Source organism: Mus caroli, unplaced genomic scaffold (genome assembly GCF_978045245.1).
Source record: "Mus caroli unplaced genomic scaffold, Mus_caroli_1 scaffold_7, whole genome shotgun sequence".
Lineage (NCBI taxonomy): Eukaryota > Metazoa > Chordata > Mammalia > Rodentia > Muridae > Mus > Mus caroli.
In genome coordinates, this window is record NW_028227262.1 from 20154945 (window position 1) to 20227033 (window position 72089).

The 72089-nt window shown below is 42.1% G+C and overlaps 1 protein-coding gene across 2 annotated transcripts; it reads right to left on the reverse strand.

Annotated features, from left to right (window-relative positions):
- Positions 1-14656: 14656 nt before the first annotated feature.
- On the reverse strand, positions 14657-43019 carry LOC110288125 (C-type lectin domain family 2 member I-like). 2 transcript variants are annotated; one of them, XM_085839858.1, is made up of 6 exons: positions 42907-43019; positions 21173-21277; positions 17680-17743; positions 17023-17201; positions 16437-16543; positions 14657-15464 (listed from the first exon to the last, which is right to left on the reverse strand). In XM_085839858.1, exons 2-6 carry the CDS (start codon positions 21182-21184, stop codon positions 15323-15325), a joined length of 504 nt encoding a protein of 167 aa, XP_085695984.1. In that variant the 5' UTR covers positions 21185-21277; positions 42907-43019; the 3' UTR covers positions 14657-15322. The 2 variants fall into 2 exon arrangements, with proteins under 2 accessions (XP_085695984.1, XP_085695983.1); XM_085839857.1 differs by lacking the exon at positions 42907-43019 and adding an exon at positions 25554-25803.
- Positions 43020-72089: the final 29070 nt, after the last annotated feature.

The window sequence follows — 72089 nt, forward strand, 5'->3', positions numbered from 1 at the left end:
GATCAGATTAATGATCTAAACAGTCCTATATGCCCTAAAGAAATAGAAGCAGTCATTGATAGTCTTCCAACCAAAAAAAGCCCTGGACCAGATGGATTTAGTGCAGAGTTCTATCAGACCTTCAAAGAAGACCTAATAACAACTCTCCTCAAACTATTCCGCAAAATAGAAACAGAAGGTACTCTACCCAATTCATTATATGAAGCCAAAATTACTGATACCTAAACAACAAAAAGATCCAACAAAGAAAGAGAACTTCAGACCAATTTCCCTTATGAATATGGATGCAAAAATACTCAATAAAATCCTTGCAAACCGAATACAAGAACACATCAAAAAAAATCATCCATCATGACCAACTAGCCTTAATCCTAGGGATGCAGGGATGGTTTAATATACAGAAATCCATCAAGGTAATCCACTATATAAACAAACTCAAAGACAAAAATCATATGATCATCTTGTTAGATGCTGAGAAAGCATTTAACAAAATCCAACACCCTTCATGATAAAAGTCATAGAAAAATCAGGAATTCAAAGTCCATACCTAAACATAATAAAAGCAATATACAGCAAACCAGTAGCCACTATCAAACTAAATGGAGAGAAGCTGGAAGCAATCCCACTAAAATCAGAGACTAGAAATGGCTACCCACATTCTCCCTACCTAGTAAATATAGTACTTGAACCTAGCCAGAGCAATTCAACAACCAAAAGAAATCAGGGGGATACAAATTGGAAAAGAAGTAAAAAAAATCACTATTTGCAGATGATATGATAGTATATATGTGACCCTAAAAATTCCATCAGAGAACTCCTAAATCTGATAAACAGCTTCAGTGCAGTAGCTGGATATAAAATTAACTATAACATATCAGTGGCCTTTATGTACACAAAGGATAAACCAGATGAGAAAGAAATTAGGGAGACAACACCCTTCACATTAGTCACAAATAATATAAAATATCTTGGTATGACCCTAACTAAGAAAGTGAAAGATATGTATGATAGGAACTTCAAGTCTCTGAAGAAAGAAACTGAAGAAAATGTCAGAAGATGGAAAGATGTCTCACGCTCATGGAATGGCAGGATTAATATAGTCAAAATGGCTATCCTGTCGAATGCAATCCACAGATTCAATGCAATCCCCCATCAAAATTCCAACTCACCTCTTCACTGAGATAGAGAGGCCAATTTGCAAATTCATCTGGAATAACAAAAAACCTAGGATAGCAAAAACTATCCTCAACAATAAAAGAACCTCTGGTGGAATCACCACAGACCAATTGTGATAAAAATTGCATGGTACTGGTCCAGTGACAGACAGATAGATCAATGGAATAGAATTGAAGACCCAGAAATGAACTCACATACCTATGATCACTTGATCTTTGACAAAGGAGCTAAAACCATCCAGTGGAAAAAAGACAGTATTTTCAACAAATATTGCTGGTACAACTGGTGTTTATCATGTAGAAGAATGTGAATTGATCTATTCTTATCTCCTTGTACAAAGCTCAAGTCTAAGTGGATGAAAGAATTCCACATAAAACCAGAGACACTGAAATTTGTAGAGGAGAAAGTTAGGAAAAGCCTCAAAGATAAGGGCACAGAAGAAAAATTCCTGAACAGATGTGAGTGTTCTCTGAATCGCCCGCGAATGAGGACACCACACACGATAGGGTTCTTCTGCAGCAAGCTTTATGCGTCTTGAGAGGGAGAGCATAAGCTTCACAACCGGAGACCCCAGGCAGTCCCAGCCCCTCCTTTTTATAGGAATTCTCCCCGCCTCGGACGTAGCAAGCCATGATTGGCTTAACACTGATCACCCCATCCCTGAGGCGGAGCTGCCCGGGGCGGGGATTTCCAGCGCAGGCGCAAACTAGGTGTTTACTAGTTGGTGCTGAGGAAATGACTCAGCACCGGAAGATTAGCGGCGCCCCACATCTCCCCCTTTTTTGTCTAATAAAACCAACTGGACACCCAGTATGAGAGGACGGGAACATTGGCCGAATCCTCTTACTCAGAGATGTAAGAACTATGTCCGCAAGCAACAACTAGGCTTGAGTGGGACCCGAAGTTGCTCCGACCTGTCCCTCTGCCATTTTTTCGAGGAGGGGAAGACTAGGGCAGGAAACCCCCACTAGACGGCATATTCCCCAGGTGGAACGGGGGGACCACCTGTGCGATGCATTGCTCTACAATCCTCTAGGGCTGCTGAAGCTCACCCGCTAAAGCGTGGGCAGCCAGCGACCAGTGGTGCAAATCAATTTTGTTTAAGCGCCGCCAACCATACCTGTGCAGATTGCCCCTGCTCCAGGGCAGCAAGCGCCTGGGATATCATGATTTTGTCTCTATTATTTTTCTTATATAATTTGCAAATTAACCATAAGCTAAATACCGATCCGAAGCAAAGGAGAATTCCAAACAAACCCACCCCCACCCATTCCTTAAAATAAGAAACAACAGAAGAAATCCATGACGAAAAGCCTTCCGTCAAGGAGAGGTCAAGTCTGGTGGAATTGATTTGGACGATGGCCAATCTAAGTTTCTGGAGGGTTTGATCAAAATCAAACGTCCAATTGTGTAGCAGCTGTTGAGACAAACTCTTAGAAAGATTAGCGGCGTATGTGAAATTATTATATTGTACTGATGTGATGCATAACCCTGGCATTCTGACTTCACATCCCAACTGCGCGAGTTGCCAGAGGATATCAATTTGTTCTTGAACCAAATCTATACGTTGATTAACCAGTAATAATCCTCCCCGGAGCTGGGTATAGGCAAGATGGCTATCTTCAATTGCTGCAGACACAGCGGCCGACAGTTGATTAATAGTGTCTGCAGTCTGCACAGTCCCTGACAGGGCCAGAGCTGATGCAGTTACTGAGGCGGTTATGCCTACAGTAGCCACAATTCCTACGATCACTGCAGAGACACCAAAATCCCTCTTTTCCCTAAAAAGGGACAGGGAGCTGGGGGCCACCACCGGGACTGGAACAAAGCGGGGCAAACGGACAACCATGGCAAAGGAAAAAGCCTTGGCATCCCAGCATGTAGCATAAAAGCAGGAATAATTTTGACAATAAATGTCAGTCAAATTATTAGGTAAGGTAGAATTACTAACAAGCCAAAGAAAAGGGGGCCAAACACAAACAGGCGTAGGGGGATATTGAAACTGTTGAGGCGATCCCACCCACCACGTGGAGGAGGAATTTAGGCTGAACCGCATGAAACCCCTTTGGGACCAGCCTCCCTCTATTAATGCCAGAGGCGCAATATCGGTGCAGCTCCCATTAATGCCACACAAAAGCCATAAATTGAAGGGATATCCAATGGCTGAGGGATTATCTTCGCCATTGCGTCTTGCCACATTATATGAACCATTAATCAAGGGTGGGGATAAGGTGAAATAATCATTAACTCGCCCCACTCGACGCGCTTGGCAGCCGGCCCAAGGCGGGGTGGAAGACAGCTCTTCCTTTGCTACACAAAAGGGGGCTAACCTTGGTTGCTGATACTCGGTATGATTAATAATTTTTGTTACCTTGGGCCAATCTCCAGACAAATCAACAAGATCTCCACCATAAAATGTATCATTCATAAGTGCATTGGGAATATGGACAACGTACTGATAGGATAATCCAATGCACTCGGTCAAAGAACTATTGAGGGAGAAACATAAGCTCCCCCTCAAATTATGTCTTCTCTGTTCAGTGACCTTTTCGAGCTGGGGATCCCATGGTAAATATGGAAGCCCATGATTTTCATTGGTAGAAAAAAGGCGGGGAAATACCTGAGCATTATACATTACCGGCATGGGGAGTGGGAATGTTGACATTATTCCCCATCGAAGCCCTTTTTCCTGGGATATCACTTGCAGAGGCAGGATGATTCCCAATATCAGCAGGGCGATCTTCATCATCTTGGGGTATTGATCGTGTTAGTCTTTCTGGGACCCAGAATGGATTTTGTTCGTTCTGCGGGAAAACACAAACAGCTCCCCTGGATCTTATTAGAATAGGATCCGGGCCTCTCCATTTGTTGGTTAAGACATCTTTCCATTTTATTAATTCTTTGGGTCTAGTTGGTTCAGAACAATGTCGTTCTGCCGCAGTATGGCCGTGTGCGTCAAGATTTAAAAAATTGAGGGTGAATAGTGCCAATGACACAGACACTTTTGGCGTACGGGGTATAGCTTCATCAGCGCCCCCTTTTTGTTTAACAACATAAGATTTAAGGGTCCGATGTGCTCTCTCAACAATGCCTTGACCTTGTGGGTTATATGGGATACCAGTTAGATGCGTTACTCCCATTTGGCGACAAAAGCTTTGAAATTTTTGTGAAGTATAAGCTGGTCCGTTATCAGTTTTAATAAATTTAGGTTGTCCCCAAGCGCTCCAAGCCTCGAGGCAGTGTTGGATCGCATGTGTTGCCTTTTCTCCCACATGGGGAGATGCAAAAATAATGCCAGAGCAGGTATCAACGGACACATGAAGATATTGTAACTTGCCAAAGGAGGGGACATGTGTGACATCCATTTGCCATATTTGTAAAGGCTGAACGCCGCGGGGGTTGATCCCCACATGAGGGAGGGGCAGAAACTCACAGCAATTTTGGCAGCTAGTGACGATGTCACGAGCTTCTTTCCTAGTCAAGGAGAAGCGACGGCGCAACGTTTCTGCCGTTACATGAAAGCGATTGTGGAATCCTTTTGCAGCTTCCACAGAGGATGACAGGGCTGTGGCTATTAATTTGGTGGCTTTGTCTGCCAAGTCATTACCCAGGGACATAGGGCCAGGTAGGCCTGAATGAGCCCTGATATGAGTGATGAAAACTGGGAATTTTCTTTGAAGCAACACTGATTGTATTTCTTGAAAAATTTGTGCTAAAGTGCTAGAGGGTTTGATTACTCCAGCCACCTCCAGCAAGTTTACTGCATTTACTACATAACTAGAATCTGACACAATATTGAGGGGTTCAGAGAAGGTTTTTAATACCTCCAGAACCACTAGACACTCTATTACTTGAGGTGATGCTTCCTTATATTGTTTGGAACATATTTTGCCATTGACCACAAAGGCCCCTACACCATTCTTGGAGCCATCGGTATACACCATGAGCCCTTCCTTAATTGGGTTTCTTACCGTTACATGCGGGAACACAATTGACTGGCTCTGGGCAAAGTGTAGGATCGGGTGTTTGGGATAGTGATTGTCTATGCTTCCAGGGAAAGTTGTAACTAGTATAGCCCAGTCATTAGATGTGGCGGCCAAGGTCTGAACTTGCACAGAGGTATAAGGCACCACCAAGAGGTGGGGGCTACGCCCGAAATGGGTGATGGCTGCTTTATAGCCTCTGAGTGCAAGCTGAGCTATGGCTTCAGGATACCAATGTATTATTTTTGCTGGGGATACATTTGGGTGAACCCATAGCAGGGGCCCATTCTGCCAAAGAACGGCAGTTGGCAAATGGGCAGTTTGTAAGACACACAGACTAAAGGGTTGTGATTCTTCGATACGGAGCAACTGCGCTTGTGTCAGGGCTATTTCCACCTTTTGTAGGGCCAGATCAGCAGCTGGAGTCAATGTTCGGAGGGACGTGATGTGCGAATCTCCTTCTAAGATATTGAACAAAGATCTTAATTCCGAAGTGGGGATTTTTAAAAAGGGTCTAAGCCAGTTAATGTCCCCCAACAATTTCTGAAAATCATTTAGGGTATGGAGGTGGTCCCTTCTTATCTCTAATTTTTGAGGTATGATGTTATTTGGTGTCACCATGGTACCCAGGAACTGTCCAGTATTTGAAATTTGGACCTTTTCTACAGCTATTTGAAGTCCCCATTGACTCAAAGTTTTAAGTAAAAGGGGGTAGGCCCTTTGAAGCAGGCCAAGGTCCTTGTGGCACAGAAGGATGTCATCCATATAATGGAGCATGACTAACGAGGGAAATTGATCCCTTACTGGAGAAAGGGCCTCCTGCACATAAAGTTGGCACATAGTAGGGCTGTTGGACATTCCTTGTGGTAGAACCTTCCATTGGTACCTTTTATCGGGTTCCATATGATTAACAGAGGGTATAGTAAAAGCAAATCTGGGCCTATCTATTGGACATAGAGGTATAGAAAAGAAACAGTCTTTAATATCTATTATAATCAAATTCCAACCCCTGGGCAGGGCGGAGAGCACAGGAAGGCCTCTTTGCACAGGGCCAAACAAATGCATTTGTTCATTAATGGCTCTAAGGTCATGGAGCAACCTCCATTTCCCTGATCTTTTCTTAATAACAAATATGGGAGTATTCCAGGGGGAGGTAGAAGGTTCTATATGATCCAATTTTAGTTGTTCATTTACTAATTGTATTGCGGCCTCCATTTTTTCAGAGGATAGGGGCCATTGGGGGACCCACACCGGGTCCTCTGTTTTCCACGGTATAGGCCGAACCGTCCCCATGGCCCCTAGGAAAAACCCAGTCCTTGTCGGGCTGTATTTCCTACTGGTGAAATAGGCTCAATTCCTCCTTGCTCTGACTGTCCTAATCCTTTGCCTGTCCTGTAGCCCATCTTTAGCATCATGTTTTTTGCCTTGTTCAAACCTTCCCCCAACACGATTTTTTCATTGGACAGGATTAGGCCCAAATGTTGCATAATGTCTCTCCCCCAAAGGTTTACTGGGAGCGGGAGCACATAAGGTTCAAATTTACCCTTTTGTCCTTCAGGAGCCTTCCAAGTCAAACTCATTGAGCTTATGGCAGGGCATGAATGATATCCCAGGCCTTGTAGAGAGTGGGACGATTTTGTAGTGGGCCAAGCTTTTGGCCACCAGTGCGTGGATATAATACTTTTGTCTGCCCCGGTATCAAGAATACCTTCAAACCTTTTTCCATTTACTTCGAGGCAGAGTTTGGGCCTTTCATTCAGGGATACAACAAGGTAGGCTGAATCAGTTCCTGACGACCCCATCGTTTTGGGACTGGGGCCTGGGGAGCCCTCCCAGAGGGTGTCGGGGAGGAGCAGCAATTGAGCTATCCTATCTCCTGCACTGATGGAAAACACGCCCCTGGGGCTGGAACATAAGACCTGTATTTCGGGGGAATGTAGGTGGTCAACAACCCCAGGATGGACCACTAGGCCCCGTAAGGTGAGTGATCCTCGTCCGAGGATAAGGCCCATGGTCCCAGGGGGCAAAGGTGACATTGGCTCTATAGGTACTGGTTGGATACTCATTTGGGGCATTAGTAGGAGGTCGGAGGCGGCGCGCAGGTCCACCCTTGTGGGTCTTCCTGGGTCGCTTCTTCCGCCATCCCGGAGGTTCTGACAAACCGGTTCCCATATCTTTGAGGGCCCTGGGACCGTGGGCCCAATGACCCGTTTTTTGACACATTGGGAGCAGGAACATTTAATGGAGGCAAAAGCCTTCCCTGTATATCTCGCACTGAACGACATTGATCTGCTCTATGGTACCCTTTACCACACCTCGTGCAGAGGGTCAAGACCCCCCCCCTTCTTGTCTGGGGCTTTGCAATCTCTTTTGAAATGTCCAGGCTTACCGCAATTAAAACAGGTCCGTTCACCGGTCTTCTTTTGTGGAGGATGCTTTTGTGCTAACATGATGGCGGCCGCGAGGCCAGTATTGCTAAGTGGACCTCCAAGCTCTCTACACACTCTTAGCCATTCTTGCAGCCCTTTTGATTTTCTAGGAGCAATGGCATTCCTGCATTCCTGGGTGGCTTGTTCAAAGATCAGTTGCTCAATAAAGGGTCCTATCCCCTCTGGGTCCCCAAAGATTTTTCCTGCCGCCTCCATCATGCGTGCGACGAAGTCGGCAAAGGGCTCCTGGGGCCCTTGAACAATTTTTGTAAGCTGATTGGTGGTTTCTCCCTTGCGATTAAGTGACTTCCAGGCCCGTATGGCTGTGCTGGAAATCTGGGCATACGCCCCCCAATGGTAATTAATTTGATCTGCGGCCCACGGGCCTTGGCCTGTTAAAAGGTCAAATGTCCAATCCCGCTGCTCTTGCGTAAGGGCTATTGCGTTGACCCTGGCCTGGGACTGGGCTGCCTCATGCCACAAGGCTTTCCATTCTATGTATTGTCCCATAGTAGGCAAAGCGGCCTTAACCACCATTTGCCAATCACTAGGTGTCATGGCAGTTTGTGCCATTCTTTCAAGAATCATAATAGTAAAATTAGCATTGGGACCATATTTTCTTACTGATTCTGCAAGATCTTTTATCTGACTATAGTCTACAGGAGCGTAGATTCTCCCCCCTTCTTGTTCATAAACAGGAAACGCTAAGTGTAGCTTGCGGAGGATCTTTTGGGGAAAAAAGGAAGTTGTGGATGACCGGGCCTCATAAGGTGGGGGAGCGGAGGGAATGGCGGCAGCCAACAATCTCCTATCCTTAAAGAAGACACCGGTCGCAGGCTTACTTGACTTAGGTCGCCCGCCTTCATCTGGGTGATACCTTTCTCCTTTATATCTAACTGCTTCTTCTTCTAACTCGCCCTCTTCCTCCGAGGTCAGTTTACTGTCCTCGGTTTCGGAAGAATCCGAAGTATCTCTTAGGTGGAGGGCAGCCAGTTCTCGGGTCGGATATAACCCGGGCCTGCTGCTCCCCTTCTCTCCCTTTCTATTTCTCCCAGGAGGTCCTTTTTCACTTCCCTTTTTTGCCTTTTTTACGGTTTTTGTGCGCACACCCATCCTCTCACTACGCTCGGATTCTGACATACCTTCCTGCATAGCTTCTAAAACCTTTTGCCCTTTCTTTCGCTCCTCTTCACAGGCCTCATCTTCAAGACAACTCTTAACTAGTTTCCATATGGCCTTAACTCCCAACCTGAGGTCTGAACAGGTTTCTAGATCGTTGCCTAGCTTATTCCATGACGGCAGTGTCAGAGATCCTGACACCGCATACCAGGGAGCTACTCGATCAACTTCCTCAACAAAGCGGCGAAGAACTCTATCCCCAAGCTTCAGGTCCCTTCTTTTGAGAAGTTCTTTTAATGAAGTTTGTACTGATTGAGAAGCCCCCATGATACTCTAAAGGAGACTGCAATTAAGAACTTCAATTTAACACAACCTTCTATGTTCACAAAAGAAGAGGGCTAGGAACCATACAACCAAGGCCACGAGGACGATAATTAAAGCCTCGGGCAATCCCTCCCACGGCCCAGTTAGTTGAAGGGAGTGTGAAAGGGTCAGGTAAAATTCAGGCATACCTTTCCGAGACGTAGTTCCTGCAGTTCTGGACCCTCCCCGTCACCGAGGGATCTCCGACGGTGCTCGCGATGTTCTTCTGTTCTTCATTTTCCCGGGATTTCGGCACCAGATGTGAGTGTTCTCTGAATCGCCCGCGAATGAGGACACCACACACGATAGGGTTCTTCTGCAGCAAGCTTTATGCGTCTTGAGAGGGAGAGCATAAGCTTCACAACCAGAGACCCCAGGCAGTCCCAGCCCCTCCTTTTTATAGGAATTCTCCCCGCCTCGGACGTAGCAAGCCATGATTGGCTTAACACTGATCACCCCATCCCTGAGGCGGAGCTGCCCGGGGCGGGGATTTTCAGCGCAGGCGCAAACTAGGTGTTTACTAGTTGGTGCTGAGGAAATGACTCAGCACCGGAAGATTAGCGGCGCCCCACAAACAGAGGAGCAATGGTTTGTACTGTAAGATCCAGAATCGACAAATGGGACCTCATAAAATTGCAAAGCATCTGTAAGGCAAAAGATACTGTCAATAAGACAAAAAGGCCACCAACAGAGTGGAAAAGGATTTTTACCAATCATAAATCTGATAGGGGACTAATAGCCAATTTATACAAAGAGATCAAGAAGCTGGAATCCAGAAATTCAAATAACCCCATTAAAAATGGGGTACAGAGCTAAACAAAGAATACTCAACTGAGCAATACCAAAGGGCTAAGAAGCGCCTGAAAAAAAAGTTCAACATCCTTAATCATCAGGGAAATGCAAATCAAAACAACCCTGAGATTCCATCTCACAACACTCAGAATGGCTAAGATCAAAAATTCAGGTGACAGCAGATGCTGGCGAGGATGTGGAGAAAGAGGAACACTCCTCCATTGTTGGTGGGATTGCAAGCTTGTACAACCACTCTGGAAATCAGTCTGGCAGTTCCTCAGAAATTTGGACATATTACTTCCAGAAGATCCAGCAATACCTCTCCTGGGCATATACCCAGAAGATGTTCCAACTTGTAATAAGGACACATGCTTCACTATGTTCATAGCAGCCCTATTTATAATAGCCAGAAGCTGGAAAGAGCCCAGATGTCCCTCAACAGAGGAATGGATACAGAAAATATGGTACATTTACACAATGGAGTACTACTCAGCTATTCAAAACAATGAATTTATGAAATTCTTGGGCAAATGGATGGATCTGGAGGATATCCTGACTGAGGTAAACCAATCACAAAAGAAGTAACTTGATTTGCACTTACCGATAAGTGGATATTAGCCCAGAAACTTAGAATACCCAACATACAATTGCAAAGCACAAGAAAATCAAGAAGAAGGAAGACAAACTCATGGATACTTCATTCCTTCTTAGAATAAGGAACAAAATACCCATGGAAGGAGTTACAGAGAAAATGTTTGGAGCTGAGTCGAAAGGATGGAACATTGAGAGACTGCCCCACCTGGGGATCCATCTCATAATCAGCCACCAAACGCAGACACTATTGCATATGCCTGAAAGATTTTGCTGAAAGGACCCTGATATAGTTGTCTCTTGTGAGGCTATGCCAGTGCCTGGCCAATACAGAAGTGGATGCTCACTGTCATCTATTGGATGGAACACAGGGCCCCCAATGGAGGAACTGAAGTTGTCTGCAGCCCAATAGGTGGAACAACAATATGACCTAACACGTATCCCCAGAGCTCATGTCTCTAGCTGCATATATAGCAGAAGATGGCTTAGTCAGCCATCATTGGGAAGAGAGGCCCCGTGGTCTTGCAAACTTTATATGCCCTAATACAGGGGAACACCAGGGTCAAGAAGTGGGAGAGTGTGGGTAGGGGAGCAGGGCGGGGGGACTGTATAGGGAACTTTCAGGATAGCATTTGAAATGTAAATGAAGACAATATCTAATAAAAAATGTTTTAAAAACAAATATATGCTACCTTAAAAAAATGATGCAAGAGATGTCAGTGTGTGACAGAGAACCAAGTGCAACAGATGAAAAATAACTAAACACAGTGCATTTTGGAAAGAGTAATATGTTTATGACTATGAATGTTGTGATCTGTTCCTGCAGCAGAATGCATAAAGGCAATACACAGCAACATCCAGCAGCAAAGCAGTGATTCCACATTTGGACTTTGAGTAAATGGCTGGAGCGATGGCTCATTAATTAAGAGCACTTGTTGATCTTGCAGAAGAGCAGGGTGCAATTCTCAGTGCACATGCTGCTCACACCATCTATATATCTTTCGTTCTGGAGTCTCAGACACCTTCTTCTGGCCTCTGCTTCACTTATGTGGTTCTCAGACATACATGCAGGCAAAACTCCTATACCCTCTTGAACTAAGACAAAAGCCTGACAGCTTAAAACAAAGCCTGGAAGACTTTTAATCTGACCAGTATCATATACCCTGCTCTTCTATGAACTCACATAACAGCTTCAAGGCATGCTTGTGAAACTATGAAATTCTCTCAAGTGGGCATCTGTAAATGTCCCTATATTTTACTTTCCCATCCTTTAGCTTCTTTTGTCAATAGACTGGATATGTAAACAGGACTCAGCATTTTGCTGCATATACAAGAAACACATCTCAATGACAAAGACAGACACTACCTCAGAGTAAAAGGTGCAAAAAAATTTTCCAAGCAAATGGACCCAAGAAACAAGATTCAGTAGCCATTCTAATATCGAAAAAAATCTACTTTCAACTAAAAAATTACCAAAAAAGATAAGGAGGGACACCATACTGGTCAAAGGGAAAATCTATCAAGATGAATTCTCAATTCTGAACATCTATGCTCCAAATGCAAGGGCACCCATATTCATAAAAGAAACTTTACTGAAGTTCAAAGCACACATAGCACCCTTCACAATGATAGTGGGAGACTTCAACACCCCACTCTCAGCAATGGACAGACCATGGAAACAGAAACAAATCAGAGACACAGTGAAACTAACAGATGTTATGAACCAAATGGATCTAACACTTCATCCAAAAGCAAAAGAATATACTTTCATCTCAGCACCTCATGATACCTTCTCCAAAATTGACTACATATGTGGTCACAAAACAGGCCTCAACAGATACAAGAACACTGAAATAATCCCATGCAACCTATCAGATCACCGCAGGGTAAGGCTACTCTTAAATACCAGCAAAAACAATGGAAAGCACACATACACATGGAAGCTGAACAATGTTCTACTTAATGGTAACTTGGTCAAGGAAAAAATAAAGAAGGAAATTAAAGACTTTTTGGAATTTAATGAAAATGAAGACACATCATACAAAAACTTATGACACAATGAAAGCAGTGGTAGGAGGAAAACTCATACCTCTAAATGCCTCCAAAAAGAAACTGAAGAGAACTTACACTAGCAGCTTGATAGCACGCCTGAAAGCTCTAGAACAAAAAGAAACAACTGCACTCAAGAGGAGTAGAAGGTAGTAAAGAATCAAGCCAAATAGAAACAAAAAGAAGTATACAAAGAATCAACAAACCCAGGAGCTGGTTCTTTGAGAAAATCAACAAAATACATAAACCTTTAGCCAGACTAACCTTAGAGCACAGAGTCAATATCCAAATTAATAAAATCAGAAATGAAAAGGGAGACATAACAAGAAAATATATCTTAAAATAACTATTCTGTTTGTTGAGTATCAATGGTTGAAAATATTAAAATAATGTTCTACAAACATCATGGAAATATTAATGATAACTTTTAACTGTCTTGAAATTGGCATTTTCTTAAGGTTTAATATTTATTTCTCTGAACCATCCCTGGGTCCATAGTCTACCTTTCTCTTAGGATGTAGGAAGTAAAGTGGATTACAAGAAAATAGTGTTATTAGGACTCATTGGGGGCCGGGGGGCTGAGAGAGTCATTTTCAGAGTGAAATATTCTTGCATTCATCTAATAAATAATTAAAACTGGCTTTAAAATAAAGACAATACGTTACTCAAAATGTATGTGTGATTAGAAGCATTGGACCTGATTCAATTCCCAGCACCCATATGGGAGCCACAACTGCCTGTAACTCCAGTTTCAGAGGATGTAGCACCCTTACACAGACACACATGCAAAGCATCAAAGCATATTAAAAAATGTTCTTGGTCTTTAGTAATGAGCAGAATGGCTGGTGTGGTGACACACACCTGTGACCCCAGCTACTAAAGGAGGGTCACAGATTTAGGCAAGAGCTTATAAAAAGAAGTTACAAAAACTGCAGGGATACATGCTACTTTGCAGAGCTTGATCAGCAGTGCCAATAAAAGGGACACAAGAAGGCTGGAACGATGGCTCAGCAGTTAGGGGCACTTACTCTTGCTCCAATTCCAGCATTCACATCACCACTCACAGTAAGCAGGGAGCTGATCCCTTCTGGTCCTGCCTGATTTCTGTCTGTGCAGCTCCTGTGTTGTTTGCCCAACAGAGGTGGGCAAATATATACATACATGTAAACAATAAGCATAAATGAAGTCCATACAAATGTAGTGTTTTGGTTTTATTTTTTTTATTAATTTCCCTTCCTTCCTTCCTCCCCCTATGTCCCTCTACCCCCCACCCCTCCTTCATTTCTCCGTCCCTTTCTCCTTAAAGACCTGGAGGCCTCCCATAGATATCAACTCCTCCTTGGCATATCAAGTTGATATAGTCTTTAAAAAGACCAACAGGGAGAAGAAAGGATGAAGAGCCCAAGAGATGCTTTTAGCCTATTATTTTTTCCCTTTTGGCACTCGTCAGTACAGGGTAGCTCAATCTATAAGATTTTCAATATTTTTTAAAGGCTCAATAATGCACATGCTTGTGTAATATTAAGTATTTAATGCCTAAGGAGTTTAACTCAAATTTGATGTGAAATAAATCCAATAAAATTGTCAGGACCCATAATGGGACAAGCTAATAACTAGCAGGTGATCATCCTGAAGTGGCCTGCCTCAGATTATTATATAATCTGCGACAGGTGAACCCTCATTAAGCAAGGCTATGAGTGACTCATTTTAGGAAATATTCCTGCTATTAATGTGCCTTTCCTGTTGTTGTTAAACATATATAACAATCGCTAAGTAGGACCACTCCCCCTTTGAGGCAGATCTCTGCAGACCCACAAAGATGAACTATCTTGTAGTGATGCTATATAGACTCCACCATTACCCTGGCCTAGGCCAGAAGTCTCTTGGCATAAAATAGTGAAATTAAAATGGCATTTGTTTATACAATGCATTATACTTAGAACAGGATAAGTAGGTTATTATATTTATAACATTATAATTGGAAATAGAAATATTGAAAGCTAAAGTGGAGAAAAATTTTGCAAATGTCCCTCATCTTTTAAATTGCAGAGTATAAAGTAATTCTTAATTTTACACACTTTTTAAAAATTCTTCTGTATGTTGGTTTGAATTTTTGAAAAGCATGTATAATATGTTTCTCCAAATTATGGGATGCTTCAGACAGATTCTCATCTTCCCTATCATTATTAAAGTGTTTCTGTGCTTTTCCTCCCCACTTGTGAACCTGACACCCTCATGTTTCAACCCTTAGGTACCTGGGATTACAGATGCTTCTCACTGTCCCAGCCATTCTGCTTTCATTATTAAAGGTCACATGCACGTTGGGGGACTCATTTTTGTGGTCTCATGAATTAAAAACAAGAAATTCTTTGCAGAAAACCTTAATATCATAAAACTAGGATTCACTAACATTAGTTGTACTTTTGGCTTAAGGTATGAGTGCTGACATCTATTTAAAACTCATCTATGGTCTTGTAATCCTCCATGTGTGCACCTCTCTAAGATGGTTTTCTTTTTCTTTTTTAAGATGTACTTATTTATTATATGTAAGTATAGTGTAGCTGTTTTCACACACCCCAGAAGAGGACATGAGATGTCATTACAGATGTTTGTAATACAACATGTGGTTGCTCAGATGTGAACTCGGGACGGGCAGAAGAGCAGTCACTGCTCTTAACTACTGAGCAATCTCTCCAGACTCCATGGTTTTCATTTGAGATGTTAAAAAATATTCTCAATCCCGTTTGATAGCACTGTGGGACCATAGGGGTAAATGTAGCACCCATAGATAACAGGCTAAGAAGAGTCTCTTGGTAAATGCTAGACAGGAGAAGGAGTTTGGCAGTTGAGGCTATAGTTTTTAAGCTTGCTACAGATCCACATCCGAGGTATATAACTCCTGGAACTGCTGATCCTATTGCTGCTCAGGTAGGCATATCTTTCCACTCCTCGGATGGGAATCCTGAAAAGAAACCAAAAACAGTAAGCCTGCAGAGCCCAGAACTGCATTTCCTCCTGTAATGAAATCTTACCAGTCTCCACTGCTTTTTGGTAATATGAATCACAAACTCCCAGAGGAATCACCTGCATTAGTTTTATAACTACTGTCTCACATTCTCAGGATTTGTACACCACTCTTTTGTCATTTGTCCATGGTGAATCCTGTAATGTGTGTACAAGGCATTGGGCTGGTGCTTGCTGCCATGTTCATATGAACTGCAGCCATGAGTGACCCCACTAAGGGTGATTTTCAATTCTGTTTCTAGGCTTTTTATATATGGGGACTCCCACTTAGTAAATTGCTCTAAGGGCTTCAATGATGGATGTGACTAAGTCTGTGATTTACCATCCCAGTAAAACAGCTCAAACCCAAGAACTGTTTTGGGTGCTCAGTGATGACTTTAGAGGAGGTTCCAAATATACTTAATGTCTCTGCTTTCCTGAACAGGTGCAGCCATGCAAATAGTGGAAAGCTAAATCTCAGGCTTGCAGATTCTGCAGTGGCTTTCTGGGATTTCGAAGCGCCCACTGGCCATCTGAGGCTCTGTCTATATCCCTCACAGGGCAATTATCAACAACAGAAATGTTTAAGTTGGAGCCAGAGCAAACAAAAGCTACTCCCAGACACCATCATTATGGTAAATATTTTGAGTAAAATGACACGATGTAAAGGTTTTGAAAATGAAGACCAATAAACAGGAAAACCTCCGAAGGATTTAAGTTTGTGGGTATGTAGAGCTTTCTGGGGATTGGCTGTTGAATGTAAACGCACTCTCTACCTCTGAGCCACACCTCCAGCCCAAGGGTTCTTTTTTTTTTTTTTTTCTTCCTTCCCAGTACAGTTGGCTTCACATGACATTGACTTTCATCTCTCATAGCCACGACACACACAACTCATGAACATAATAGAAGGTTAAACATTGTGAAAACATACATGTTGTTATACTCAGTGTTGTCTGTCCACTTCCAAGGGTGCTTTGACGACTCTCTGTGCAGGCCAATCCAGCAATCAACATTCCCCTTGAATCTCATTAGGAAATCCTGTCATAAAACACAAAAAAATCAAGAATATATGTGTCTATTTGTTTCAGATGATCCTGGAGTCTCTTCACTCTACACCTTTCTCTAGAGATAACAGGAGGGTGTAACTCAGGGTCACATTCCTCTGTGGCCTGGACAGTTCTGGGTTAACCTCCCATTGCAGTTATTATCAGTTGCTTCCTTCTGTACCCAACATATGCCAGCATATGGGAAAACACTGATGACCACCAGGTATCTCAGTAAAATGTCATATCTGACCTTCCAGCTGACTATGAGCACTTCATGAGAGAGTGTTTCTTGACTGTCTCAGGGCTCCAGTCAGAAGTCAAGCATCAGCAAATGGCACACACTCACATTCCCTATGTCTCCGTGTGCTTGGGATGGGATCCTTCCTCGGGCCTCATCTGTAACTCTCTATCTCAAGGCAATATAATATTCAACAGAACAGACAGACAAACCATTCCCTGCCCATTGCTTACCAGCTCATCCTGGTTGTCAAATCGAGCTAGTTGGGCCTCTTGTGCCATGCAGAGGTTCTGGGCAACTGTCCAGTTTTTTGCCATTTCAGAAAAATAAAAACATTTATTTCCAACTCCAGTCCAGTTTTGCGGGCAAGCAGCATAGGTATTTTTGATTGGGATCTGTTCTGTCTTTCTTGCTAAAATGTAGAGAATACAATGAATCATAACAAGCAGGTCTTCTCTCTTTTTGGCACACCCTCCTGAGCTCAGATGTGAGGTGTGAATCTGATGGTAGCTTTCCTAACTGATCTGTAGGAATCCTCTCCTGAGCATGATGGGCCTTCAACTAAAGGCCTCCCACCTTGGGCCTGTGTCCCATTCTCTCTCAGGTGCTCACTGTCAGTAGGGCTCCTAAGAAGTGCACTTCTATAACAATGTAGAGCCTGCTGGGTATCATCTTCCCAGGGATGCTGAGCCTGCCCTCCTGTGCACATCACAGCCTATGTGTTCCTTCACTGCATCTTCCTGCTGGAACCTAAGTTCTCAGAACAGAAACTTCCAATGTATTTCTTCTAGAGTCCTTCCCACAATGCCTGGGTCAGAGTGGTCAGTAAGTATAACTGACAATGGGAATGTGGACATAATGCCACAGAGTTTGGAGAGTAAGTCACTTACATGATAGAAAAGCAGATAGAACAATTACAGCTGCAACGAATACCACTCTGTACCATATTTTTACCTGAAAAACATAAATATGAGAACATCACTCTCAAAAATCTTTTAGAGAAAAAGATAAATTTATGCTAGAGTCATCTGTAGATTTAACTTATACTTTCTTAGTACAAACCCCTTCATAAGAAGGTCTCCATTTATAAATGATATCCTTGGCTCTCAGAAGACTAGAGGAAAGAGAAACAGAATTTTTGCCACAGAATATTTCACTTATTAAACTAAGATCATGGAACAAAAGATCCAACAGAGAGCTACGCATTTGATTAGTGTAATCAGAATAGAACTCATTAAAACAGAGAGGACCACATGAATAATAAAAAGAAGAGCAAATTAATGTGCCAGGTATGGCAGCTGAGAACTACAATTCTAGCTCACGGGAGGTGTAGGCCATAGAGTCATGAGTTCAAGGCCAGTCTTAGCTAAATATTGACTTTGAGACTGAAATTACATTAGGCTCTGTTCTATCTACCCATCTATCTATCTATCATCTATCTAAACTCTAATGAACTAACAAAATGTAATTCAACCTAGTAACAAAATAAGAGAATAAAAAGGAACCATTTCAGTAAATTCAACAAAAAACATGCAAAATTCAACGTAAATCCACAGTAATACACATTAAGATTTGAGGAGCGTCCGCAATCTGACAAAAAATATGCATCATAAACTGTAGCTGCTTGTATTCTCCTGCTAATTATGTTCCCCAAAACACCTGTTTGCAGTGTCCCACACATAAGTCTGAGGGATCCTACCCCTAGTTGCTTCTGATTGGTAAATAAAGTTGCTGACAGTCGAAGGCTGGACAGAGCAGACAGAGGCCGGACTTTGGGATTTCCAGGTGAGGGAGAAAGGAAGGAGGAGGAGGAAAGAGATCCTCCATGCTTTGAGAAGGAGGGCCAAGGTGCCATGCCTGAGAGGTGCAGGACAGAGAACGTAGTTGTCATGTAGGAGCCAGGGGGATGCAGCCAAAGGGGGCTACATGACTGGGCCTAGGGCAACAAAGATGGAATACAGATTAGAGTAAGTAAAACTTGGGAATACTGGAGGGGGTGCATTCCATGTGGAGGTTAGGAAGTGACCCAACCATTGAGCTGTTTAAGGCATATAAAAATATAACCCTTATGTGTATGGATCTGTCATTCGGGGACACAGAACATTGGGGCAGGTAGCCAGGAGTACTGCCACTATCAATTTGAATAGTGATTAATTGGGTATGGGCTACACTAACCAAAAAGAAAATTCAATTACAAACAACAGGAATGATCCCCACCCCCACTCCCAGTGACAAAGAACAAGGCAAGGATGTCTGCTCACCATTCTAGTGTGACTCTGGGGGTCCTAGCAAGGAAGGACAACAGGGCAAGAAAAAGAAATCACAGTCCAACCTCAGAGGTAAAAGCATTGATAGTCAGACAACATGAATATATCTACATATAGAGTTCTATAGAGTCTATTAATTGAGTATAAAAGCAATGAATGAGTTTACAATACTACAGGAAACAATGTAAACGCATGAAATAATTTGCATGTTTAAACACTAGCAACTGTCAAATGGAAGCTAATGTAAAGATAACACCTCTTACAGAACTGTAAAGCAAACAATTACACACCTAATAAAACATATTCAAATCAATTTTGGAACAATAGCAAGTTCTTTTAATCTCTGAGCCATTTCCTTGGTCCCTACCAGTGTGTTTTAAAGCTCTCAGTACATTTAGTTACAATTTCTTTTGAGTGAGAAAAGAAAAACCTGCCTGTCCATTGTTTATCTTCTTAATCCTTTTTAAGGGATCAGAGCCCAAAGTTTTCATTACACTGAAACTACTGTATTTTTATGGAGTGTAGGTAAAGCTTTTGATATTGTAAGCAAAATTCATTTCCTGAGATAAACTCACTCACAAAGGTTTTTTTCCTTCAAGTACATTTAAGTTCATAGCCCTCATGTTTGTATTTATGATCCATTCCAATTCAGTTATTGTAGAGTATGAACTGTGAATCCTTACCATAGATCCAACAGTTCCAGGACCATATTCAGAAGAGATGTCATTTTTCTCTATCTCAGATCTGCCCACATTGGCCATTCTACAGTGCAAACACACATACACACACTGTACAAAAATAGGCACACATTATGAACACATACTGATATTTTTCAAATGATCCAAAAAAATTGAACAAAATGACACATGTGTAGCTAAATTTGCATAAATATGCTTAATATTACCAGGCTTTGGAAGAAAAACAAGAAAACAGTTTAGAATTTTGTAAAAATGAGACCCCCTTTATCACATGCCCTTGTCTTCCTAGTCTTTGTGTATATGTGGATATCCACAAAATGAATGTAAAAATGCCTGTGTTTATATTTAAAATCTGTGAGTGTTCCAGTAGGCTTATGAATTAACTCATATGTTATAACAACTCAAATGGCCCCAAAATAAACCAAAATGAGTTCTGAAGGAAATGATTGGAAAAGAAAAACTGGGCCTTATGCTTGGAGCTCCCCATTTCATATTCTGGCTAAATATTCCTCAGCCTGCTGTTCTCAAAAATCCTGGAACTTTCTGGACAGTATAAGTATCCCTTAAAGCATTTTGCAGAAAAAGCAGTTTCTCTTGGGGCTGCAAGATGGCTCACGGGGTAAAGGTGCTTGCTGTTCAAGCCCAGTGATCTGAGTTCAAACCCAAGAACATGCTGAAAGCAACAACAGCAGCAAAGGACACACGGCTGTCCTTTGACCTCTAAATAGCCACACAACACCAGCATCACCAGTAAAACTTAGAACAACAACAAAACCCACCTAGTTTGCAGTTTATTTGGAGAATCTGACCACAGAGCAGTGGTTTTCTGCTGAGAAATTCTAACTGCCACTCACTTGCTCTCTTTAGGGAATTGAAAATATGTGTCTTGTTCTCTTACATGAACAGTTTGAAGCGTTCCATCCTTGAGCAAGGGGTCCTACAGGATTATCTGAGGGTTTTTTAGTTTTATAGATATCTTAGATACAGAAGTTAAAACTTAAAACATGGGCTGGAGAGATGGCTCAGTGGTTAAGAACACCGACTACTCCTCCAAAGGTCCTGAGTTCGAATTGCAGCAACCAAATGGTGGCTCACAACCATCCGTAATGAGATCTGACACCCTCTTCTGGTTCATCTGAAGACACCTACAGTGTACTTAGATATAATAATAAATCTTAAAAAAAATAATAATTAAAAAAAAAACTTAAAACATAATTTTAGCCATCACAGTAGCATTCCATCACAATGTACACAACAGAGTCAACAGAGTAACTGATATCAGAGGCCTCCAGGCACCTTCACATCTATAGAGACCTGCCCAGACAGGCTAACAGGCAGGAGGTTCTGCTCCTCTGTGAGACCATGGTGACGCTGCCCTCTGCCTTTCTAGTTTGTTTCAATTTGCATTAAATAAATACCTCTTTCTCCATTTTCTAGGTGGTCTGTGATAGTGACCTCTGTATTCAGCAATCTCTGGTGACCACTTCATCCAGTGAAACTGTCATCTCCGAACTGAGTCTCTACTGCAAATGAAACCAGAGAGGAAGAATTAATAATTCGAACCATCTTGTGGCTTGTTTACTCATATTTTCCAGCAGAATACCCACAGCACATGAAGGTTTTCAGGTTTTGTTCACCTACTCACAAAACACACGGAGGATTTGGGGGGCTATTTTTGTGTGTTTTGTTGTTGTTTTGTTTTGAGAAACAGGATCCCAAACTAGGAGAGGGGATTGAGACACTGAATGTAGTATACTGCAAATAAAATAATCAGAATTGCTAAAGGCTGTATTATTTGACAAAGCACACAGCTTTTAATTATAAAGCAAGTGTTTATTTATTTGGGAAATAGGATTTCACTGTGTAGTTGTGTCTGGCCTCAGGCTCATGTGATAAGTAAATCTCACAAGGATACAGCACTCATTCCACAGTGTGTGATCAGTATTTATTGCCAAGGCAGAAAGTAAATGGTTAGAACTGTTTACATGATCTTGATGCAGGAGATTCTTGGTATAAGCATTACAATGTCCTGTCTGGATTGAAACAAGATATGAGGTCAGAGAAATCAGCATTTGAATAACCCCAGGATAAACTTTCCACAACATATAAAACATTATTCCTATACAAACTGTCTGGGAGCCAAAACTGTTCTCTATAGTGGCCCTCCTGAGGGTGAATGAAAGGAAGACATGACTGCTCAAGGCATGGTTGAAGGAGAGGTTTCTATTCTAGATGTGGGGGAAAGTACAGCCAGAGGAATCTGGAAGGGTCCAGAGTAGGAAGAGAAAGTAGACTGAACCAGGCTATGAGATGAGAGAAGGAGAGAATGCATGAGAGAAGCAGGAAAAAATAAGACCCTGAGGAACTGGTAAGCTGCCTCCCCCACTGGTCAGAGTAAATGTCCCCCATGGTTCCAGCTCTCGAGCCTGTCTCTTGCTCCACAGACTAGCCTGTTCCCACAGCTGGTCTGCCAGCTCAGCTTGTGTCACAGGCCTGAACCCGCCTAAAAAAAAACTCACTTTCTGTCACCATGACCTTATGCCATCGCTGCCAGTTTTCTTATTCCCTTACATTCTGGTCCTCTACACCATTCTAAGCCAAATGTTTCTCTGCTAATGCAAAGTGTGTTTTCTGTACTAACAACCTGTCAAAGTTACTTAACAATTAAGATGTTCATTCCTATCCTGCCTTGTAAGTGATTTTTGCTACTGCCATCAAATTATGGTGTGCTCTATTCAGATATGACCAATCTATTAAGCCCTCGATCTTGTCAGAAGTCTGCTAATTGTTGATATACTTAAAGTTTAAGACAGACAGAATCTCTAAAAGCCTAACAGATGACACTGCAAGGTCTCAAGAGATTTGGACACAGCTACAAGAGACTGCCTAGTATGTGGTATGAAAACTACTGAGAAACACTGAGGACAGACTAGAGAGTCAAATGCCTCATCTTGTCTAAGTCAAGGTGAGCAATTTCTCACTTCATGCATTATCTGATCCACAGAAAAAGGGGCTCTTCATAAAAAGGCCTCTGTCTTCTGGGCTTGAAATCCAGACTGACTCCACTCAAGATTCCGTGGAGAACACAGAGACCTGTTTGGACTATAGATGAACTCTGTGATTTTTTAATTAATATATGACTGCTAGATTATAATTTATTCTTCCCTAGATTTCTGACTACATTGACAGCTAAGGTAACTGTAGCTTTACAGCTGCATAACAGACCTAACTCCTTACCCTAAGGTAATCCACCACGACATCTACTCATTTATTCTTTAACTAATTAATACTGCTAAGTTTCTTACAGACGTCATGATAAACGATACACAAATTCAGATGTAATTTTCACAGATGTAATCTGTTAAATTCCTACCTAAACTCAGTTTCCATTGATTAAATGCTTCATATTTCCTCTTACTATGAATCTGTCCTAAGGTTATTCAAGTTCTTGTAAATTTGCTTAACTCTAATGAAACATTCTACTATATGATCCAACTGTATAATCACAAATTCTTATTCCTTCTGCTCCACAAAACGCATATCTTAAGGATTTTTCACGTTGTTAACTCGTGTTCTTATCTCTTTTGTAAACTTCTAAGCTATAGGAAACCCATTCAGATCTACCTCTCATGGACAAAACAGACTCCATCCAGGTAAGTACACCTGCCGGTCAAGAGCCTAAAGTTTCCACTTGTTACCTATTTCAGAGAGGGTGGAATTCCTCCAGGTTTCAAATATTCATCTAAGAAAAAAAATTTCTTTCTCCCAAACGTACTTAAACTTATTCTCTACCTATAAATATGTGTATGTTTTAGCATCTTGTCAAGTCCAGGCACTTACTACATCCAAGACAGCTCCAGAGAAGCAACCCACAGATTCTCCAATCTTCTCACAGACACAGATGCTTCTACCAGACTTGTTCCTTCTGATCAATTCACAGACGGTTCCACAGACATGTCAAGGAAACAGCCAATTCTCCTAAGACTGGACCAACATTCCCATACACATTCTTCTCGGTTTCCTAGAGACTCAGCTCCCCAAAGTCAGCAGGAAGTAATTAAAGGCCACAATGACTATTCCTGCTCCACCATTGCCTTTTTCTAGTTTTTTCTTTTTTAATTAAATCAAATCGGGACATTTTGTCTAAGCTCCACCCCAGTGTTAACCTGGCAACAGCCAACTATGCATGACTCACTATAAAAAGTGCTGACTGTCCCCTCCACTCTCTTGCCTTCTTGCTCCCTTTCTCACCTTACCTCCTCTCTCCCCATTCCCTTCCACCCTCTCTCCACATGCTCATGGCTGGCCTTTACTCCTCTACTCTTTCTCTCATGCTGCTTTTCTCAGACTCAACTACCTTCTTGGCTCCCCTCTCCATGCCCTGAATAAACTCCATTCTATACTGTACTGTTGTGTGACTGGTCCCTCACTGATATCTCAGCATGGGCCATCGGAGGCACCCACTTCCCCCATACCTGACTACACCTCCACCAAAACATCCCTTCTCTATCTTGTCATAAAACACAACACACACAGCTGATTTCCTCCATTGTCCCATGCCCCCTCTCCTAAGCCTTGTTACCACCAATATTCTACCTCTCTGAAATTGCTTTATCTATAATCTACTATCCCCTTCTCTTCATAAACTCTAGTTTCCTGGCTCCCGTTTGTGCCCTAAGATAAGCACATAAAACAAGAGATTTCAAGCTAGGTTCTGCATGAGAGAATATACAGTGTTTGTCTTTCTGAACCTAGGACACAGCACTAACTACAATGTTTTCTAATTCCATCCATTTACTTGAAAATTTCATGACCTCATTTTTCTTTACATATGAGTGATGTTCCATTTATATGTGTAACAAGTTTTCCTTACCTATTCACCTTTTAAAGAACATCAAAGCTGGTTCCATTCTCAACTATTGTGAATGGAACAGCTATTAATTTGGATGTACAGGTTTCTGTGTAGTAAAATACAAAATCTGTTGAATATAAACCAGGGATGATACACCTTAGTCATATACTAGGTTTTACCTCTAGTGGTTTGTGAAACTGCCAAGGACCGGGCCCAGTCGGCCCCTCTCAATCCGTGGGAAACAGGGTCTCAGACAGATGGGCAAAGAGCCACAGACAGACACAGACACAAGAGTGTGCTGGATCTGAATGTATTTACTAAAGAACCCCTGATGGTGGGTTTAACAATAGACTAGCATTGCATCAGAGCATTCACCTGACTCCATTTTAAGTGGTAAACTCAGCCTGGTCCCAGCTATCTTTTGATGTATGCATTCTTTTCGTTTTGTGTCACCATAAATTGGCGGGTGTGTTCGCCTGGTTTTTTGTTTTTCTTCTGTATAAAAAAGTCTGGTGTTCGTTTGGACAATACATTCAGATCCAGCACACTCTCTTGTGTCTGTGTCTGTCTGTCAATTCTCGCCAACTCTTTGCCCATCTGTCGGAGACCCTGATTTCCACGGATTGAGAGGGGCCCACTGGGCCTGGTCCATCGCATGAAACCTTCAGTCTCAATTCCAAAGTAGCTGCTACACCCTATTAACTTTATGTTGCATGTAGTTTTAAAATCATTCTACTGCCTTTGCACAGGACCATGCTACCAGCCTCTCCCTGCTCGCTTCTGTTCTACCTGGCTTGACTCAAAGAATGGCTGATGCCAGCCACAACCAGGCCTTTCTCTCAACCTGCCCCTGCTCCGGGAGGGGTCCCGTTAACGGACCACTCCTGAGAGAGAGCCTTGAATCCACAGATAAAAGATACTCTGACAGCTTTGTTGTTTTAACTTACCTGTTATCCCATTTGCCCGTCACAAATATCTGCTGCCTGGAAACGTATGCTCTTACCAAATCACCATTCCATTTCTCCTTCTGCGCCAAACTCAGTGAATTCTTCCAAACAGCCCTTGCCAAATATCTCTGGCAATCCACACACACTGCACCTGCAGGCCTTGGCAGCCACAAGAGCTTACAGGATTACTGCACATTCTTCTCTCCAAAGCCTGGCAGGAAGAGGCCACTCCTTCGAGGTGTTCGACCTCAAACCGAAAGTCCAGCTTGTACCTCCCAGCAATTTCTTCCTGGCTTTCTTTATTGACAAATCAAGAACCAGTTAGGGAACTAGAAATTAGTATCAGGCTGGTGAGATGGCTCAGTGGGTAAGAGCACCCGACTGCTCTTCCGAAGGTCCAGAGTTCAAATCCCAGCAACCACATGGTGGCTCACAACCATCTGTAACGAGATCTGACACCCTCTTCTGGTGCGTCTGAAGACAGCTACAGTGTACTTACATGTAATAAATAAATAAATCTTAAAAAAAAAAAAAAGAAAAGAAATTAGTATCAGAAACTGTTGTGGATAGCTGGGGTTAATTATATTTGATGTTGATTCTGTTCTCCTGAGAAGAATGGTGAACAAGGAATGAGTCAGCACTCAGATGATTTCCTGTAAACCTGCTTCCCACCTTAATTTGTAAAATAAAAGAGAGATGGTGATCAGGCAGATAAAGGGAAGGTGGGGCAGAAGGTGGGGGGAAAGAAGAAGGAGAAAATGGAAGAGGGAGAGGATGCAGTGGAGGAGGAAGAAGAAAAGCAGAGCAGAAGCACGTGGCCTGAAGAAAAGCAAGTTCTAAGAGGTCTCACAGATGTGGAAGACAGTAGTGTAGTGCTAGATCTGCCCAATCTAGGCGCACTGCATACATTCTTATTAATTGAGTTGTGTTTTCATTGCCAGGGCATATTTAGTTTGCAAATTTACCCAAGAGCCTCCCCACCACCACCACCACAACTGTGTGTATAAGTGAACCTCTTTTGTTAGGAATAGCATAGTGTGACTTTAATCACAGTACTCAGAGGTAAAGGCAGAAGCAGGCAGATTCTTGTGAGTTCAAGGCAAGCCTGGTCTACATAGTAAATTCCAGAACAGACAGGACTATATACAAAGACTCCATATCAAAAAGCCAACACAAATAAATAAAAACATATATTTTATTTTTAGATAAAAACTTAATTTGATAATCAAAAAAGCTAAGTAATTTCACAAGGGCTGCCATTACAGCTTGCTACAAATCCATTTCTTCTCTGTGGTGATCCTGGCACTTCTGATTCCTTTATTATTGAGGTAGTCATCTTCTTCAGTCTCTGATGGCATACTTAAAATCTAACAAGAAATAGTTAAATACCCATAAGATGGATAACAACATTTATCACCCATTATAATCTTTAACACAGCTACTCCAACTTTTCATATGGATAAGCAAAAATCAAAAGTCCATCACCAGGCTATCCTGCATCAACATTTGATGTCTTCACCTCCTGAGGCCTTTGCTTGATTACCACACATGTGTCATTCATGCACATGGAAGCACACACTACTAAGATTAGCTGTTTATCATCAAGGTATAGAACCAGGCTTGTTGCAATGTTCAAAAAAAAAACACTGCCCCTTCAGGCTTTGCTGAATACATTTTCAGCTATCCAAACTTACTCATTAATACATAAATCCTTTCAAATATCTTATTGTAAATGGCTACAATGAATTCGTTTGATGAATGGCAGTAATTGGGGCCCCTATACTATACCTTTCCAGTGCATGGGTAAAGCTCAGACTATCCCACTGAAACAAATGTAGCAGATCATGACTGTAATCCATACACTTGAGAAGCAGTGGAAGGTGGAGCTCCAAGGTCAAGGCCAGCCTGGTCTACAGAGCACATTCAAGGGAAGTGCTGGCTGCACAGAGAAACCTTGTCTCAAAAACCAAACAAACAAATAAAACCTACCACTGAAATATTTCCCATCCAAGCTGGAGCTCTTGGTTTCTGATGATAAGACTTTAGAGGAGGTTTCCAGGGGCCCTGCAGCCTGTGCAGGTGAACAGGTGCAGTTGGGCAAAAAGTGGACTAATGAGTCTCACACTTGCACTGAGCAGTGATTTGGGGGGACACTAGAATCCCAAGTGCCCATATGCAGTTCTGACTACATGCTACATAGCATGCTTATAGCAAGGAATCATTTTAATTGGTAAAGGAGTGGTCAAGAGCTAGCCCAGACTCCACCACAGCACTAAGGATTTAAGTGAAATCAAAGCAAGGATAGAGTTTCTACAATTGCAGCTAGTAAATGGAAGGGCAGAAAAAGCAATTAGATAGGAGGGGATTTAGAGCTTGCAGAGTGAAGGGGTTAGATCTGAGGGGACATAGGGTTTGCTGCGGCCATACATCCAGACCAAGGGCTTATTTTTCCTCCTTTCCAGTATACTTGGCTTCACATACTCAGCCTTTCGTGTCTCATAGCTACAATTGACAAACATCACAACACAGGAACACAGTAGAAGGAAAAGCAGTCTGAAACATACAAGCTGTTATATTCAGTGTTGTCTGTCCACCACCAAAAGTGTTCTGTTGACTCTCTGTGAAGTGTCGCCACCAGAGGCCATGGGTTACTGAGTTCCTGAAAGGAAAGTTTGGGTTGGATGAGAAAGGCAGCAAGAGAAATAAAGAACCAAGACAAAGTTCTCTGATCAAGGCCCAATGTTTACTTTTGAGTCTGAGCTTAAAGGGGGGGAGGGGGACCATCCCCCACTATGCCAGTATCTCCTGGTCACTTTGTCCAGATCTGTCAGGACAACAAACTGCAGGAAGCTGCAGATGTGGCAGACAAAAGACTTTACCTAGGTCAGAAGACTCCACCCTAGGTGGGCTAGCACCTGTGGCAAACAAGATCTGAGCCAGCCTGCTCAAGGCTGGGGGGAGGGCACAGTGCAGGCCGATCCACTGGTCAGAAGCCCTGACAGATCTCTTCAAGAAAACCTGTCATCAAACACAGAAAGCAAATGCGTGTGTCTACTACCAGTTACAGATGCCCCTTAAGTCTCCCTGCCCTAAGGCCTTCTCTAGGGATGGCAGCAGGGTATAACCGAGGAGCATAGGCTCTGGAGCCAGATGGGCACTCAGTTCTCAGTGGATTCATTTGATGTCTATAACCCTATAGCATCAATATTTAAATGATAAAACCCTCTGTTGGCTGGGAGACTTCCAGTTTATGCCTGTCTCTCTAGTATACTGTCAGTGGTGCTCACTTATATACAATGTATCAACCAAGCATGGAAAACAATGCTAAAGGGCTAAATAACTAAAGACATGAATAAGAGCCTTTAACAATATTGTGTTCCTCAAGATGAGGTTTTGCTTACTATCATCGGTAATTAATTGCTCTGCTGAAAAAGGCATTGCATAACAGGTGTTCTGGATACCAGCTATATTTCAAATGTCATAGATTTAACCAAAATGTTTATTTTTAAATGACCTCAAATCCATTGAGTCTGAAGTTATCAAACAAAAGTGTCTGTAATTTGAGGTATTCAAACATTCTTCTACTAATTTTGCCACTTTTAGTTTTTACTTCAAATAACAACTAAGTCTAAAAAGCCCATATAAAGGTTTTTTAAAAAAGAAAATCATCCCATGTCACCTACTGGCTTAGGGCTGCTTGCCTCTGTTCAGATTTTGATGCTAACCTAACAGCCACTCTCAGGGGCCAACATCTCCAGTTGGTTCTCATGGTTAAAATTATAACATAAAATGACCAATAGAGAGCTTCAATATCATAAGATAAAATCTAGCCAGTGTTTTGGAAAAAGTAGGATAACATACATCTATGTTGTTCTAGATTGAAAACCTAAAAAGCTTCCAAAAAAAACAAAGAATGACCTAGGATAAAATAAAAATGCATATAAAAAAGCTAGAGAGTTAGGGCCACAATAAGCAACAAAAACTTGAGTTATTTTCTTTTTGGTAAAGCACACAGGCCCTACTAAATTCAGTCACTGGGACTAATTCACCCACCCATGCACCCACTCCCACCTCACTGCTCTAGCATTCCCCTATTCTGGGTCATCAAGCCTTCACAGGACCAAGAGCCTCCCCTCCATTGATGCCAGCTAAGGCCATTCTCTGCTACATACACAACTGGAGCCATCAGTCCCTGCATGTGTATTCTTTGGTTGGTGCTTTAGTACCTGGGAGCTCAGGAGGGGCAGGGCGGTTGCTGGTTGGTTGATATTGTTATTCTTCCTATGGGGTTGCAAACCCCTTAAGCTCCTTCTGTCCTTCCCCTAACTCCTCCATTGGGGATCCCATGCTCAGTCCAATGTTTGGCTGCAAGCATCTGCCTCTGTATTTGTCAAGCTCTGGCTGAGCCTCTCAAGAGACAACTGTGTCAGTCTCCTGTCAGCACAGACTTCTTGGCATCAGCAACAGTGATTAGGTTTGGAAGCTGCATATGGGATGGATCCCCAGGTTGGGCAGTCTCTGGATGGCCTTTCCTTCAGTCTCTGTTCCACTCTTTGTCCCTCCCAGTGTTTCCTTTATATGGGAGCAATTCTGGATTAAAATTTTGAGAAGAGCCGGGCATGGTGGCGCATACCTTTAATCCCAGCACTCGGAGGGAAAGGCAGGCAGATTTCTGAGTTGGAGGCCAATCTTGTCTACAAAGTGAGTTTCAGGACATCCAGGGCTATACAGAGAAACCCTGTCTCAAAAAACCAAAAAGAAAAAAGAAAAAAAATTTTTTGAGAAGAATGAGTAGCCCCATCCTTCAACCAGGGGCCATGGTCCTGAATATGGTCTCTATAGGTCTCCCTCCCCTTTGTTGGGTATTTTAGCTAATATCATCCCCATTGGGTCCTGGTAGCCTCTTGCTTTCCTGGTTTCTGGGACTTTCTGTTGGCTACCCCGATTTCCCCATTCCCATTGGTACACACCTCTGTACAATTTCCTGACCCTGTGTATATCTGTGGCCCGAACCCTGTCTAAAGCACGCATATGAATAGTCTTCAGAGAGAATTGTCATCTTTGATATCACCATGCATTATGTACTGATTGTGATAATGATTTTAGCAGATCATTAATGAGGCAGCAACAGTAGATAAGTTGTTATATATTCCTCATGATTGCTATGATGTAGACAGGACACTAGCATTAGTAAGGTGTAGCTACTGGACTTGCTACAAATCCACTTCCTATTTAAGTAGCCCATGCTATTGCTGATCTTGTTACTCAGGAAGCTATAGTTTTCAGCTCCTTGAATGGGAACCCTAAAGGAAAAAAAAAAAAGATTTCTGCAGAGTCTGCCATTGCACTCACTCCAACAATCATATCTCACTCCTCTTCACCACTTATTTATGCTATAAATCAGACTCAGAGCCCACTGGAATCTCATGCCCTAGTTTTGCACCTAGGGACTTTTACATCCTTAGGGTTTAATTGGATCACCTCACCTCTATTACTCATCCTTATTGAATCCCGTACTATGTGTACAATGCTTGCTGCCATGTTCAAATGGACTGTAGCACTGTATAGCCCCATAAGGGTAATTTTCAATACTTTCTTGAAGTACTTTCACATATGTATAAAAGTGGGAAAAATACACCACTTGTAAATTGCTAGAAGGTCTTTAATGATGGAGGTGACTGGTTATGTACTTTAATGTTCCAGTGAAATGGGTCTGTTCAAAATGGCTGTGCTCACATTCAAGAGCTGTCCCCAGTGATCATTGATGACAAGACCTTAGGGGAGACTCTCAATGTTCCTGGAGTCTCTTCTTCAGTGAACAGGTACAACCATGCAAACCGAAGGCTGATAATTCTCAGGCTTGCAATTCTGAAGTACCTTCCAATTGTTTTAGAGCCCTTGTCCATCAGCAGTTCTGTCTACATCATGCAAGGGCAGTTATCACCAAGGAAAGATTTTCAAGTGGTGATAGCAGATAACATCTATCCCAATTGCCACCATCATGCTAAATATTTAGAGGGAAATAACCCTAAGAAAATGCTTTAAGTTGAGGGTTCGTAAATGGGAGATTATCCAATTGACTTAAATTTGTCAGGATGTGGAGTTTGCTGGAAATTGGTTATTGCATGAGGCACACAACCTATGCCCAGGGCACACCTCGAGTCCAAGAGTTGCTTTTCTTCCATACCAGTACAGTAAGATTCATGCAACAGAGCCATTCAACCCTCATAGCCACAACTGATGCATGTCACAACACATGAACACAGAAGGGAACACATTGTGAAAACATACATGTTGTTATACTCAGTGTTGTCTGTTCACCTCCAAGGGTGCTTTGACGACTCTGTGCGGACTGATCCAGTAGTCAAAAGTCCCCTTGTATTTCCCTAGGAAATTCTGTCATAAAACACATAAAGCCAAGAATATATGGGTGTCATTGTTTCAGATAATTCTGGAGTCTCTCTACTCCACAGCTACCTATAGAGGTAACAGGAGGGTGGAACTGAGGGTCACAGAATTTGGAGGTATATTAGTCTCCAGATCTCAGTGGATCCACTTGGCATCAGTCATTGTAAACTATGTCATTTGAATTAAAGTATCAAATGTAATGATACATTCCTCTGTGGCCATAATAGTTCTGGGCTAACTTTCTATTGCAGTTATTAACAGTATGCAACATGTGCCATCTTACAGAAAAACACTCATGACAACCAGGTATCCCAGTAAAATGGCATATCTGACCTTCTAGATGCCTATGAGCACTATGTGAGAGAATATTTCTTGAATGTCTCAGGACTCCAGTCAGAAGTCTAGCATCAGCAATTGCCACACACTCACACATTCCCCATGTCTCCACATGCTTGGGATGGGATTCTTCCTCATGCTTTATCTGTAACCTCTCTATCTCAAAGTAATATAATTTTCAACAGACAAACCAATCCATGACTATTTCTTACAGCTCCTCCTTGTTGTCAAACTGATCTAGTTGGACCTCTTGTGCCATGCAAAACGTCTGGCTGAATGTCCCCTTTATTGAGTATTCAGAAAAACAAAAACATTTATTTCCAAATTCAATCTAGCTTCTCAGGCAAGCAACATAGGTATTTTTGGTTGATATCTGTTCTGTCGTTCTCACTAAAATTTAGACAATACCGTGAATTATAACACACATGCTTTGGCTCTTTTTGGAATACCCTTCTGAGCTCAGCTGTGAGCTGTAAATGTGATTGTAGCTTTCCCAAGTGATCTGTAGGAATCCTCCCCTGAGCATGGTGGGCCTGTGTCCCACTCAGTCTCAGATGCTTGCTGTCAGTAGGGCTTCCAGGAATGCATTTCTATAATAGCATCACTATCTGAGTTTTGGGTCATCGGTTACTACAATAGTTGTTACTAGAGCAATAAGCACTCTGTAGGGACATCTATTGACAGGCACCCTAATAATTGGGACAGCAGTGAGAACTATTGGGTAGGTACTGTATACAGTATGGACATGTTGCATTAAAGGATGATTTACAAAATTAAGAGGACAGTGTAAAATTTTATTACACTATTCTGAACAGTGAGGTACTAAAATCCTATGAATTTATGACTTGAGAAACTACATTTAATACATTCAAAGTACAGTCGATCCTGGTAACTAAACCCATGGGTCATGGTGGGAGGTACTGTACCTTTCTGGCCATATTACTCTTCTCTGTCCTCAGCCTTCCTTAAGGTTCCTCCTTGGAGTTTTTCTCTCCTTGTTCTCTGCCTTGGAAAGTTTCCTCAAGTGAACCTATGTCCCCTTCATCTCTGTCTGGAGGCTGCTGAATGTCATCTTCCCAGGGATGATGAACACACCTCCTGTGTACACCATGGCCTGTGTGTTCCTTCACTGCATCTTCCTGCTGGAACCAAAGTTTCCAGAGAACAGCAACTTCCACTGTGTTTTCTTTAGAGCCCTTCCCACAATGCCTGTTTCACAGTGGTCATTGAACATAACTGACAATGTTAATGTGGACAGAATGCCACAGAATTTGGACAATAAGTCACTTGCCTCTGAAAGCAATAAAAAGAGCAACTGCAGCTACAGTGAGGACTATGATCACTCCACAGAGGCAGTAAAGCAGGGCAGAATACTTGGGGGGAGATGATTCTGAGACATTTTCCTTGGAGCATTTTCTTGAAGAGTATAGATATGAGAATATCAATCACAAGAAACGTTTAATATCAATCTCAAGAAATGTGTAGATTTGGCTTGTATTCACCCATGCAAACCCCTTCACAGAAAGTTCTGGTCTATAAATGATGACCATCACTCACAGAAGACTAGAGGAAAAGAAAACATGGAGTCATCCAGTCATTGAACTAAGGGTAAATGAAGAGGCAAGAAACAGAAAGAGTGAAGATCAGGTTGAAAGCAAACAACAACCAAGCTATCCATAGATTTTGTTCCATAAGAAGAGACTGGTTAGGACTGAGGGGTTAAGAACGGTTGATGCTCTTATAGAGGACCCGTGTTGATTTCCCAATCTCAGCTCCTAAAGGGGCAGCTCATAACCACCTGTGTAACTCCTGCTCCAGTCAATGAGACAAACAGGTTGGTACACTTTTATATTTCCTGTGCTAGGGAGGCAGAAGCTGGAGTCAGGAGTACAAGGCTAGCCTTGGCTACATTGGAAGTTTTAACTCTGCCAAGAGCCATGGCCTCACCCATGGCCTTGTGAAAATTTTATAGCTTACATAAACAATCCTGAGAGAACATTCGTGGTCATAACAGTAAAAATGTTTGTGAGAAAAGAGGACACTGTGACCATTGGTTCCAGGAGCTGAAGATTGCCACCTAACCTTCAGTTAGCCCCTGGACTCTTCCCCCCTCCCTTGGAGCCACCTCTTGCTTATGCTTATATTCAGAACTTGATCAGTATGATTGACTTGCTCTCTTTCTTCGTGTCTTTTCTCTCTCTTCTCTCTTCTCTCTCTCTCTCTCTCTCTCTCTCTCTCTCTCTCTCTCTCCCTCCCTCCCTCTCTCCCTCCCCCCCTCTCTCTCTCCTGCCCTTGGTCCCCACTGATTATCCCTGCAGGTTGGGGAAAGAGCTCAACCTGGATTATGTAAGGATCAGTCTCAAAGAACCTAGTCAGAAAATAAATTAATTAATAAATGCACATAAATTTAATAGAACACACTCACATAACTAATGGGTGAAATATGGGGGCGTTTTATCAAGCTTACCAAAATCATGTGAAAAAATTAATATTAGTCTAAAATAACAAAAATTCTTAGCAAGTTAGGATTTGAAGGAACATATTTGTGGATATTGGGCATTTCAAAAAATCAGAAAGGTAATTTTATTCATTTAAAATGTATTTGTATTTAATGCATATGGGTAATTTGCCTGCATGTGTGTCTGTGTATGTGCTGTATGCATGCCTGATGCCTGAGGAGACAAGAAAGAATGTTGAGTTCCCTGGAGCTGAAATTACAGTTGTGAGGGGCCATGAGGACACTGGGAACTGAACCTAGTTCCCCTAAAAGAGTACCCAGTGCTTTTAGTCACATGCCATCTCTCTAGCACAAAGTAAATTTTAAATTTCATGAAAAGGGAATAGAATCAGTCTAGCAGAACAATTTAAAAATGAGGCCAAATTTGTACAAGTGATAACACCAAATCAGAGTGACAGAAACAAAGACATAAGTATTGTTTTGGTGAAGTCATAAACACACAAACCAAATTAATAGTAATAATAATAAGCATAATAATAATAAAAGAAAAATACAAAAAAAAATGAAGCAAGTCCAATGTCTGGGCCTAACTTATAATTATCCCAGGAGACTGACCCTGGCCATGCTGTGCACATGGTACTCTGTCTCTCTGATCTCCTACCTCCTCCTATAAAAGGCAACTTAAACATGAAGCATAGGGCTATAAAACTATCTGAGGAAAAGTGAAAAGAAAAATCTCTGTGAACTTGCCTTGAATAAAAATGTCTCAAGTTTATAGCAAAATCCTTATCCAACTTAGATTAAAATGAAATATACATACTTTGCTCTAATTCAAAAATCAAACAAAACAAAAAACAAAAAAAAATCTTTTTTTTTCCAACTTCTATAAAGGGAATTTACAATTTTTGTAAGATATAGATCAACAGGAAGTTGTATCTAGAGCATTCTGATAGTTTGGAGAATTCAATTATTTAAAAACAAAAGTCAAAGAAAACAAAAAGAATAAGAATGGGCCAAATACTTGAACATACACTAGCATTACATATGTTCATTGCTACTGCGTTTGAGGAAAGACAGTTGAAAACAGATCACCACTTTCTTCAAATGAGAATACACATACTATATGCTCTGGCCCTCCTACCCACATATTTACACAAGAGGACATGAAAATCTGTGTTTCCATCATTATGAATATTGGCAGTGACATTAGAGATTCTTATTGCTATGCACACACTAATAAGTTTATATTAGCCAAAAAAAAAAAAATACAGAATGCCCACGATACAACCCATAGAAGTCAAGATTAACAAATTGAGGGGCCCAAGTGAGGATGCCTCAATCCCACTTGGGAGGGAGAAGAAAGCAACCACAAGAGGCAGAGGGAGGGAGTCACCTTGGTTGGAGAGGGGTCAGGGAGGGGAAAAGGGGAGCATGATCAGGTATTAGTGGGGTAACAGGGTCAAAGCCCTGAGGGCAGGCAGAAAGAATAGAAACAGGCAATCTGGGTATGCAGGAGGTTAGCCAGGAGTCAGGGTTTGGAACCTCTAGAATTACCACAGACCTGGGTGGTGAGAGACAATCAGGACTAAAAGGGAGGGACCCTAGATGAAATGCCCAACAGTGGGGAGAGGGAACTTGTAGACTCTACCTCCAGCAGAAAGACAGGGCATCAAGTGGATGGGGTCAAAAACTATGACCCAGAATTATTCTTGTCTAAAAGAACTGCAGGGACAAAAATGGAGAAGAGACTGAGGTAAAGGAGATTCAGTGACAGCCCCAAATTGGGATCCAGCTCAAGAGGAAGCTCCAAGGCCGGACACAATATTACTGATGCTATGGTGTGTTACAGACAGGAGCTTATCATGACTGCCCTCGAATAACACCTGAAAACCCCTGAGTATGCATATACTTAGAGCCAAACAAAGGACAGAAGCTGCTGACCTCTGTTGCTGAATTAAGGAAAGGCTGGAGAAGCTGAGAAGAAGGACTACCCAGCAGTCTCAACTAGCCTGAACCCCCAAGATCTCTCAGACACTGAGCCACCAACCAGGCAGCATACACTAGCTGATATGAGACCCCCAACACACGTACAGCATAGGACTAACTGGTATAGCCTCAGTGAGAGGCGATGCATCTAACTCTCTAGAGACTTGAGGCGCCAGAATGTGGGGAGGTTTGGTGGTGTGGGGGTGGAGGGGTGGGAATATCCTTTTGAAGACAGGGGAGAAGGAATGGGATGAAGGACAGTTGAAGGGCAGACTGGGAAGGGGATAACTACTAGATTGTAAAAGAAGATTAAAGAATAATACAAAAAAAATGTTTCATTAAAAATGTTTGTTAAATTCACAACCCAAATATCCACCAATGTTGACAGTGTCAATCAATATGACTGAGCACTGAGGCAGGGACATTAAATAGGAAAAATTTGACCATATCATCTCTCACTCTGTCCAAATGTTCCTCAGCTTTGGGCTCTCAGCAAGCTCTAGAGTAACCCATAAAACCAACTGTACTCCAGCTTATTTTAAGAGCTTAAGAGTCTGATCACACAGTTGTAGTTTTTTTGTTTTGTTTTTATCTGATAGTGAAGGAAGGTAAAATAATTGTAACTTGTGAGTTGTTTAAGAGCCCACTGCCAAGGCCTGGGACTGAGAACAAAGCAGAACAGCCCCCAGGCCTGCCAGGGCAGGGCTGTTGTTAAGGCATTCCTAAGAACATCTTAACTGTGAAGATGAAAAGAATTCAAGGATGCAGGCAAGGCCATCTGGCCAGAACCTCCCCTCTGTCTATTGCCCCTTGGCACCGGGTAAAAGTCATACATCAACTGGTTGCTATGTGAACAAAGATAAGCCCCCAGCCCACAGGAATGAAGTCCTGTTGCTCTGTAATCCTTCTGATAATGTTTGAATAAGCCAATAGTGTGTCCCTATGCTGAATTCCACACCCCTAAGCCCCTTACTCCATAAAAACTCCTAGCTTTCGAGCCTCGTGGCCTACATCCGTTATCTCCTGTGTGAGATGCATGTCGGACCGGAGCTCCGTAATTAAACGTCCTCATGTAATTACAGCAAGAGATGGTCCTTCGTGATTTTTTGGGTGCACGCCGAATCGGGAATGGGGTGGGGGTTTCCCCACTAGGTCTAACAATAGCTCAATAGTCACCAACTTATTTCTGCTTGAGCTACTCTAATCTAGAAGTTTTCCATTGGCTTTTTTAAAACCTTCTGCAAAATATAGGCAGATGTTTTATTTTGAGCTGCTTTCAAATTTCTGAATACATAACTATTCTTAGATCAGTGGTGTTTACCTTTTGTTTAAGCTCTGCCCCACAGTTACCTGGCAACAGCCTGGTGTGCCTGACTCACTGTAAAAGGGGCTGCTCCCCTCCTCTGCTCTCTTGCTCTCACCATGTTCTCTTGTCCCTTCCCCCCTCCCTCCCATTCCCTTCCCCCACTTTCTCTATGTGTTCTTGTCCAGCCTCTACTCTAGTCTTCTCTCTCTCTCTCTCTCTCTCTCTCTCTCTCTCTCTCTCTCTCTCTCTCTCTCTCTCTCTCTCCTCCCTACCCTCGCAACTCCCCTCCCCATGCCCTGAATATATGATATCACATGGCTTGTCCCTCAAGCGGAAGGGATGCCTCTGAATGGACCACAGAGACATCCCCTTCCCCCATACTTTGCTACATATCCAACAAACATATTCCTTCTCTCCTTATCTTTTCTTAAGCACAGCATTTGGTACTCAGACTCAGATTTAGAAACTCAGCAGGTTTACATCCTCCCTGCTACCACATGGAGAGCCAATGCTCACTAGCCCAAACTTGTGTGAATGGTAAGCACCCTCCCCACACTGGTCAGTGTAAATGTCCCCATGGTCCCCGGGGAGAGTTCTTGAGCTTGGAGCTACCCCAGTGCTTCCCTAGGACATTTTCCCTTTGGTGAGATTTTTACCCTCTCCTCTGAGAAGGTTCCTCCCCCCGCACCCCCCACCGCTGTTGAGAAATCCCAGGACTAGGTGAACTGCTCTCTATCCCTCATGGCATTAACCCAGAGCTCAGGCCCCAGCCCATCATGTGATGACCTGGTAGTTTGGCCTGGCTGTCAGCCTCTCTGGTTATTAATAGTATCCTCAGGATGCTAGTAGGTTTAGTTAATAACCCTATTCTCATCCATGGGTTGGTCTTCTCTGCCTTGTCCCTATTTACTGGGTTTTCCTGAACTATCTCTACATGGTCACTAAACTGGCACTTTAAAACAACTCTCTAGATAGTGATCCATAGTATAGGCTTCCCAGTCCCCCCTCCCTCATTCACATGCTATGGGTCCCCCTGCTGTGGCTGCTGTTGCCAGCTGGAAATAGCAATCTGTTACCTCCTTCCAGCTTAGCAATGCTGGCCATGACGATAGGCTGCTTAAGCAGAGCCACCTGCTGTGCTGCTCCTTTGATGTGCCACTACCTGCCCAAGGTCCAACCTGCCTGAGGCTTCTCTTCTAAGACTTTCTGGATCTTTGTGAGTTCCCACTAAAAGGCTGACCTATCTACTTCAAAGGAACTTTGCTTGGCCCAGGACAGGCCTCCCCTTTTCTTTATAAAGCTTGTTTGCTGACATTAAAATTGAACCTTGAGCACAGCCTTGTCTTGGTTCCTTCTTTATCTCGTGCAGCCTAGCCCCTCTTCTCTTTCAGGTTTCCAAAATGCCTTTCCAGGCTAGAACCCAGACCTGTGATCTGCTGGCCGGACACAACAGCCCTCATTCTCTTGCTATTTGCTCTGCTCCTGGTTCAAGTAAAAAGCAGGTCTGGCTCTGCCCCTTGCATCCTGCCAGGAACTCTGTCTGCTGAGATGTTGTTTTCTTGCACACCACCTATCTGCCCCTGTCCCTCTTTCCCCCTTGCTTCCTCATTCTGCTGAGTGATGCTGCAGTGGTGAGAAAAACAGTTTTAACCCTGCCCCCTTGTGCTTCCCACACTCTATCTGGGACTCTGTCCCTGAGACACCATTTTTCCCACTCCATGGGTGTCTGCTCCACTGTCTGCCCTGCTATTTGTGCTCACACACACACACACACACACACACACACACACACACTCACACACACATGTGCCCATGCATGAGCCCCTCTCTCTCTTTCTTTCTCCCTCTGCTCAGGACTCATGAAGTGAGCATGAGCTGCCTGCTGTTGGAATAATGCACACGTTGCCAGGAGACTGAAAGCTACTTCAGGTGCTTCCCTTCCCTTACCCATTAGGTGAGATAGGGCAGCACCAGCCCGCACTGTGCCAGAGCTTCTGGCTGCTAGGAGAAAGTCCCACCCCACCTGCTTGTGTATGAGCCCTGCATGCCACAGGACCACCCCAAACCCATGACACCATCAGCACTGTAGTTCAGTGGTACCTCACCCCTGAGCTACCTGGGACATGCAAGCTGTTATTTTTACTCCTTACAATCTGTGCTATTTAGGCTGCATGCACATGCCACACCCCTGGAGCAGGGGCTTGCCTGGTACCTCAACAAAACATGCATGCATGCCTGTCTCACTCTGTAGATCAGCAACAGAACAGGTCAAAATTCACCAGCTCCAGCAAATTATAGTGTGCTATATTTACTACATACATTCTCAAAGAAATAATTTAACAAACGTCTAACTCAGATATGACCAATCGATATAGCCTTCAATCTTCTCAGAAGTCTGCTAATAATTAATAAGTTTATGACAGATAGAATCTCCCAAAGCCCAACAGCATATTCCCAAGGACTCGGAAGATATAGACACAGCTGCAAGAGACCACCTAGATTGTGGTATGACAACCACTGAAAAACACTGTGGATAAGACTGGATACCCTAAGAGTCAAGTGACTTATATTGCCTGAGTGAAGGTCAACAATTTTTCATTCCATGCATTACCTGTTCCAAGGAGGACAAGGCCCTCCTTATTCGGGGCTTGAAAGCCCTAGTGACTCCACCTAAGTTACCATGGAGAATATAGGGACCTGGGAACTGTTTGGACTATAGATGAACTCTATCATTCTTTGATTAATATATGACTCCAAGATTATAATTTATTCTTCCCCAGGATTCTGACTCCATTAACGACAAAAGAAACTATAGCTTGACAGCTAGAAAACAGACCTAGCTCCTTACCCTAAGGTAATCCTTCATCATAGTTACTCGTTAATAAATTCATTAACTAGCTAGGGCTGCCAGATTTTTTATAGACTTCACAAAAACGATAAGCAAGTTCTGATACAAGCTTTCACAGATGTAACCTGTTACTTCTTTGCTATTCCCACTCCAGTGAAGTCTGCCTGTCAGGGTCAAAAGGCCTGAAGGCAGTCACGAGGCAGAGTTTCAAGGAAACTCAGTCTCCTGGAACCTTGACATTCTCATAGCCCTTATACTCAAACCCTGTCCCCACAATAGTATGGTGTATGCTCTCCTTCAGTATTGTTTTATTATAAGTGCCTTTAAACATTGAATTTTGACATAGGTAAGCCTCCACCAGTGTTCCAACATCCTTGAAATCCTTGAAGCAGACTTAGAATTCAGTAGGAATTCAGTGAGAATGTTACCTATTCAATAACATTCAAATTTACTTCTAATAGAGACAGTGAAACTAATTAGGCATTACAAAGAACAGAGCTAGAATAGCTCAGGACTAGTCTGCAAAGTGATTACTTAGAACAATAGCCCAGTCTCACCCAAACAAGGGAATACAAAATGACCTATCAAATAGGTCCATTAACCTTGAAAGAGTTAGGGAATCCCCCCTGGGACAGGTTTCTTCACTAGGACCAAAGGAACAGCATTATCAGGTATTTACTAAGAACCCCTGGTGGCAGGTTTAACAATAGACCAGCATTACACCTGGCTCCATTCTAAGTGGTAAATGCGGCCTGATCCTCCTCCATCTTTTGATGTTTGCATTCCTTCTGTTTTGTGTCACAGAAACTTGGCAGATGTGTCCCACCTGGCTTTTCTTGTTTTGTTTTGTTTTGTTTTGTTTTTCTTCTGTATAAAAAAAAGTCCGTTTTTCCTGTGGACATTACACTCAGATTCAAAACACTCTCTCATGTTGTGTCTGTTTGTCACCCCACTTTTGCTGACTCCTTAACCCACCTGCAACCAGTAGCCGGTTCCATGCAGATAGGAGACCCAAAAAAGGGATCTGTCTGTAGTACTTCTTTACCAAAACTCAGTTTTTATTGACAAAATTCTTCATATTTCCCCTTCTTGCTATGGCACTATCCTAACATTATCTGAAATGCAGAAGAAGCAATCAATTCTCATCATCATTATCAGTAATTATAATAATAGTTTCAGTCAGAATACTTGGCTTAAGTGATAAGCATTAACATTTGTTGTGAATTTTGTATGTTGATAAATATCGATTTTGTTTTCTCAAAATCCAGTATTCTTCAAATTAATGACAAAAAGAAGAAAAGAGATGAAGGAACAGGAATGAAGGAAAAAAGGAAGATAAAGGAACACAATATAATGAAGCATAGATAGTTTGAAACACAAGAAACAAAATATTGCTTCCTTTCTGAAGGCTGAAGAAGAAAACCCCATTATATTCTTTTTCTATAACTTAACAAGAGCTCAAAATGGAAAGGATTTGGTCCTGGGTAGGTTCAAACCCCCAAACCCACCCCATGCCACCTCCTTACAATTCTTTTTTAATTACAATGGATCTGCAAACAAAAGCCCCAAGCTTCCCAGGCACCTTCTGTCACTATGCATATTGCAAAGCTATTGTTTGAATATCCTCCACTCAGGGAAATGTAGAACTAGCAATTTCTACAATAAGGTAATCCACCAAACTGTAGCATACCAGATCCCTAGGAAGAGTGGTCTCCAAGATAAGTACAAAGAAAGAACGCTGTGGCTACAGCTCTGACTCTTAGAAGGAGACTCGCTGCTCATTTCTCTTGCCTGAGAACTATTCGAGTATTGTATGCTCCAATAGAATAACTAATGTAACAACCTCATAGCTAATCCCGTCTGCATTCTCCTGCTCTGCAGACCCACCGTGACAGGCTCACAGTCGCCCTTCTGTTCTTATTTTGTTCAAGGTTCAGCTCTTTTGCCTTCCTTCCCTGGTGAAGATCCTCTCTGCTCTTATAGTTTGGTTCAAATACTATTGAATACATACCGACTTCTCCCTCCTTTGGGCTGCCTGTAGTGCTGAGCATAGGTAGGGAAGCCTTTGTGACACTCATCTCAGAGCTGAGAAGCTGAGTTTCCACTACAGGATTGAAAATTGAAAGCTGAGAAGCACAAATACATAGGAGGTTTCAGCATTTAGCCAACCCAACCGGCCAATCCGGTAACTTGAGCTCCTCCTTCCTGTGCAAACTTGTTTGACTCAAATTGAATCATTGTAAGGGAGGCAAGTGAAACTAATGCTGTAGATAAAGAGCTTTTAACAAAGCCAAAAGAGGCTGGAAAGTGAGACCAGTTTTACTGTCCAGAGGGAATCAATTTGGAAATAAAAGACGACAACAAAAAAACACACAAACACACACACGACACCAACAAAAAGAAAATATTACCAATCCTTTCCTGCCCTGAATACCACACATCAGACAGTGATCTTCAGGGTAGGTGAGCCCCACGTTGTTACAGCTCTGGGTTTTGAGAGCATTATTTACAGGGACACCCAGGGCAAGGTCAGAGGAGTCTGTGTGTTGAAAAGCCCAGAGACAGAATCTCTAGAAGACACAGTCAGAAAGGAGAGAGTTGGGGATCATAGTCAGAGCTAAAAACACTTCTTGCCTCTCAGGGAATAAGAGATCCTTTGTTCTGGAGCCAGATCCTGCCTCAGGACTACAGACTCAGGCTGTCTCATATTACATGTTTACATATGGAATCATTTTGCTAGTGGTGTGGAGACAGAAAGATAATGCCCACTGCCACCTTTATCACCACAAGGAATGCCTCTCGACCAGTGTTTCTCAACTTTGCCCATACTGTGACTCTTCAATACAGTTCTGCACATTGTGGTGACTCTCAACCATAAAATTATTTTGTTGATACTTCATAACTGTACTTCTGGTACGATTATGAATTATAATGTAAATATTTGATATGTAGGATGTCTCATATGAGACCCCTGTGAAAGGGTAATTCGACTCCCCCATTCTGAAAAAGGGGTTGCATCTCACAGGTATAGAAAAACTGCTCTAGATTTTGACTACGTATGTGGGTGTGACTCTCTGTGGAACCATGCAGGTGCCTATAGAGGCCAGGAGAGGGTGTCAGATTGCTCAGACCTGAATTCACAGGCTTAAAGAATTTGGACTTAGAATGTAGGTACCCCAAAAATGTAACAACAGAACATCCTCATCCTCATGCAGGATACGTTTAGAATTATTTTTATCATTTAGGAACATATGCCAAGGAATTTGTAAATATCTCAGACTATTTAAAAAGTATTTAGGATAAAATATTTAGGTGGTGGTATGGTTACACATTTGCTCTGATCCTGGCCCTGGGAAGGCTGTTGCAGGTAGAGCTCTATGAATTGGAGGCTAGCCTGGTCTATATAGGGAGCTCCAAGTCAGCCAAGGCTAATTTTAAAAAATAGAATATTTAGTATATTAACTATATAAAATATAAGGATGTATAATTAATATAGTAATATAATATATTAAATAAAATATATTATAAAATGAGAGTTAATAGAAATGTAGTCAGAGGGTTTTTAAATTCTGTTACTTGGAAATTGTCAATGCAGTTGGAGATGGGTCACCAGATTTTCTGATGTCCAAGCGGTAATTTTCTCAGATGTCAGCACAAATTTGAGGTGCAAAACAAGGATCTGAGAGTTTATTTCCTGAGGTCTTCTAGCACAGGAGATAAGTCAGAAGCAACCCAACACCACATTTTCCATCCTTGCTGAAGGTAGTCTTTGTTCAGGTTTTTTTGAGCTAATGAGGTTGCCTGGTTTTGACCTTCTCATTTAGTTCTTCACCTCCCAAAACTCATGATGGAAAGAGTGTCTAACAATGGGAAGTTTTAGCCATTGTTCTTGTCTTTTCAGTTGTGATCCTAGCTTTGCATAGCTGAGCCATCTATCCAGTCCTTAGTTCATGACAAAGAACTTTACCATGAACAGAACAATGTTTCCCTTTAGCAGAGATGGCTCATACAGTCCTTTACCCATATTCCTATATAACACTATGGTGAATGAGAATGGCCCCATAGGCTCAAATATTCAAATGCTTGGTACCTAGTTGGTAGAGCTGTTTAGGAAGAATTAGGAGATATGGCCTTGTTCGACAAGGTGTGCTCTTATTGAAGGAAATGGGATCATGAGTTTGAAAAGCCTACTCCATCCCCAGTTGTGATTAATTTGGGGATTTATTTTAATTTTGATGAATATCCATCATAGAGTCTCCAAATTTGGCAATTCTAGTAATACACAATGATGCTGATATTTGCTATAGACAGCATTAAAGAGAGGCTGTGGAGATACAGGTAGAAAAGAAAATATCCACAGCTTTAAACGGATACCCTGACCAATCCCAGCACAAACAATTCCCTTCCTTAGTGCATGCCCACATGAGAGTTCCTATTGTATTATGATTCATGATGAGTAAATCAAAATGATACAACACAGCAGATCTGAGTTCTAGACCCTGTGCTCCTTCCCTGCCAAAGAAGAGATGGCCACCAGGGACAGCTCTAACAGCTGGAGCAGGTGAGAGATCTATCTTGTATCCCTGGTCCCTCAGAGACCAGTCTGTGCAGGGGAACCTGCACACTGAAGAAGCAACATAGCTTCTGGGACAGGCCCCGTTTTGGGTCATCATCTTCAGCCAAGAAGCAGATCTGAGCTCCAGACATCTGTGCTCCTCCCCTGTCAGAGGAAAGATGGCCTGCTGAGAGTACTCTGCCCACTGAGACTCAGGAGAGAGTTGAACTCCCAGGAGTGCTAACAGAGACTATCAGAATCACAGCAACCTCCAGCCAAAAACAGCTATAACAACTAATGCCAGAGATTACCAGATGGCGAAATGCAAATGGAACAATCTTACTAACAGAAACCAAGACTGCTCACCATCATCCAAACCCAGCAGTACCACCTCAGCGAGTCCTGGATACCCCAACACACCCGAAAAGCAAGATTCAGATTTAAAATCATATCTCATGATGCCGGTAGAGGATTTTAAGAAGGAAATTAATAACTCACCTAAAGAACTACAAGAGAACATGGCTAAACATTTAGAGGGCCTTAAAGAGGAAGCACAAAAATCCCTTGAAGAATTACAGGAAAACACTGCTAAACAAGTAGAAGTCCTTAAAGAAGAAACATAAAAATCCCTTAAAGAATTACAGAAAAACACAACCAAACAGGTGTTGGAATTGAACAAAATGATCCAAGATCTGAAAATGGAAGAAGAAACAATAGAGAAAACCCAAAGGGAGACAACTCTGGAGATAGAAACCCTAGGAAAGAAATCTGGAACCATAGATGCAAGCATCAACAACAGAATACAAGAGATGGAAGAGAGAATCTCAGGTGCAGAAGATTCCATAGAAAACATGGACACAACAATCAAAGAAAACACAAAATTCAAAAAGATCCTAACTCAAAACATGCAGGAAATCCAGGACACAATGAGAAGACCAAATCTACGGATAATAGGAGTAGATGAGACTGAAGATTTCAACTTAAAGGGCCAGCAAATAACTTCAACAAAATTATAGAAGAAAACTTCCCTAACCTAAAGAAAGAGATGCACATGAACATACAAGTAGCCTATAGAACTCCAAATAGGCTGCCCTGAAAGGAAATAAAACTTGAGACCTGTGATTCATGTAATGTATGTCAAATAGCCCAAAGAGTTGTTTGTGAGCTTTGAAACCTGGGGCTGAGAACATAGCAGAACAGACCAGGACATGCCCGGGCAGGCCCATCGCTTCCCTATCTCCCACCCCTCTGACCTCAGGCTGCTGATGTTTAAATGGACCAATCATGTAAAACCGCGCCAATTCCTCCCCCAGCCCCACTCCTTTTCTATAAAAACCCCTAGCTTCCAAGCCTCGTGGTTGAATCCACTGTCTCCTGTGTGAGATACGTTTCGACCCGGAGCTCCGCCATTAAAATACCTCGTGTTGTTACATCAAGGTGTTGTGTTCTATTCGTGATTCTTGGGTGCACGCTGAATCGGGAGTTGGGTGGGGGTTTCCCCACTAGGTTCTTTCAGCCCCAGAAAAGAAATTCCTTCAGACACATAATAACAGAACAACAAATGCAATACATAAAGTTAGAATATTAAAAGCAGTAAGGGGCAAAGGTCAAGTAATGACCCGTCCAGCAGGTCCAGTTATTCGAGGGTCTCGAGGGGACCTCCTCCTAAGAACCAAATGGGGGGTAGAGAGGGATGTGGGCCTTGTACGAATAACGACAGGGAAACCGTTCTGGAATGTATCAAGGCCCCAAATCTATTGAAAATGGTCCAAGGCTTAAATGCACAAGCAAAAGGGGAAGTACAGATACTTATCAGTGGGAGGGGTGGGGCAATACAAGCAAAAGGAAAAGTACTTATGGGAGGGGGGGCAATAGAATTTTTTTCTTTTGGGAGCTACACGGGGAAGCAGGAACTTGGTGGTATCAGGGTGTGGTCAGGACATCAGTGATGACTTAGGGCTGGATCATCCCGTGGTTGTTCTCAGAATCCATGTGTCGGTGGCCCGCTTTTTACCCCTTATTCTTCTCGGGGGGAGAGGCCCAATTTAGAGATCAAGAGTTGTCTTAATAGCTCCCAACAAAGTAACATATAAAGGTAGGCCTATTAGAATTACACCAGACTTTTCACTAGAGACTATGAAAGACAGAAGATCCTGGACAATCTACATATTCAATATAATCGCCATCAAAATTCCAACTAAGCTCTACACTGAGATAGCGAGGCCAATTTGCAAATTCATCTGGAATAACAAAAAGCCTAGGATAGCAAAAACTATCCTCAACAATAAAAGAACCTCCTGGTGGAATCACCATGCCTGACCTCAAGCTGTACTACAGAGCAATTGTGATAAAAACTGCATGGTACTGGACCAGTGACAGACAGGTAGAACAATGGAATAGAATAAAAGACCCAGAAATGAACCCACACACCTATGGTCACTTAATCTTTGACAAAGGAGCTAAAACCACCCAGTGGAAAAAAGACAGCATTTTCAACAAATGTTGCTGGCACAACTGGTGGTTATCATGTAGAAGAATGTGGATTGATCTATTCTTATCTCCTTGTACAAATCTCAATTCTAAGTGGATGGAAGAACTCCACATAAAACCAGAGACACTGAAATTTATAGATGAGAAAGTTAGGAAAAGCCTCGAAGATATGGACACAGAAGAAAAATTCCTTAACAGAACAGCAATGCCTTGTACTGTAAGATCAAGAATCAACAAATGGGACCTCATAAAATTGCAAAGCATCTGTAAGGCAAAAGATAATGTCAATAAGACAAAAAGGCCACTGTACTGGCTATTTTTGTGTCAACTTGACACAGCTGAGTTATCACAGAGAAAGGAGCTTCAGTTGAGGAAATGCCTCCATGAGATCCAACTGTAAGGCATTTTCTCAATTAGTGATCAAGGGGGAAAGGCCCCTGTGGGTGGGACCATCTCTGGGCTGGTAGTCTTGGGTTCTATAAGAGAGTAGGCTGAGCAAGCCAGGGGAGGCAAGCCAGTAAAGAACATCCCTCCATGGCATCTGTATCAGCTCCTGCTCCCTGACCAGTCTGAGTTCCAGTCCTGACTTCCTTTGGTGATGAACAGCAGCATGGAAGTGTAAGCCGAATAAACCCTTTCCTCCCCAACTTGCTTCTTGGTCATGATGTTTGTGCAGGAATAGAAACCCTGACTAACACAAATTGGTACCAGCAGAGTGGGGTATTCCTGTGACAACCTGACCATGTTTTGGGGAGGACTGTGGAAGGACGTTGGAACTTTGGGCTTGAAGATCCATTCGTTGTTAAGAGCTCTGTCAGATGTTGTGTAGGAGCTTGGAAGATAATGTTGAGAACAGTGTAGAAGATGGAGGTCTGGTTTGTGAAATTTCAGAGGGAAAATTAAAGACTCTTTTCAGGGCCATTGCTGTTTTGATTGTGAAGATTTTGTAGTTCTGGTTAGCTGGGGCTGAAGAATCAGCTGTGATTAACAAGATACCAGAACTACTAAAGCAAAAACTTTGCATTACTGGGACTGTTGATGCTGGTTAGCTGGAGCTAAGAAATTAGCGGTGATTAAGAAGAGACCAGCATCGTTGAGGTGACATCTTCTGGGAAGGGTTTTCTGAAAGCACAAAGAGGCTGTGTTCCAGAGATAGGCAAGGTTGTACTCCTTCTGCAGCGGGACTTGGTAATGTGTAAGGGTCACCCAGGTGGTACTGGTTTTGAAGGCATGAAGGGGTCATGCAGAGGAGCTGAGGCTCGGCACTGCGAGAGGCCACGGAAGGCCATTGGTGAAGGTGCAGCCTCAGTTGCAATTGAAGGCCCAGGACTGAAGGGGTCATGCAGTGTTTTGGAGATGCCAGTACCATGAGATGACCACCAAGAGCAGCAGCAGCAGTGGAGTACAGGCATCTGGAGCCCAGAGGACGACGTGTGTGCTACAAAGGGCATGGCTGGAGAAGTGACCCAAGCCCTTGGAGGAGCCCAGAAGATCGTGAGTTGGATCCCAGACGTTGGACAGTTGGAGATTGATTTTTGCTTTGATTGTGACTGTGCCCTGATATTTTCCCTCTTGAAGGAAGAAACTGTTTTAGTGGAGCCCACAGTTAAGAGTCTTTTAATTGTAAAAAGACTTTGGATTTTAAAAGAGATGGATATTTTAAAGAGATTCAAATTTTAAGAATATGTAAAGACTGTGGGACTTTTAAAGTTATTTAGATCTTGGAGATGAATAAGAATGTAAGGGTTGAGGCTTACTAGTGATGTGTTTGTGTGTCAAGTTGACAAGGGGTCAATTGTACTGGCTATTTTTGTGTCAACTTGACACAGCTGAGTTATCACAGAGAAAGGAGCTTCAGTTGAGGAAATGCCTCCATGAGATCCAACTGTAAGGCATTTTCTCAATTAGTGATCAAGGGGGAAAGGCCCCTGTGGGTGGGACCATCTCTGGGCTGGTAGTCTTGGGTTCTATAAGAGAGTAGGCTGAGCAAGCTTGGGGAGGCAAGCCAGTAAAGAACATCCCTCCATGGCTTCTGTATCAGCTCCTGCTCCCTGACCTGTCTGAGTTCCAGTCCTGACTTCCTTTGGTGATGAACAGCAGCATGGAAAGGTAAGCCGAATAAACCCTTTCCTCCCCAACTTGCTTCTTGGTCATGATGTTTGTGCAGGAATAGAAACCCTGACTAAGACAGCCACCAACAGACTGGGATGTTTACTAATCCTAAATCTGATAGGGGACTAATATCCAATATATACAAGAGCTTAAGAAGCTGGACTCCAGAAATTCAAATAACGCCATTAAAAATGGAGTACAGAGCTAAACAAAGAATACTCAACTGAGGAATACCGAATGGCTGAGAAGCACGTGAAAAAATGTTCAACATCCTTACTCATCAGGAAAATGCAAATCAAAACAACCCTCAGTATCCACCTCACACCACTCAGAATTGCTAAGATCAAAAATTTAGGTGACAGCAAATGCTGGAGAGGATGTGGAGAAAAGGAACACTCCTCCATTACTGGAGTGATTGCAAGCTAGTACAACCACTCTGGAAGTCAGTCTGTAGGTTCCTCAGAAAATTGGACATAATACTACTGGAAGATCCAGCAATACCTCTCCTGGGCATATACCCAAAAGAAGTTCCAACTGGTAATAAGAACACATGCTCTATTATGTCCATAGCAGCCTTATTTATAATAGCCAGAAGCTGGAAAGAGCCCAAATGTCCCTCAACAGAGGACTGGATACAAAACATGTGGTACATTTACACAATGGTGTACTACTCAGCTATTAAAAACAATGAATTTATGAAATTCTTAGGCAAATGGATGTATCTGGAGGATATCATCCTGCATGAGGTAAACCAATCACAAAAGAAGTCACTTGATATGCACTCACTGATAAGTGGATATTAGCCCAGAAACTTAGAATACCCAAAACACAATTTGCAAAACTCAAGAAAATCAAGAAGAAGCAAGACAAACACATTGATTCTTCATTCCTTCTTAAACTGGGGAACAAAATACCCATGGAAGGAGTTACAGAGAAAATGTTTGGATCTGAGTCAAAAGGATGGACCATCCAGAGACTGCCCCACCCTGGAATCCATTCCATAATCAGCCACCAAACACTATTGCATACCCCTGCAAGATTCTGCTGAAAGGACCCTGATATAGCTGTCTCTTGTGAGGCTATACCAGTGCCTGGCCAATACAGAAGTGGATGCTCACAGTCATCTATTGGATGGAACAAAGGGCCCCCAATGGAGGTACTGAAGGGTTCTGCATCCCTATGGGTAGAACAACAATATGAACTAACCAATACACCCAGAGCTCATGTCTCTAGCTGCATATGTAGCAGAAGATGGTACAGTCGGCCATCATTGGGAAGAGATGCCCCTTGTTCTTGCAAACTTTATATGCTCCAGTACAGGGGAACACCAGGGCCAAGAGGTGGGAGTGAGTGGTTAGGGTGAGGGGGACTGTATAGGAGACTTTCAAGATAGCATTTGAAATGTAAATGAAGAAAATATATAATAAAAAATTTTTTAAAAACCAAATATATACTACCTTAAAAAATAATGCAAGAAATGTCAGTGTGTGACAGAGTGTAATAGAGAACGAAGTGCAACAGATGAAAAATGAGTAAACACAGTGCATTTTGGAAAGAGTAATATGTTTATGACTATGAATGTTGTGATCTGTTCCTGCAGCAGAATGCATAAAGGCAATATACAGCAACATCCAGCAGCAAAGCAGTGATTCCACATTTGGACTGTGAGTAAATAGCTGGAGTGATGGCTCATTGATTAAGAGCACTTGCTGATTTTGCAGAAGAGCAGGGTGAATTTCTCAGTGCACATGCTGCTCACACCATCTGTATAACTCTCATTCTGGAGGCTCAGACACCTTCTTCTGGCCTCTGCTTCTCTTATGTGGTTCTCAGACATACATGCAGGCAAAACTCCTATGCCCTTTTGACCTAAGACAAAAGCCTGACAGCTTAAAACATAGGCCTGGAAAGCTTTTAATCTGACCAGTATCATACATACCTGCTCTTCTATGAACTCACATGACAGCTTCAAGGCATGCTTGTGAAACTATGAAATTCTCTCAAGTGGGCATCTGTAAATGTCCCTTGTACTGGCTATTTTTGTGTCAACTTGACACAGCTGGAGTTATCACAGAGAAAGGAGCTTCAGTTGAGGAAATGCGTCCATGAGATCTAACTGTAAGACATTTTCTCAATTAGTGATCAAGGGGGAAGGTCCCCTTGAGGGTGGGACCATCTCTGGGCTGGTAGTCTTGGGTTCTATAAGAGAGTAGTCTGAGCAAGCCAGAGGAGGCAAGCCAGTAAAGAACATCCCTCCATGGCCTCTGCATCGGCTCCTGCTTTCAGACCTGTTTGAGTTCAAGTCCTGACTTCCTTTGGTGATGAACAGCAGCATGGAAGTGTAAGCCGAATAAACCCTTTCCTCCCCAACTTGCTTCTTGGTCATGATGTTTGTTCAGGAATAGAAACCCTGACTAAGACATCTCTATATTTTATTTTTGCATCCGTTAGCTTCTTTTGTTAACAGACTGGATATGTAAACAGGACTCAGCATTTTGCTGCATACAGGCAATACATCTCAGTGACAAAGACAGACAATAATTCAGAATAAAAGGTTGCAAAACAATTTTCCAAGCAAATGGACCCAAAAAACAAGATTCAGTAGCCATTCTAATATTGAATAAAATCTACTTTCAACTAGAAGTTATCAAAAAAATAAGGAGAGACACCATACTGGTCAAAGGAAAAATCTACCAAGATGAACTCTCAATTCTGAACATCTATGCTTCAAATGCAAGGGCACCCACATTCATAAAAGGAACATTACTGAAGTTCAAAGCACACATAGCACCCTCCACAATAATAGTGGGAGACTTCAACACCCCACTCTCAGCAATGGACAGATCATGGAAACAGAAACAAAGCAGAGACACAGTGAAACTAACAGATGTTATGAACCAAATGGATCTAACATTTCATCCAAAAGCAAAAGAATATACTTTCATCTCAGCACCTCATGATACCTTCTCCAAAACTGACCACATAAGTGGTCACAAAGCAGGCCTCAAAGGATACAGGAAGACTGAAATAATCCCATGCAAGCTATCAGATCACCGCAGGCTAAGGCTAGTCTTAAATACCAACAAAAACAACGAAAATCACACATACACATGGAAGCTGAACAATGCTCTACTTAATGATAACTTGGTCAAGGAAGAAATAAAGAATGAAATTAAAGACTTTTTAGAAGTTAATGAAAATGGAGAAACATCATACAAAAACTTTTAAGACACAATGAAAGCAGTGGTAGGAGAAACACTCATAGCTCTAAGTGCCTCTAAAAAGAATCTGAAGAGAGCTTACACTAGCAGCTTGATAGCATGTCTGAAAGCTCTAGAACAAAAAGAAACAAATGCACCCAAGAGGAGTAGAAGGTAGTAAAGAATCAAGCCAAATAGAAACAAAAAGATGTATGCAAAGAATCAACAAAACCAGGAGCTGGTTCTTTGAGAAAATCAACAAGATACATAAACCTTTAGCCAGACTAACCTGAGAGCACAGAGTCAATATCCAAATTAATAAAATCAGAAATGAAAAGGGAGACATAACAAGAAAATACAAATTAAAATAACTATTCTGTTTGTTGAGTATCAACGGTTGAAAAATTAAAATCATGTTCTACACACATCATGGAAATATTAATGATAACTTTTAACTGTCTTGAAATTAGCATTTTCTTAATGTTTAACATTTCTTTCTCTGAACCATCCCTGGGACCATAGTCTACCTATCTCTTAGGATGTAGGAAGTAAAATGGATTGCAAAAAAATATTATTATTAGGACTAAATGGGGGGGCTGAGAAAGTCATTTTCAGAGTGAAATGTGCTTGCATTCATCTAATAAATAATTAAACCTGGCTTTAAAATAAAGACAATACGTTACTCAAAATGTATGTGTGATTAGAAGCATTGGACCTGATTCAATTCCCAGCACCCATATGGGAGTCACAACTGCCTGTAACTCCAGTTTCAGAGGATGTAGCACCCTTGCACAGACACACATGCAGGCAAAGCATCAATGCATATTAAAAAATGTTTTTGGTCTTTAGTATTGAGAAGCAGAATGGCTGGTGTGGTGACACACACCTGTGACCCCAGCTACATAAGGAGGGTCACAGATTTAGGCAAGAACTTATAAGAAAATTACAAAAACTGCAGGGATACATGCTACTTTTGCAGAGCTTGATCAGCCTTGCCAATAAAAGGAACACAAAAAGGCTGGAAAGATGACTCAGCACTTAGTGACACTTGCTCTTGCTCCATTTCCAGCATCCACATCACCACTCACAGTAAGCAGGTGTGGTCTCCCTTCCCCCACCTGCTTGAACCTGCTTGTTCAAGGGTGGAGCTTCCTGCTCATTCGTCCTGCCACGCCTACTGCTGGACCCTGCCGCTTTGTTGCTTGGAGGCACACACGTGTTCATGCTGCTACTGGATCCTGAGATTACTTGGCGGGAAATCGGGTTCCCTCCCCCTTCCTTTATAACTGAGTGTCTGGAAATAGTAAAATTGAGCTTTGATCAGAATGTTGTCTTAGCTACATTCCTTTACATTCCTTTCTCTCGCCGCCTAGCCCCTCTTCTCTTCCAGATTTCCAAAATGCCTTTCCAGGCTAGAACCCAGGCTGTGATCTGCTGGCTGGACACAACAAGCAGGGAGCTGATCCCTTCTGGTCCAGTCTGATCTCTGTCTGTGCTATCTCTGCGTTGTCTGCTCAGCACAAGTGGGGCACATATATACGAACATACAAGCAATAAGCATAAATGAAGTCCGTACAAATGTAGTGTTTTGGTTTTATTTTTTTATTATTTTCCCTTCCCTCTACCCTCCCCCTATGTCCCTCTCCCCTCCCCTTCTTCCATTTTTCCTTATCTTTCTCCTTAAAGACCTGGAGGCCTCCCATGGATATTAACTCCCCCTTGGCATGTCAAGTTGATATAGTCTTTAAAAAGTCCAAGAGGGAGAAGAAAGTATGAAGAGACCAAGAGCAGCTTTTAGCCTATAATTTTTTCCCTTTTGGGACTCATCAGTACATGGTAGCTCAATCTATAAGATTTTCAATATTTTTTTAAAGGCTCAGTAATGCACATGCTAGTGTAAAATTAAGTATTAAATGCCTAAGGAGTTTAACTCACATTTGATAGGAAATAAATACAATAAAATTGTCAGGACCCATAATGGGACAAGCTAATAACTAGCAGGTGATCATCCTGAAGGGGCCTGCCTCAGATTATTATATAATCTGCGACAGGTGAACCCTCATTAAGCAATGCTATGAGGAACTCATTTTAGGAAAGGTTCCTGCCATTAATGTGCTTTTACCGTTACTGTTAAACATATATAACAATTGCTAAGTAGGAACACTCCCACTTGGGGCAGATCTCTGCAAATCCACAAAGATGAACTATCTTGTAGTGATGCTATATAGACTCCACCATTACCCTGGCCTGGGCCAGAGGGCTCCTGGCATAAAATAGTGAAATTAAAATGGCATGTGTTTATAAAATGCATAACACTTAGAACAGGAAAAGTAAGTAATTATAATTATACTTAGAACAGTATAATTGGAAATAGGAATATTGAAAACTAAAGTGGAGAAACATTTCGCCAATGTCCCTCATCTTTTAAATTGCAGAATAAAAAGTAAATCTTAATTTTACACACTTTTTGAAAATTCTTCTGTATGTTGGTTTGAATTTTTGAAAAGCATGTATAATATCTTTCTTCAAATTATGGGATGCTACAGACAGATTCTCATCTTCCCTATCATTATTAAAGTGTTTCCGTGCTTTCCACCCCCACTCTTGAACCTGAGACCCTCCTGTTTCAACCCTTAGGTACCTGGGATTACAAATGCTTCTCACTATCCCAGCCATTCTGCTTTCATTATTAAAAGTCACAAGTGCGTTGGGGACTCATTTTTTTTTTTGTCTCATAAATTCAAAAGAAGAATTCTCTGCACAAAACCTTAATATCATAAAAGTGGGGTTCACTAACATTAGTTGTACTTTAGGCTTAAGGTATGAGTGCTGACATCTATTTAAAACTCATCTATGGTCTTGTAATCCTCCATGTGTGCACCTCTCTAAGATGATTTTCTTTTTTAAGATTTACTTATTTACTATATGTAAGTATAGTGTACCTGTTTTCACACACCCCAGAAGAGGACATGAGATGTCATTACAGATGTTTGTAAGACACCATGTGGTTGCTCAGATGTGAACTGGGGACATGTGGAAGAACAGTCAGTGCTCTTAACTACTGAGCAATCTCTCCAGCCTCGATGGTTTTCATTTGTGATGTTAAAAAATATTCTCAATCCCGGTTAATAGCACTGTGGGACCATAGGGGGAAAAGTAGCACCCATAGATAACAGGCTAAGAAGAGTCTCTTGGTAAATGCTAGACAGGAGAAGGAGTTGGGCAGTGGAGGCTGTAGTTGTTGAGCTTGCTACAGATCTACATCCGAGGTAAATAAATCCTGGAACTGCTGATCCCATTGCTGCTCAGGTAGGCATATATTTCCTCTCCTTGGATGAGAGTCCTGAAAAGAAACCAAAAACAGTAAGCCTGCAGAGCCCAGAACTGCATTTGCTCCTGTAATGAAATCTCACCAGTCTCCACTGCTTTTTGGTAATATGAATCAAAGAGTCCCTGAGGAATCACCTGCACTAGTTTTACACCTACTGTCTCACATTCTCAGAATTTGAACACCACTCCTTTGTCATTTGTCCATGGTGAATCCTGTAATGTGTGTACAAGGCATTGGGCTGGTGCTTGCTGCCATATTCAAATGAACTGCAGCCATGAGTGACCCCACTAAGGGTGATTTTCAATTCTGTTTTTAGGCATTTTATATATGGGGATGCCCACTTAGTAAACTGCTCTAAGGGCTTCAATGATGGATGTGACTGAGACTGTGATTTACCATCCCAGTAAAACAGCTCAAACTCAAGAACTGTTTTGGGTGATCACTGATGACAAGACTTTAGAGGAGGTTCTAAATATACTTAGAGTCTCTGCTTTCCTGAACAGGTGCAGCCATGCAAATAGTGGAGTGCTGAATCTCAGGCTTGCAGATTCTGCACTGGCTTTCTGGGGCTTCAGAGCCCCCACTGGCCATCTGAGGCTGTCTATATCCCTCACAGGGCATTTATCAACAACAGAAATGTTTAAGTTGGGGCTGGAGGGATGGCTCAGTTGTTAAGAGCGCCGACTGCTCTTCCGAAGGTCCTGAGTTCAAATCCCAGCAACCACATGGTGGCTCACAACCATCTGTAAGGAAATCTGATGCCCTCTTCTGGAGTATCAGAGGACAGCTACAGTGTACTTACATATAATAAATAAATAAATAAATAAATAAATAAATCTTTAAAAAAAAAAGAAAAAAACAGAAATGTTTTTGTGTTGTCCCTTCCCCCCTCTCTCCCCATTCCCCTCCCCTTTCTCTATGCGTTCATGGCCAGCCTCTACTCTAGTCTTCTCTCTCTCTCTCTCTCTCTCTCTCTCTCTCTCTCTCTCTCTCTCTCTCTCTTTCTCTCTCTCTCTCAACTCCCCTCCCCATGCCCTGAATATACTATATCATGTGACTCTTTCCTCAGGGGGAAGGGATGCCTTCTACATGGGCCCACAGAGGCAGCCCCTTCTCCCATACCTTGCTATACATCCACCAAACATATTCCTTCCCTCCTGGTAAGCACCCTCCCCACACTGGTCAGTGTAAATGTTCCCATGGTCCCCGGGGAGAGTTCTTGAGCTTGGAGCTACCCCAGTGCTTCCCTAGGACATTTTCCCTTTGGTGAGATTTCCCCCTCTCCTCTGAGAAGGTTCCTTTCTGTTGAGAAATCCCAGGACTGGGTGAACTGCTCTCTGTTGCTCATGCCCTATCTCACCTAGTGGGTAAGGGAATGGAAGCACCTGAGGTAGCTTTCAGTCTCCTAGCAACATGTGCATTATTCCAACAATAGGCAGCTCATGCTCACTTCATGAGTCATGAGCAGAGGGGGTGGGAGGAGAGGGAGAGAGAGGGAGAGAGAGGAAGAGAGAAGAGAGAGAAGAGAGGGAGAGAGAGAGAGAGAGAGAGAGAGAGAGAGAGAGAGAGAGAGAGAGAGAGAGAAAGAGAAAGAGAGGCCCATTCACAGGCACGTGTGCATATGAGTGAGCACAAATAGCAGGGCAGACAGTGGGTGGGAAATGGGTGTCTCAGACTCTGTCCCAGAGAGAGTGTGGGAAGCACAAAGGGGTAGGGTGAAAACTGTTTTTCTCACAACTGCAGCAAAGCTCAGCAGAATGAGGAAGCAAGGGGAAAAAGGGACAGGGGTGTGCAAGAAAGCAACATTTCTACAGACAAGAGTTCCTGGCAGGAAGCAAGGGGCAGGGCCAGACCTGCTTTTCACTTGGTGAACCAGGAGCAGACCAAATAGCAAGAGAATGAGGGTATTCTCAGCTGGCAGCAGCTGCCACCGCAGGGTGGCCCTTAGCAAGCAAATGATGGAGGGGGCATGGGGAAGCCTATACTATGGATCACTATCTAGTGAGTTGTTTTAAAGTACCAGTTTAGTGGCCATGTAGAGATAGTCCAGGAAATCCCAGTAAATAGGGACAAGGCAGCAAAGACCAACCCATGGATGAGAACAGGGTTATTAACTACGCCTACCAGCATCCTAAGGATACTATTAATAACCAGAGAGGCTGACAGCCAGGCCAGACAACCAGGTCATCACATGATGGGCTGGGGCCACAGCTCTTTTGCCTTCCTGTCCCTGGTGAAGCTCCTCTCTGCTCTTATAGTTTGGTTCAAATACTATTGAATACGTACCCACTTCTCCCTCCTGCGGGCTGCCTGTGGTGCTGAGCATAGATAGGGAAGCCTTTGTGACACTCATCTCAAAGCTGAGAAGCTGAGTTTCCACTACAGGATTGAAAATTGAAAGCTGAGTAGCACAAATACATAGGAGGTTTCAGCATTTAGCCAACCCAACCGGCCAATCCCGTAGCTTGAGCTCCTCCTTCCTGTGCAAACTTGTTTGACTCAAATTGAATCATTGTAAGGGAGGCATTTCATTAGACTGTAATGAAGTGAAACTAATGCTGTAGACAAAGAGATTTTTAACAAAGCCAAAAGGGTCTGGAGGGTGAGACCAATTTTACTGTCCAGCGGGAATCAATTTGGAAATAAAAGACGACAACAAAAAAACACACAAACACACACACACACACAAACACACACACACACACATGACAACAACAAAAAGAAAATATTACCAATCCTTTCCTGCCCTGAATACCACACATCAGACAGTGATCTTCAGGGTAGGTGAGCCCCACGTTGTTACAGCTCTGAGTTTTGAGGGCATTATTTACAGGGACACCCAGGGCAAGGTCAGAGGAGTCTGTGTGTTGAAAAGCCCAGAGACAGAATCTCTAGGAGACAGAGTCAGAAAGGAGAGAGTTGGGGATCATAGTCAGAGCTAAACACACTTCTTGCCTCTCAGGGAATAAGAGATCCTTTGTTCTGGACCAGATCCTGACTCAGGACTACAGACTCAGGCTGTCTCATGTTACATGTTTACATATGGAAACATTTTGCTAGTGGTGTGGAGACAGAAAGATTATACCCACTGCCACCTTTATCAGCACATGGAATGCCTCTAGACCAGTGTTTCTCAACTTTGCCCATACTGTGACTCTTCAATACAGTTCTGCACATTGTGGTGACTCTCAACCATAAAATTATTTTGTTGATACTTCATAACTGTAATTCTGGTACAATTATGAATTATAATGTAAATATTTGATATGCAGGATGTCTCATATGAGACCCCTATGAAAGGGTAATTCGACCCCCCCCCACTCCAAAAAAAGGGTTGCATCTCACAGGTATAGAAAAACTGCTCTAGATTTTGACTACGTATGTGGCTGTGACTCTCTGTGGAACCATGCAGGTGCCTGGAGATGCCAGGATAGGGTGTCAGATTGCCCCGATCTGAGTTCACAGGCTTAAAGAATTTGGGTTTAGAATACAGGTACCACAAAAATGTAACAACAGAACATCCTCATCCTCATGCAAGATAAGTTTAGAATTATTTTTATCATTTAGGAACATATGCCAAGGAATTTGTAAATACCTCAGACTATTTAAAAAATATATATGATAAAATATTTAGGTGATGGTATGGTAGCACATGGGCTCTGATCTCAGACCTGGGGATGCTGTCACAGGTAGAGCTCTATGAATCAGACCCTAGCCTTATCTACATAGGGATCTCCAAGTCAACCAAGGCTAAATTTAAAAAATAGAATATTTAGTATATTAACTACATAAAATATAAGGATATATAATTAATATTGTAATGTATTAGTCAGGGTTCTCTAGAGTCACAGAACTTATGGATAGTCTCTATATGGTAAAAGAATTTATTGATGACTTACAGTCGGCAGCCCAATTCCCAACAATGGTTCAGTTGCAGCTGTGAATGGAAGTCCAAGGATCTAGCAGTTACTCAGTCTCACACAGGAAGCAGGCAAAGGAGCAAGAGCTAGACTCCCTTCTTCCAATGTCCTTATATTGTCTCCAGCAGAAGGTGTAGCCCAGATTAAAGGTGTGTTCCACCACACCTTTAATCCCAGATGAAAGGTGTAGCCCAGATTAAATCTCCTTAAACTCGGAGATTTAATCTTCTGGAATCCATAGCCACTATGGCTCAAGATCTCCATACCAAGATCCAGATAAGGATCTCCAAGCCTCCAGATAAGGGTCACTGGTGAGCCTTCCAATTCTGGATTGTAGTTCATTCCAAATATAGTCAAGTTGACGACCAGGAATAGCCACTACAAGTAATATATTAAATAAATTATAAAAATGAGAGTTCACTGGGCGTGGTAGCACACACCTTTAATCTCAGCACTTAGGAGGCAGAGGCAGGCAGATTTCTGAGTTTGAGGCCAGCCTGGTGTACAAAGTGAGTTCCAGGACAGCCAGGGGTTATACAGAGAAACACTGTCTTGAAAAACGAAAGAGAGAGAGAGAGAGAGAGAGAGAGAGAGAGAGAGAGAGAGAGAGAGAGAGAGAGAGAGAGAGAGAGAGAGACTTAATAGAAATGTAGTCAGAGGGTTTTTGAATTCCATTACTTGGGAATTGTCAATGCACTTGGAGATGGGTCACCCAGATATTCTGATGTCCAAGTGATTATTTTCTCAGACATCAGCACAAGTTTGAGGTGCAAAACAAGGATCTGAGAGTTTATCTCCTGAAGTCTTCTAGCACAGGAGGTAAGTCAGAAGCAACCCAACACCACATTTTCCATCCATACTGAAGGTAGTCTTTGATCAGGTATTTTTTGAGCTGATGTGGTTGCCTGTTTTTGACCTTCTGATTTAGTTCTTCACCTCCCAAAACTCATGATGGAAAGACTCTCTAACAATGGGAAGTTTTAGCCATTGTTCTTGTCTTTTCAGTTGAGACCTGTCCTGGCTAGTTTTGTGTCAACTTGACACAGCTGGAGTTACCACAGAGAAAAAAAGCTTCAGTTGAGGAAGGGACTCCATGAGATCCATTTGTAAGGTATTTTCTCAATTAGTGATCAAGGGGGGAGGTCCCCTTGTGGCTGGGACCATCTCTGGGCTGCTAGTCTTGGGTTCTATAAGAGAGCAGGCTGAGCAAGCCAGAGGAAACAGTCCAGTAAAGAATATCCCTCCGTGGTCTCTGCATCAGCTCTTTCTTTCTGACCTGCTTGAGTTCCAGTCCTAACTTCCTTTGGTGATGAACAACAGTATGGAAGTGTAAGCCAAATAAACCCTTTCCTCCCCAACTTGTATCTTGGTCATGATGTTCGTGCAGGAATAGAAACCCTGACTAAGACAAATTGGTACCAGCATAGTTGGGTATTCCTGTGACAACCTGACCATGCTTTGGGGAGGACTGTGGAAGGACTTTGGAACTTTGGACCAGAAGATCCATTCGCTGTTAAGAACTCTGTGAGATGTTGTGTAGGAGCTTGGAAGATAATGTTGAGAACAATGAAGAAAACTGGAGGCCTGGCTTGTGAAATTTCAGAGGGAAAATTAAAGACTCTTTTCAGGGCCATTGCTATTTTGGATTGTGAAGATTCTGTGGTTCTGGTTAGCTGGGGCTGAAAAATCAGCTGTGATTAACAAGATACCAAAACTACTAAACCAAAACCTTTGCATTACTGAGACTATTGATGTTGGTTAGCTGGAGCTAAGAAATTAGTGGTGATTAAGAAGAGACCAGACTTGCCCAGGTGACATCTTCTGGGAAGTGTTTTCTGAAAGCACAAAGAGGCTGTGTTCCAGAGATAGCCAAAGTTGTATTCCTGCTGAGGTGGGACTTGCTAATGTGTAAGGGCCACGCAGGTGGTACTGGTTTTGAAGGCATGAAGGGGTCACGCAGAGAAGCTGAGGCTTGGCACTGTGAGAGGCCATGGAAGGCCATTGGTGAAGGTGCAGCCTCAGTTGCAGCAGCCCAGGACTGAAGGTGTCATGCAGTGTTTTGAAGATGCCAGTACCGTGAGATGATCACCAAGAGCAGCAGCAGTAGAGTACAGTCATCTGGAGCCTAGAGGACGACAAATGTGCTACAAAGGGCATGGCTGGAGACGTGACCCAAGCCCTTCGAGGAGCCCAGAAGATCATGAGTTGGATCCCAGACATTGGATAGTTGGAGAATGATTTTTGCTTTTGATTGTGACTGTGCCCTGATATGTTGCCTCTTGAAGGAAGAAACTATTTTAGTGGAGCCCACAGATAAGAGACTTTTACTTATAAAAAGCCTTTGGATTTTAAAAGAGATGGATATTTTAAAGAGATTGAAAATTTAAGAATATGTAAAGACTGTGGGATATTTAAAGTTATTTAGACCTTGGGGATAAATAAGATTGTAAGGGTTGAGGCTTACTAGTGATGTGTTTGTGTGTCAAGTTGACAAGTGGTCAATTGTACAGGCTAGTTTTGTGTCAACTTGACACAGCTGGAGTAATCACAGAGAAAGGAGCTGCAGTTGAGGAAATGACTCCATGAGATCCAACTGGAAGGCATTTTCTCAATTAGTGATCAAGGGGGGAGGTCCCCTTGTGGGTGGGATCATCTCTGGGCTGGTAGTCTTGGGTTCTATAAGAGAGCAGGCTGAGCAAGCCAGAGGAAGCAAACCAGTCAAGAATATCCCTCCATGGCCTCTGCATCAGCTCTTTTGACCTGCTTGAGTTCCAGTCCTGACTTCCTTTGGTGATGAACAGCAGTATGGAAGTATAAGCTGAATAAACCCTTTCCTCCCCAACTTGCTTCTTGGTCATGATGTTTGTGCAGGAATAGAAACCCTAAGACATGACCCTAGCTTTGCATAGCTGAGCCATCTATCCAGCACTTAGTTCATGACAAAGAGCTTTACCATGAACAGAACAATGTTTCCCTTTAGCAGATATGGCTCATACAGTCCTTTACCCATATTCCTATATAACACTATGGTGAATGAGAATGGCCCCATAGGCTCAAATATTCAAATGCTTGGTACCTAGTTGGTGGAGCTGTTTAGGAAGAATTAGGAGATATGGCCTTATTAGATAAGGTGTGCTCTTGTTGAAGGAAGTGGGGTTGTGAGTTTGAAAAGCCCACTCCATCCCCAGTTGTGATTAATTTGGGGATATATTTTAATTTTGATAAATATTCATCATAGAGTCTCCAAATTTGGCAATTCTAGTAATACACAATGATGCTGATATTTGCTATAGATAGCATTAAAGAGAGGCTGTGTAGATACACTTAGAAAAGAAAACATCCACAGCTTTAAACGGATCCCCTGACAAATCCCAGGGCAAACAATTCCCTTTCCTAATGCATGCCCACAAAGAGAGTATGTAAACAGGTCCACATGAGAGTTCCTATTGCACTATGATTCCTGATAGGTAAATCAAAATGATACAACACAGCAGATCTGAGTTCCAGACCCTGCACTCCTTCCCCGCCAGAGGAGAGGAGGCCACCAGGGATGGCTCTAACCACAGGAGCAGGTGAGAGAGCCATCTTGTATCCCAGGTCCCTCAGAGACCAGTCTGTGCAGGGGAACCTGCGGACTGCAGAAGCAACATAGCTTCTGGGATAGGCCCCATTTGGGCCATCATCTTCAGTCAGGAAGCAGATCTCAGCTCCAGACATCTGTGCTCATCCCTTCTCATAGGAGAGGTGGCCTGCTGAGTTTACTCTGGCCATTGAGACTCAGGAGAGAGTTGGACGCCTAGGAGTGCTGAAAGAGACTAACAGAATCATAGGAGGAAAACGCTCCAGCCAGACACAGCTATAACAACTAACACCAGAGATTACCAGATGGCGAAAGGCAAACGTAACAATCTTACTAACAGAAACCAAGACTGCTCACCATCATCCAAACCCAGCACTCCTACCTCAGCAAGTCCTGGATACCCCAACACACCCAAAAAGCAAGATTCATATTTAAAATCATATCTCATGATGCTGGTAGAGGATTTTAAGAAGGAAAATAATAAGTCACCTGAAGAAATACAGAAGAACACCCCTAAACAGGTAGAAGGCCTTAAAGACGAAGCACAAAAAACCCTTAAGGAATTACAGGAAAACACTACTGAACAAGCAGAAGCCCTTAAAAAAGAAACACAAAAATCCCTTAAAGAATTACAGGAAAAGCAAAACAAACAGGTGTTGGAATTGAACAAAATGATCCAAGATCTGAAAATGGAAGTAGAAACAATAAAGAAAACCCAAAGGGAAACAACTCTGGAAATAGAAACCCTAGGAAAGAAATCAAGAACCATACATGCGAGCATCAGCAACAGAATACAAGAGATGGAAGAGAGAATCTCAGGTGCAGAAAATTCCATAGAGAACATGGACACAAAAGCAAAGAAAATGCAAAATACAAAAGGATCCTAACTCAAAACATCCAGGAAATCCAGGACACAATGAGAAGACCAAAGCTATGGATAATAGGAGTAGATGAGAATGAAGATTTTCAAATTAAGGGCCAGCAAATATCTTCAACAAAATTATTAGAAGAAAACTTCCCTAACCTAAAGAAAGAGATGCCCATGAACATCCAAGAAGCCTACAGAACTCCAAATAGACTGGACCAGAAAAAAAAAAATTCCTCCCGACACATAATAAGCAGAACAACAAAAGCACTACATAAAGATAGAATAATAAAAGCAGTAAGGGACAAAGGTCAAGTAACATATAAAGGCAGGCCTATTAGAGTTACACCAGACTTTTCACTAGAGACTATGAAAGTCAGAAGATCCTGGACAGATGTTATGCAGACACTAAGAGAACACAAATGCCAGCCCAGACTACTATACCCAGCAAAACTCTCAATTACCATAGATGGAAAAACCAAAGTAATCCTTGACAAAACCAACTTCGCACAATATCTTTCCAAGAATCCAGCCCTTCAAAGGATAATAAAGGGAAAACACCAACACAAAGATGGAAACTACACCCTAGAAAAAGCAAGAAAGTAATCCTTCAACAAACCTAAAAGAAGATAGCCACAAGAACATAATCCCAACTTTAACAACAAAAATAATAGGAAGCAACAATTACTTTTCTTTAATATCTCTTAATATCAATGGGCTCGATTCCCCAATAAAAAGGCATAGACTAACTGACTGGCTACACAAATAGGACCCAACATTTTGCTGCTTACAGGAAACCCACCTCAGGGACAAAGACAAACACTACATCAGAGTAAAAGACTGGAAAACAATTTTGCAAGCAAATGGTTTGAAGAAACAAGCTGGAGTAGCCATTCTAATATTGAATAAAATTGACTTCCAACCCAAAGTTATCAAAAAAGACAAGGAGGGGCATTTCATACTCATCAAAGGTAAAATCTACCAAGATGAACTCTCAATCCTGAATATCTATGCTCCAAATACAAGGGCAGCCACATTCATTAAAGAAACTTTAGTAAAGCTCAAAGCACACATTGCACCTTACACAATAATAGTGGGAGACTTAAACACCCCACTCTCACCAATGGACAGATCCTGGAGACAGAAACTAAACAGAGATACATTAAAACTAACAGAATTTATGAAAGAAATGAATTTAACTACCCCAGAGCCTCTGGATCCCTTTGTCTTCATGGAAGGGGTCTCTGGGGCAGATGGGCAAAGAGTCGGAGGGAATGACAGACAGATTCACACAGGAGAGGTTGTGTAGAATCTGAATGTAATTTGTCAAATCAAGCATCAAACTTTTTATACAGAAGAAAATAGGGAAGTTGGGTGACTCAACAGCAAGATACAAAGAGGTTACTGGATTCTTACACAAAACAGAGGAATACAAACACAGAAGGTCTGACAGGAACCACCTGGGATAAAATTCATTGTTAAGAACTGGGATCAAAAAGAGCTCCACCTAAGGTCCACTTAATCTTAGAAGCCAGGGTAAAGGGCTTCGTGCCCTTGCCATAGTTCCTATTTTAGTCTATTGTATAGTCTACCTTCACCCTAGGCCATTGTAAATACATGTGTATGGGTGTAACTCAGCTAGCTATACTTCCTGTGTAGGGCAGTGACTTAGCTTTTATTCAAAGTGATAGTGTAATACTAGAGGCAATTCTGAATGTCATTGAATAGGCAACATTCTTACTGAATTCCAAGCCCATGGTTGGCTCAAGGACTTTCTAGGACGTTGGAACACTGGTGAAGGCTTAGCTATGTCAGAATTCAATCTTAAAAGACACTTATAATAAGATAATACTAAAAGAGAGCACGTGGATCCTACACCAGACTAACTCGGGAATAGGGTTTCAGTATATGGGTTAAAGAGAACTCCAGACTCCAGGAGGTGAGTTTCCGTGAAACTCTCTGCCTCTTGAGTGCCTTCCAGGCCTCTTAACCTGTCAAGCTGACTCAACCAGAGTGCATGGCATTTAACAGATAGCTACAGAAAATTTTATCCTAAAACAAAAGATATATCTTCTTTTCAACACCTCATGGAACCTCCTCCATAACTGACCATATAATTGGTCAGAAAACAGGCCTCAACAGATACAAAAAGATTGAGATTATCCCATCCATCCTATCAGATCATCACAGACTAAGGCTGATCTTCAATAACAGCATAAATAATAGAAAGCCAACATTCACATGGAAACTGAAGAACACTCTACTCAATGATACCTTGGTCAAGGAAGAAATAAAGAAAGAAATGAAAGACTTTTTAGAGTTTAATGAAAATGAAACCACAAAATACCCAAACTTATGGGAAACAATGAAGGCAGTCCTAAAAAGAAAAACTCATAGCCCTGAGTGCCTCCAAAAAGAAACTAGAGAGAGCATACTCTAGCAGCCTGACAGCATACCTAGAAGCTCTAGAACAAAGGAAGCAAATTCACCCAAGAGGAGTAGACAGCAGGAAATAATCAAACTTAGGGTTGAAATCAACCAAGTGGAAACAAGAAGAACTATTCAAAGGCTCAACCAAACCAGGAGCTAGTTCTTTGACAAAATCAACAAGGTAGATAAACCCTTAGCCAGACTAACTAGAGGGCACAGGGACAGCATCCTAATTACCAAAATCAGAATGAAAAAGGAGACATAACAACAGAACCTGAGGAAATCCAATACATCATCAGATCCTACTACAAAAGGCTATACTCAACAAAACTGGAAAACCTGGATGAAATGGACAATTTTCAAGACAGATACCAGGTACAAAGTTAAATCAGGATCAGATTAATGATCTAAACAGTCCTATATCCCCTAAAGAAATAGAAGTAGACATCAATAGTCTTCCAACCAAAAAAAAGCCCAGGACCAGTTGGATTTAGTACAGAGTTCTATCAGACCTTCAAAGAAGACCTAATACCAACTCTCCTCAAACTATTCCGCAAAATAGAAACAGAAGGTACTCTATGCAATTCATTCTATGAAGCCACAATTACTCTGATACCTAAACAACACAAAGATCCAACAAAGAAAGAGAATTTCAGACCAATTTCCCTTATGAATATCAATGCAAAAATACTCAATAAAATCCTCGCAAACCGAATACAAGAACACATCAAAAAAATCATCCATCATGATCAAGTAGGCTTCATCCCAGGAATGCAGGGATGGTTTAATATACGGAAATCCATCAAAGTAATCCACTATATAAACAAACTCAAAGACAAAAATCACATGATCATCTTGTTAGATGCTAAGAAAGCATTTAACAAAATACAACACCCCTTCATGATAAAAGTCATGGAAAAATCAGGAATTCAAAGTCCATACCTAAACATAATAAAAGCAATATACAGCAAACCAGTAGCCACTATCAAACTAAATGGAGAGAAGCTAGAAGCAATCTCACTAAAATCAGAGACTAGACAAGGCTGCCCACTTTCTCCCTAACTAGTCAATATAGTACTTGAACCTAGCCAGAGCAATTCAACAACCAAAAGAAATCAGGGGGATATAAATTGGAAAAGAAGAAGTCAAAAAATCACTATTTGCAGATGATATGATAGGATATATGTGACCCTAAAAATTCCATCAGAGAACTCCTAAACCTGATAAACAGCTTCAGTGCCGTAGCTGGATATAAAATTAACTATAACGTATCAGTGGCCTTTCTGTACACAAAGGATAAACAGGATGAGAAAGAAATTAGGGAGACAACAACCTTCACATTTGTCACAAATAATATAAAATATCTTGGTATGACCTTAACTAAGGAAGTGAAAGATATGTATGATAAGAACTTCAAGTCTCTGAAGAAAGAAATTGAAGAAAACCTCAGAAGATGGAAAGATGTCCCATGCTTATTGAATGGCAGGATTAATATAGTCAAAATGGCTCTCCTGTCGAATGCAATCCACAGATTCAAGGCAATCCCCCATCAAAATTCCAACTCACCTCTTCACTGAGATAGAGAGGCCAATTTGCAAATTCATCTGGAATAACAAAAAACCTAGGATAGCAAAAACTATCCTCAACAATAAAAGAACCTCTGGTGGAATCACCACAGACCAATTGTGATAAAAACTGCATGGTACTGATCCAGTGACAGACAGGTAGATCAATGGAATAGAATTGAAGACCCAGAAATGAACTCACATACCTATGATCACTTGATCTTAGACAAAGGAGCTAAAACAATCCAGTGTAAATAAGAGTATTTTCAACAAATGTTGCTGGCACAACTGGTGTTTATCATGTAGAAGAATGTGAATTGATCTATTCTTATCTCCTTGTACAAAGCTCAAGTCTAAGTTGATGAAAGAACTCCACATAAAACCAGAGACACTGAAATTTGTAGAGGAGAAAGTTAGGAAAAGCCTCAAAGATAAGGGCACAAAAGAAAAATTCCTGAACAGAGGAGCAATGGTTTGTACTGTAAGATCAAGAATCGACAAATGGGACCTCATAAAATTGCAAAGCATCTATAAGGCAAAAGATACTGTCAATAAGACAAAAAGCCACCAACAGCGTGGAAAATGATTTTTACCAATCCTAAATCTGATAGGGGACTAATGTCCAATATATACAAAGAGCTCAAGAAGCTGGAATTCAGAAATTCAAATAAGCCCATTTAAAAATGGGTTACAGAGCTAAACAAAGAATACTCAACTGAGCAATACCAAAGGGCTAAGACGAACCTGAAAAAAATGTTCAACATCCTTAATCATCAGGGAAATGCAAATCAAAACAACCCTGAGATTCCACCTCACACCAGTCAGAATGGCTAAGAACAAAAATTCAGGTGACAGCAGATGCTGGCGAGGATGTGGAGAAAGAGGAACACTCCTCCATTGTTGGTGGGATTGCAAGCTTGTACAGCCTCTCTGGAAATCAGTCTGGCAGTTCCTCAGAAAATTGGACATAGTACTACCAGAAGATCCAGCAATACCTCTCCTGGGCATATACCCAGAAGATATCCCAACCGGTAAAAAGGACACATGCTCCACTATGTTCATAGCAGCCCTATTTATAATAGCCAGAAGCTGGAAAGAGCCCAGATGTCCCTCAACAGAGGAATGGATACAGAAAATATGGTACATTTACACAATGGAGTACTACTCAGCTATTAAAATCAATGAATTTATAAAATTCTTGGGCAAATGGATGTATCTGGAGGATATCATCCTGAATGAGGTAAACCAATCACAAAATAAGTAACTTGATATGCACTCACTGATAAGTGGATATTAGCCCAGAAACTTAGAATACCCAATATACAATTTGCAAAGCACAAGAAAATCAAGAAGGAAAACCAACGTGTGGATACTTCATTCCTTCTTAGAATAGGGAACAAAATACCCATGGAAAAAGTTACAGAGAAAATGTTTGGAGCTGAGTCGAAAGGATGGACCATCGAGAGACTGCCCCACCTGGGGATCCATCTCATAATCAGCCACCAAACGCAGACACTATTGCATATGCCTGAAAGATTTTGCTGAAAGGACCCTGATATAGTTGTCTCTTGTGAGGTTATGCCAGTGCCTGGCAAATACAGAAGTGGATGCTCACAGTCATCTATTGGATGGAACACAGGGCCCCCAATGGAGGAACTGAAGGGGGTCTGCAGCCCTATAGGTGGAACAACAATATGAACTAACCAGTATCCCCAGAGCTGGTGTCTCTAGCTGCATATATAGCAGAAGATGGCTTAGTTAGCCATCATTGGGAAGAGAGGCCCCGTGGTCTTACAAACTTTATATGCCCCAGAACAGGGGAACAACAGGGTCAAGAAGTGGGAGTGGGTGGGAAGGGGAGCAGGGCGGGGGGACTGTATAGGGAACTTTCAGGATAGCATTTGAAATGTAAATGAAAAAAATATCTAATAAAAAGTGTTTTAAAAACAAATATATGCTACCTTAAAAAATGATGCAAGACATGTCAGTGTGTGACAGAGTGTAATAGAGAACCAAGTGCAACAGATGAAAAATGAGTAAACACAGTGCATTTTGGAAAGAGTAATATGTTTATGACTATGGAATGTTGTGTTCTGTTCCTGCAACAGAATGCATAAAGGCAATATACAGCAACATCCAGCAGCAAAGCAGTGATTCCATATTTGGACTGTGAGTAAATGGCTGGAGCGATGGCTCATTAAGAGCGCTTGCTGATCTTGCAGAAGAGGAGGGTGCAATTCTCAGTGCACATGCTGCTCACACCATCTGTATAACTCTCGTTCTGGAGTCTCAGACACCTTCTTCTGGCCTCTGCTTCACTTATGTGGTTTTCAGACATACATGCAGGCAAAACTCCTATACCCCCTTGATCTAAGACAAAAGCCTGACAGCTTAAAACAAAGGCCTGGAAGGCTTTTAATCAGACCAGTATCATATACCCTGCTCTTCTGTGAACTCACATGACAGCTTCAAGGAATGCTTGTGAAACTATGAAATTCTCTCAAGTGGGCATCTATAAATGTCCCTATATTTTAATTTTTCCATCCTTTAGCTTCTTTCATCAACAGACTGGATATGTAAACAGGACTCAGCATTTTGCTGCATACAGGAAACACATCTCAGTGACAAAGACAGATACTACCTCAGAGTAAAAGGTGGCAAAAAATTTTTCCAAGCAAATGGACCCAAGAAACAAGATTCAGTAGCCATTCAAATATCGAATAAAATCTACTTTCAACTAGAAGTTATCAAAAAAGATAAGGAGGGACATCATACTGGTCAAAGGGAAAATCTATCAAGATGAATTCTCAATTCTGAACATCTATGCTCCAAACGCAAGGGCACCCACATTCATAAAAGAAACTTTACTGAAGTTTAAAGCACACATAGCACCCTTCAAAATAATAGTGGGAGACTTCAACACCCCACTCTCAGCAATTGACAGATCATGGAAACAGAAACAAAGCAGAGACACAGTGAAACTGACAGATGTTATGAACCAAATGGATCTAACACTTCATCCAAAAGCAGAAGAATATACTTTCATCTCAGCACCTCATGATACCTTCTCCAAAACTGACCACATAAGTGGTCACAAAGCAGGCCTCAAAGGATACAGGAAGACTGAAATAATCCCATGCAAGCTA

Bases quoted from the DNA above. Each gene is read 5' to 3' on its own strand.
- LOC110288125 (XM_085839858.1), bottom strand. The intron at 16,544-17,022 runs GTAAGCAATGGG...GTTTTATGACAG, and splicing joins TTGACAACCAGGATGAGCTG to GATTTCCTAATGAGATTCAA. The intron at 15,465-16,436 runs GTATGTTTTCAC...GTTTCTTTTCAG, and splicing joins AACACTGAGTATAACAACAT to GATTCCCATCCGAGGAGTGG.